The following is a 72089-nucleotide window of genomic DNA, read 5'->3' as shown; positions in this document are numbered from 1 at the left end:
ATTAGGATTGCCTACATATGTGCACCAAACCACGCCTCCCGAGCTTCATTTGGTTATGCACGAAAAATGAAGGTTGGATACTTTTTGTTCCGGTTTTGGAGCGATGAGAGGTCTCCTTCGGGGCTCCCTGCTGACGTTCTCAAAGTTAAGTTTCCGGTTGTTATTTGTCCCGTTTTAATTGTTTAATTTTCTCACCTACATGTTACTGTGTGTTCCTCGTTCGGTTTTGTTTCAAAAATCGTGCTATTTTGTGAGTATTTTTTGCCGACGTTCTTACCTGGTGTTTGAGGCCTCGGCCTTGGCCTAGGCTTGAGGCCTACCGGTTCCACTCGGTGTTCGATCGTTTTTTTTTTTTGTTTTTTTTTCTCCCCATTACCTTCAATTTCTATCCTCCCCATTACCTTCAATTTTCATCCTCCCCACTTTCCAAACATCCCCCATTCTCCCAACTAATCTCTTTCTTATCTCAAAAAAAAAATAAAAAAATAAAAAATATATACCCAACAACAACAACAACACGCTCACCTTCTCCCGATTCTGCTTCTTCTTCTTCCTCTTAACTTCCTCCTTGTCTTCTTCCTCGATTTTTTTCTACACTTCCATGACCTAATCTGTTGAACTCTCTCAAACATTAATATTAACAACCAAAACGATCTTATAATGCTTCATCTTCCTCTCTCACACATGTGGTACTCTTTACTGTTTCACAATGCACTACTCTTCTGCTATTTTAACAGACTGCTCTCATTTCGACCTCTCCTTCATTCCTTACCTAAAAAAATCCAACTATTACAGCGCTTCTTCTCTCCATTCTCTGAATTCGCCTTCATTGCATCCATCAAGAATTGTGTTAAATCGCATCTCTGACCTAAAACTTTTAAAAACCACAGTTTGCCATGGATGTTCACTTTCCATCAACCATTCTTTTTTTTCCAACTTCAGTGCCAACTCACCCCCTCACCCCTCACTCTCAAAGCAACCATCCCACTCTTCTCCCTCCAAGCCTCCCTCTCACCTCTCAAAAATTCCCCCTCACCTTTCTCCCACCTTTCATCCCCCTCACTCATCCTTCTCAAAGTTGCCCCCCTCTCATCCACCAACCTGCCTCCCTCCACTGCCCTCTCACCTCCATCTCTTCACTCCACCTCCTCAAATCCTCAACTGCCTTCTTCCTTGTCTCTTGTCCCCCCTCTCCCCCAGCACCACAGAGCCTTTTCTCCTCTTCATTCGGCCCCCTCCCCTCGCTATTCTGCAATACCCCACACTCTTTCAACAACCCTCCTTACCTCCCCCCCCTCATCCCTTGTCCTACCCTCCCCCTCCCCCTCCTGCACCCAAAGCCTCCTCCCCTACCTCTTCATTAAAAGTGTGGACCTCAAATATCCGGGGCCTTCGCTCAAACCTTTCAGATCTTTCCATACAGGTTGCCACTGACAAACCAGACATTATCTGCCTAACAGAAATTTTCCTCTCCCAAGAAGTATCTCTCCCCGGTTACTCCCTCTTACGGTATGACAGACCTGAGCCTCGTCCTGGTGGAGGTGTTGCTCTCTTCATCAAAGACTCTATTCCTCACTCTCCATGCACTGCTCTCACTCCCCCACACCCCCAGGAATACCTCTGGCTTCGGCTTCCCCTCCACTCCCACCTCATGTTTATATGTGTACTGTACCGTCCACCGAACAGTGATGACTCCATCTACACCTCACTATCCGAAAACATGGACCATCTTCTGTCTTCTCATCCAAACTCTCTCTTCCTCTTATGTGGTGACTTCAATTGTCATCACACCAGTTGGCTAGGTGTGGGTACCTCTCTCACCTGCCATGGGACATCAGCAAAAGCTTTCTGCGACTCATTGGGACTGACTCAATCGGTCAACTTCCCGACCCGGATCTCAACCAATGGGACTCCATCTCTTCTGGATCTGATTTTGACAAATTTCCCTGACAATATCTGCTGCTCTTCCTCTGCTCCAATCGGTTCTTCTGACCACGTCCTTGTCAAAGTGGACATCTCTCTGGCTGTTATCAGAGAACCACCTCACTACTGTCGAGTCTGGCATTTCACTCAAGTCGACTGGCAGGGTCTCTGAGCAGCCATCAAACTTAGACTGGTCTCCTATCACTACTTTCTCAAACATCAACTCATCCTGGGAATTCTTTCAAAGAAACTTGCTCTCCCTCATGCACAGATTTATCCCCTCTCGTGTTCAGTTGTCCTACCCTTCCTCCCGCCCTTGGTTTCCTGAACCTTGTGGCGAGGCAGTTGTCCTGAAACAACTTGCCTTTGCCTCATGGAAAGCAAACCCAACTGAGGGCAATCTCAGTTCTTTCCACAAAGCTCGGAACAAGTGTGTATCTACCCTCAGGAGAGCCAGAAAACAACATCTTTCTCATCTCAAGTCTGAACTCTCAAACCTCTCTCCCTCCTCAAAATCCTGGTGGCGTTTAATCAAATCTGTTTCTGGTGTATGTTCCCCCTCCATCCCCTCCCTTACCTCAAATGGCGGCACTGCTGATTCCACACGTGATAAAGCTGAATGTCTAAACTCGGTGTTTGCAGCTAAATCTTGTGTCCTAAACCCATCACTATCTCTACCCACTTTACCCAGTCGCACCCAACTGTCCCTGGACTCTGTATCCTTTTCTCCTGACAAGGTGGAGAGCTTGCTTTCAAACCTCGAGTCAGATTCTGCAACCGGTCCAGACGGCATCAGCCCACGTGTCCTCAAAGCCTGCTCTTCTGCTCTTGCTCACCCTCTCTGTTCTATTCACCCTCTCATTTGCCCAAGGTCATCTGCCATCTGCTTGGAAATCTGCTAACATCACTGCCCTGCATAAAAAAGGTGCAAAAACAGATCCCTATAACTACAGACCAATCAGCCTTCTCCCAATCATCAGCAAGGTGATGGAATCCATCATCGCCTCAGATATGAAATCCTTCCTCTTCTCCAATGGCTTGATTTCCAATCATCAATTTGGTTTCAGACAAGGTCACTCTACCCTGGATATGCTGCTTCTGCTCTCCCATCAATGGATGGAGGTCCTCAATGCCAGACAGGAAATCCGAGCCGTATCCCTGGACATATCACGTGCTTTTGACACAGTCTGGCACCCTGCCCTACTCACCAAACTCTCTTCCCATGGTATTCAAGGCCATCTCCACTCATGGCTCGCAGACTTCCTCTCCTGTCGCAGTCAACGTGTGGCCCTAAATGGAGTTCTTTCATCCCCTCTTCCTGTGCAGGCTGGAGTTCCTCAAGGTAGTGTTCTGGGCCCTGTTCTTTTTCTGGTTTTCATCAATGATCTCTCGGACTCTCTGGAAAATCCTCTATTTCTCTTTGCCGATGACTCCCACCCTCTGCCGTACCATCTGTCATCCCTCAGACCGGCAAGCAGCAGCTTCTTCGCTCACTGCAGATCTGGATAAAATCACAAACTGGTCCAACACGTGGAACATGTCTTTCAATCCAGACAAATCTCAAACTCTCACTATGTCTCTTCGAAAGGACCGTTTAGAAACCCCCCCCCCCCCATCCACTTTCTCAACAATCCTCTGGAAGAAGTCTTTTCTTTCAAGCTTCTGGGTCTCACTATCTGCCATGACCTTTCCTGGGAAAGTCACATTTCCAACCTCGCCTCAAAAGCCAGTCGCCGACTGGGAATTCTACGTCGTGCTAAGTCCTTCCTCGGCCCTCTTGAGCTCCTGACCACTTACAAAGCTTTTGTCCGTAACCTGATGGAGTACTGCTCTCCCCTCTGGGCTGGTGCTCCTGCCTCCCACCTTTCTCGGCTTCACGCTGTCGAAACCAGGGCATTTAAGATCATCGGCATCTCCCGCAATGAAGCTGAGTCTTTGGGCCTCTCACTCAATCACCGCAGGTTGGTCGGTGGTCTTTCTGTCTTCTACCGACTCCTCTCCAGCCTTGCCCCCCCTGCTCTCTCTGCGATTTGTCCCCACCACATTTCCACAGGGCGCTCAAGGTCCGCCAACAACCCCCTTCTGGTAAAACTACCAAAATCACGAATCACTGCTCATCTTCACTCTTTCATTCCTCTTTTTTCCCGCATTTGGAATAAACTTCCTCACTCTATTCTTTCCCATTCTTCCCTCCAGGCTTTCAAAACAGCTGTTCACCACCACCTCTTATCTTCCCCCATCCAAATCCTCGATCTTTTCTACCCCGATAATCCACCCAAGCCCACTTCCTTCAATTCCCCTGCTTTCCTTCCTGAAAGTCCCTGTAATGTCCATCTTCTCTTCGCCATGTTCCCCGTCCCATCCCCATCCCTCTCCCTTCCACAGTTCACCGAATGTGTCTGTTCCCCACTGTTTTGTCCCTTCCACTCCCGCCCCTCTTGTCTCATGCCTCCTTGCTGTGAGTTGTGCGTTAGCTCTCATACGAGCCTCGACCAAGGTATACAAAAAAAAACAAAAAAAAACACACCTCGTATATGTATATAAATATATGTATGTATATAAATATATACATACATACACAGTATATATAAACTTCAAAGATGTCTAAATTGATGAAAGTAATCTTCTGGAATGTACAGCAAGTGTGTTTAGCTCGCCTGTTCGAAGAACAGAGAGCTATAGCGATACCCCCGGCGTGAGCGTGAAAATGTTAAAGTTTTTGGTGCAAGTTATTTCCTTTCTAATGTTTTTATCTACCACACTATTTTTTACTGATTACAATATACAAATACATGTATTGCTTTAAAATTATTTGGATCAGACTTCAATGCAATGCTTTAAAAAAAATATTATTAGACTTGTCTTTTAAAAACGATAAATGTATAAACAGGTGAGCATTGGGTGGCTTTGACACCAACTCTCTGGTTAGTATTGGTATACCATCATTAATCACATGTGTGAAAGTAATTTGGTTTCAACATTTTGTACCACCTACCTTATGTAGCCCATGGATTCTACCTACAGGAACATCCCTGCATAATCTACAGTGACAGGCTGCGATACAGTGAACATCAACAACATGTACTGTACGAGATTGAAAAGAAGCGAGCATGGAAAACATTTCATATAATCCTGAACTCTTAAGATAACCTAGGAACTGTTGATCTGACAGCAAACACAGTCGCTCAAGCTATAGCATTTGTCTGTCACCTGTCCGTGCCTAATTATCTGGTAACAGAGGCCAACGAGGCAAGGAGCAAACGAATCCAGAAAGAAGTGAAGGAAGTGTAGATGCTGCCATCTGCACTTGATGACTTGAAGCAATACATAATGACAGCACACCCCCAAGCACGGCTCTGGCGAACAGCACGTGTCTCATTTCCTGAGCAAACCCACTTGCTACAAACCATGCCTGGTACGTGAAGGCAATGAGTAGAAGCTTGTGCTTACAACACAACAAAACGTTGAAGCAGAGTATCCACAACCTTCCAACTTTCAGAAGTAATAACTGTTCAACTTCAAAGTGTCGGTGCCACTCACAACAACTGAAATGCACAGGCCGATGCTTCTGCACTGACAATGTCTGATACAACCCTTGTCGTCCAAGCCCACATACAAAAGACGACGAGTATCGAGAGCTTTTCAAATTTTACGCAACCTGCAACTTTCATAGTTCAAATGCAAAGCATCGTTTGAACTTCACACACATGTGCATGCATTTTAGGGCCAGCTATGTTTGTGTTTTTAGTGCTATATTCCTTCATTTTTAGAAGTAAATCTCAGAACTTTTGATTTTACAGCTATTGACCTTGAGCTCATGCGGTTGTTTGAAGCCAACAGATACATAGCACCAAAAATATATCCACATTTGAATTCATTATTTAGCCTGACAATTAATTGTTAAAAGGAATGTCTTGATTTTAGAGGCTTATATCTGAGGTGATGACCGTAAAAGACAGATTTTTTTTTTGTCCCCTCGAGGACAGTTTAAAAACCGTCAACAAGCATTTTCATAACCCTAAGCACATGTTCTTTCAGAAACACTCGTTGTTAGCTTCTAACATGCAAGGGTACCCACTAAGTATGTTTATAGGCCACTTGTTGATATCTTGCCACTAGACCATCATCTGAAAGGTTGCAAAACTAAACCGACTACAAACTTATCAGCCTTTTTTTCCTATAATAAACAAGAAAGGCACTCGGGAGAGCGCATCGCTCCTCCAGGCTGAACAGTTTATGTTTTGTATCCCACTGATCGACTGGATCTGCATTCGTACTCTAACCAAACTCGAATTGGCTTGTTCTTGTTCCATACCCAACTCGTCCACCATGTTTAGTGCTATGTATCCGTCCAAAACTTTTTGAAATATCGTGCAAATATCTAATATTTGAAATATCGTGAAATATCCTGAAATATCGTGAAAATATTTTGAAATATCTCACCGCGTGATCTCACCGTGAAGGACGCATTCTATGCCACACTCGAGTCTGTGGTTGATCAGTGCCCCAGGCGAGATACTCTTCTTGTCTTGGGGGATTATAATGCATCGACTGGAACTGATAGGGATGGTTATGAGACATGCGTTGGTCCCCATGGGTCTGGAACTGTGAACCAGAATAGCACTAAGTTCCTTGACTTTGCAAGAAGTCATGGACTGAGGGTGGCTAGTTCGTGGTTTCAGCGCCCACAAGCTCATCGCTGGACTTGGTATTCCAACGCTGGTGATGTGGCAAAGGAGATTGACCATGTGCTCGTTGATGGTCACTGGAGGATGATCCAGAACTGCAGGATCTACTAGAGTGCTCAGCTTCTCAATACCGACCACAGGCTTGTGGTCGCAACTCTTAAGTTGCAGCTTAAATCACGGAAAATGGTACCATCCCAGCTTATGCTGGATGTTGTCAAGCTCAAGGATGAGAGGGCAGCTGAGGAGTTTGCAGACAGGCTGAATGGGGGTTTGGGGGTCTGAGTGCTTTGGGGGATCCTGAAGAGTTGTGGAGTGCCTTCAAGACCACCGTCCTTGATGTTGCCGGTTGATGTCTTGCAACTCACCGTCGGGCGAAGAAGAATTTTGTATCTCAAGGGACACTGGATACCATTGACCAGAGTTGCAGGGCCAGACTTAATGGCAGAGCTGAGCTGTTCAGGGAGTTGAGGTGTAAAACTGTACATGCACTGAGGGGTGGACAAGGAGGCCTGTGCGAGGAATATGTGGGGGAGGGGGGGTTAGAGCATCACCCATGGTCAAGTGATTCTCATCCTGCTTTCAGGGGAATTTGCGCGTTGTGTTCATCCAAGCCCATCCCTTGGTGCACTGCAGTTAGAGCAGAGGGTGGTGGGCTCTTGACAGAGGAGTCCAAAGTGAAGGTCCACTGGGCCAGTTACTTTGAGTGGTTGTACCAGGCTGATCCACAAGCTGTTAAGATGAATGTCAGGGGTGTTACTATCCCGTTTGCTGACCCTCAAATCAACTGTGGTCAATATTCGTTGATGAAAACAGGCTGTGCTGAACTGGTTGAAATGAGGTAAAGCTCCTGGGATCTGTGGCATCCGTGCTGAACTTCTCAAGGCTGGTGGAAATGCTGCACTCATGTCGTTGCATACAGTTCTGTGCTCTGCCTGGAACACAGGCATCACCACAACTGACTGGAAGAGGGGCCTTGTTGTCCGTCTCTGGAATGGGAAGGGTGATTGCCAGGAATGCAACAACGACCGAGGGGTGACGGTGCTCTCATTGCCGGGCAAGGTCTTTGCTCGGATAATTCTTGATAGGGTTCGCCGCAATCTGCTTGAGCACCAGCACCCAGAACCGTCAGGCTTCATTCCAAAGAGGTCAACAATTGGCCGTATCCTTGCTCATCGGGTCCTCACCAAATTTAGATGAGAGTTTTGGCAGGGGCTGCTTGCAGCCTATGTTGATCTCTGTAAGGCGTTCGATTCAGTGAATTAGGGTGCCCTCTGGAGGATTCTCAGTCTTCATTTGGTGCCACCAAAACTGATCAATCTGATGTCTGAACTATATACTCTGGAACTGAGAGTGCTGTGAGATGCGGTGATACCATGTCCAACTTATTTCCAGGTGCTCCTGGAGTTCATCGGGAGTGTGTACTGGCACCCACACTTTTCAGCACTTGTATGGACTGGATTCTGGGGAGGATGTCAGAGAGATCAAGCTGCGGTGCATCATTTGGGAATGTCAAGATCTCTGACATTGATTTCGCAGATGATGCAGTCATCTTTGCTGACACTGGATATCCTTTTGGGGGCCCTCGATGTGCTGAATGAGGAGTCAGAGCCGCCGTGATTTCGGGTTTCCTGGGTCAAAACTAAGATCCATCCATCCATCCATTGGGATCATACTCTGTGCAGAGCTTTGCTGCTGCCTAAGCAGTCTCCTGGGCTATTGGGCACAATCCTGGACAGGTCGCCACTCCGACATAGGATACCAGAAAGCTGGTACTCATTTTGCCGACCTCGGAATCATGACAGTCTGAGTCAATGCCACCTGGTATTAGTTCAACTGCCAAGCAGGATTTGAACTCAGGACACTGGGATCCCAAGCCCACCACTCCAGCTATTAAACTAACACCAGGCATAAAACTAAGATCCAGGCTTTCAATGACATATTGGATGCTGATATCTTGTCTGTACCTACTTGTGGTGAGGATGTTGAGGTCACGGAGAGATTCACTGACCTTGGCAGTGATATTCATGTCTCTGTTGGCTGTGAGCCAGAGGTCAATAGACATATGGGTCGGGCCTGGGGGGGTCATGGATTCAATGGATCATGGGCTGTGGCACTGTCGGTACCTGTGCAGGAGGACAAAAGTCTGAGTCTTCAGGTCCTTGGTGCTTCCAGTCTTGCTCTACGGATGTGAGGCTTGGACTCTGACCAGGGATATGATACAGAGACTTAATTCCTTTGGTACCAGGTCTCTTTGGAGAATCCTTGGCTATCGGTGGTCAGACTTTGTGTCCAATGAGTGATTGCTGAGAGACTCAAATGAGATTTGTTACCTGCATAGTCCATGAGCGTCAGCTAGAGCTGTATGGACATGTGGTTTGTTTTCCTGATGCTGATCCTGCTCACCAGATTCTCTCAGCAAGAGAGTCTCAAGAGTGGAGGAGGCCAATGGGCCGACTACGTGCCTCATGGTTGCAGCAGGTTGATCAGCATCTCAAGAAGATGGGGATGGGCCAGGTATCTGCCTGGGGGATGGCCAAATGGAGACCACTGCAGTTTTGGTGGAAAGTGGATGCAGTGATGCACTGCTCTGGAGCATGCTCCCATACCTGCCCTGACCTGACAAACAAGCAAACAGACAGTGGTGAAAACATAACCTTCATCCACCTTTGGTGGCAGAGGTAACAAAGTAATGGAGTCCATCATTACAGCTGACCTCAGGCACTATCTCTTCTCTTACTTGCTAAGCTCGGCCAACCATTTTGGCTTACGACCTGGCTATTCCATCATGGATATGTCACTTCTGTGACACAGCAGTGGGTGGCTGCCCTCAATCACAAGCAAGAGGTTAGTACCATCTCCCTGGAAGTCTTCCAAGCCTTTGACTCAATCTAGCACCCAGCCTTAATTTCTAAATTATCGTCCTTTGTCATTTGGTGTCCCCTGCTCAACTTGTCTGATTTCCTCTACAAGCGGAAACAGCGTGTGGTCTTTGATGGTTTACTTTCCTATGATCCCTCTCTTAAGGTTGGTATCCTTCCAGGAAGAATCTTAGGTACTCAGATATTCTTCATCTACAACCAATGATCTCCAGAATTCTCTTCAAAACCAGCTTTAATACAATGTTGTCAATGACTCTAACCTGTGTAGAAGGATACATAACTTGTGAAACGATAGCTGCTGCTGAATCCCTTTAGTCAGACCAAGATAAGATAAGCTGTTGGTCTTCAATTTGGAACATGAAGATCAACTTCAAAAAGAAACATATTATCTACCACATTATCTCTCCACAAGAATTGGCAAACAAACTCTCCAATCCACTTCTCTGGACAGCCATTGGAAGAGGAGCACTCCCCAGAAGTCCTTAGCTAACCTTTCTGCCATAACCTTTCATGGGAGAATCGTATCACGAAACTGGCGTCAAAGGTTCGTCGCAATTTGGGTGTTCTCCTTCAAGCCAAAGCATTGCTGGTTCTCCGCACCAAGTTTATTATGGTGTACTAGGCTTTCATGGAGTATAGCTCCTCATCATGGGCCGGTTCTTCTGCTTCTCTTGAGGTGGTAAAAAAATAAGACATTCTGCACCATTGGAATCACAGGAGAGGAAGACCGATTCCAAGGGGCTGCTGCTCTACCACCACGTGAAAGTTTGTGAACTCCATTTTATACAAGCTTCCATCTGGCCTTGTTTCTCCTGCCCTTCCCTATCCCTGCTCCCTCCCAGCCACCACGGTTTACACACGCTCCTCAAAAACCCCTCACTTACTCCCCCTCCCAAAATCCAGGTTGGTTGCCCAACCTGCATTAATTTTCTTCTAATTCTCCTGTTTATAGAATTGTGTCCATTGTCTCCTTGTGTGCATTGTCTCAACCTCCCCACTTCAGTCTCTCAAATGTGCTGCTCATCGGTACCTCGTGTACTCGCCCATGCATATGCATACCTTTAACACACGCTGATTCGTTCCCATTCCGTTGCTTCATGACTCATATTTGTGGTATTCCTCCGAGTCCATGTCCACCCCTTCCCAATACCTGTTAGTCGTGTGTAAACCTGCTGCCATTTGTTGTTTACCCTCCTCCATGAGCCGAGACCATCATAAAAAAAAAACTATAAAGCCAAGTGGGTGAAATGTTCCAAAGAACAAAGATTTTTAAGCTTTCAAACTTAAAGCACATGACAAGTGTGGAAGAAAAATAGTTATATTAATGTACTCTCAATTATAATTGTTGCTGGTGCTTTATAAATTTAATTTTTATGCTACAAGTCAAATTGATTGTCAGTTATGCTTTCCTTTACCCGAGTCTTTTGACCTAATTGTTGATAAAAGGAATGTCTTGCTATGGAACAAAGTGACCTGGTTGATAACACTGCAACTTTTGCCATGATTCTTTCACCTCGTGGACACGTATTGCAGTTGGAGTTCTTTTGCCTAATGCTTATCAGCCTCCTCCACTCCCACAAAAGCATATAAATGCCAGGAAATGTAATCTTAGTTTAGTGCAAATCATTGTGGATGTATACCATCTCAGTGGTTTGGACTCCTTGGTACCATGTTAATTAAGGTTATCTGATCAAATGTACTTTCCGTTGTGGACAATGAATTAATTGTTTCTTACAAATTGAGTAGTAGGATTTACTACTTGGTTAATAACAAAATTCCACAACACAGGACCCATTGCAGATGTAAGCATAATATATAAGAGCATGTGGATGGTGAAAGCATGGTGCAGAGGTGCACAGCAGGCACTCAGCATGAATGCCCTTTTAAAAATAGTACACATCTGCCCTTGTTCAGACTTCCCGTCGAGCTTTCAGCCAACAACACATTTGCATCTTCACAAATTGGACACGGAACACTCAAAATGCAATCAGTTAATCAAGAGACTTTATAAATCGCATTTCTTTCAAATTTGATGGAAACCGTGGAATATCTATCTATCTCTCTCCTCTCTCTCCTCTCTCTCTCTCCCTCTTTCCAGCCGATTTCAGCACGGTGGTCACCTTGCAGCGACCTCTAGAAAGCGCTTTTAAGCAATCCGGATTTTGCCGATGTAAATTTGGTTTATATATTTAGTAATGTGAATTTTTTTTTTAATCTGGTCATTAACCAAGATTTACTCTATTTTGCCCCGTGAATCTGTTCAATAGTTTACCACCCTTCACTTTCAATTAGACTCAACAGAGGGAAAGCAGATTATGGTGTAAATTTGAAATATATTGAATTTTATTTTTTAATGGCTTTTAGTCCTGAAAACTCTAAATGGGGTTAACTTGGGCACACTATGCTGTAGCTCGATCTGTTCGCCCTGTAATAGGGTCCTAAAACATACATTCAATGGATGGATTGCTTGGCCACCCATAGCTATCGTGTGCAGCCCGTGGCTGCTGCTGCATCATTTTCTGAGGGTGCAGCTGTGCCACTGATGCAGTGCCTTCTATTACCAATGAACTGGTACTCATTTCGCTGACCTCGGAAGGATGACAGGCTGAGTCAACCCACCTGGTGTTAATGGGCTCAAACTCAAGATGCTAAGATCTTAAGCCATCACCTTTGGCGAACCATTCCGTTTCAACCAAACAATTTAACAACATTTCAATTTCCGTAATCTCAAGATCAATGGACTAGCTCATTGACTGGAAATAATTACTAAGTAAGGTGGCTATATTGGAAATGGGGACAAAAAAAAAAAGAAAACGTGAAATCCCATAGATTACATCCTCTCCCTACCATTTGGACATGTCATCATGTATTAAGGACATAAACTACTGTGATGGATTGACACGGCATATTCAACGTACACATTAATTTTTGGGTTGTTGCACGAGAACTGACAATACCATGAACAGGAAATGCAAATTTGGTAAATCATGTGACAAGAGATGTCATCCCATGTCACCTGTTGCAGGAATGGCTTCACAAAGATAGAGTTGAGATAATCTTTCATTGCCTTTACAATCGTCAAAGCGCAATCTGATAGAACAATCTTCAGACGAAAATGAAAAGTCACAATCCTTTCACTCGGATAATTTCCTGCACCAAGTGCTTCAAATGTTAATGCACAACTACATTTGAATTATTCACGACAGCATCCAACACCTTGTGGAGTCTTTCACTTGCCAAGGGATTTCAAGGCTCTGATTTGGACAAAAGGAATACAACTCGGAAAATAGATTGTATGTCCTGAAAATATTTATTTCCAAATAAAAACGGATGAAACACAGGTTCAGCCTTTTGAAATTGATGTGCTCCGTGCATTTGTTCATACTGTACCTATACAATCCATACTTCTCATTGTAAGGACAATACCTCAATAGGGACCTTGCTAACCTCTGCGCTGTTTAACCCTGGTTCAATTTCTTACAGAATCAGATGGAAATAAAACTTCAAACAGTGTGCAGTGAGAAGTTATGCAAAGCTTTTTAAAAACGTTTTGCAAATCAAGGTCCTCAATCCAATCTGATGGGTCCATGTAACAGACTCCGTGGAATATTTCATAACAGGCTTGTTATGAATTGCTTCTGAAAAAGTTTCCTGGTCCGCAACGACATAATGAGCCCAATTTAAACTCAGAACAGAACCCAAACTTTTATAACACCCGACTTGAAATATGTTGGGAGAAATAACAGAATGATGTTATGAGGGTTCCAATCTTATCTATAATGGAGCATACGGATATATATATATATATATATATATATATATATATATATATATATATATATATATATATATATATATATATTGTATATAGGTTTTCGCTTGTCTTCACGGAGTTCCCCGACTCTCCCGAATAGACCAGACAATCTTCTCCAAGCTCAGACTCTGACATTGTGCTCGAAACTCCGATTTACATTGATGATGTCACCCAAAGGGGTTCTGCAGGCAATGTAAGGTTCCCGAAGATTTGAATCACATCTTGACACAATGGCCTCAGTACAAAGAACCAAGATCGCACCACTTCCACTCTGCCTGAGAGATGGGGATCAGCTGGTCGGGTGAACACACTGTGCCGATACCAGCTGTACACAGCAATGCTTAATTTTGGTCAAGATCTGAATCCGAATCTGGATCTGAGAGTTTTTTTAAAGTGATTCTTCAACATTGAGAGAGGGCCAAAACGATATATAGCACGATATCTCAAAAGGTTATGGATGGATTCTCACAAAAGTTGGTGGACAAGTTGGGAGTACCACTAGAAAGAACCGATTCAATTTTGGCGAAGATCCGAATCCAGATCTGGATACAGTAATTATTTAATTTTTAACTGATTCTATACCATTGAGAGATTGGGCTAAAAACGATATTGCATGATATATCAAACAGTTGTGGACAGATTCGGATGAAACTTGGTGGATATGTTGGGTATGTGACAAGGACTAATTGTTTCGATTTTGGTGAAGATGTGAATTTGGATCCGGATTCGAGAATTTTTCAAGTGATTCTTTACCATTGAGAAACCTGGCTAAAAGCGGTAATGTAGAACAATATCTCAAAAGGTTATGATGGATTCCGCAGAAACTTTGTGGGCAGGAGTGAGTGAGTGGAAAGGACCAATTGATTCAATTTTGGTGAAGATCCAAATCCGGATCCAGATACGGGAATTTTTTTATTTTTAAGTCATTTTTCACCATTGAGAGATGGGGCTAAAAAACGATATCGCATGATATCTCAAAAAGTTGAAGACGGATTCGGATTAAACCTGCTGGACATGTTGGGTGTGTGACAAGAACTAATTGATTCGATTTATGTAACGATCCAGATTTGGAAACGAGAGTTTTTCAAGTGATTCTTCACCACTTAGAGACTGGGGCCAAAAACGATGTATCAAATGAGATCTCAAAAAGTTGTGGAGTTATAGACAAAACTAGGTGGATAAGTTGGTTAGGTGACAAGAACAAGCCGATTCGATTTTGGTTAAGGTTCGGATTCAGATCCGACCTATCGGTGGCAAACAAAATGTAAACTCTTCAGCCTGGTGGAGGTATTTGTTCTACCGAGTGCCGTTCCGTTTCGCCAAGTGTCACTATGAGTGATTTTGCATTTGATTGTTTGTTAATTGCCAGAATCCTTTTCGGTAATTATGTTGGTCGGTTGTGTGCGTCATTCTGTGTGTCTGTCTGTCTGTTTGTTTGTGTGTTTGTTTACCCTGTAGCAGCCACACCGTTTCAGCGATCATAACCAAACTGGGTACAGACGTCGGCCATGGTCCAACTTAGACACTTGTCGATTTTGGTGAATCTCGGTCAAAGGTCAAGGTCAAGGTCACCGAAAACCGAAATTCTTATTTTCACAATAACATCCGCTAAAATGGTCGTATCGACTTCAAACCAAATCGAAAATGTGCATCTTCCAATTCTGCATCCAACCATATGTCTCATTGGGGTGTCACACCAACACCCTTCTTTAGCGGTCGGGGGTCGAATGTCAGGGGGGGTCGGGTAAAAACTTTCAAATTCCGATAAAAACGCCATTTCAAGTCCGATTGACTTCCAAGTTATGATCATGACCAAACTAAGTGCTATAACTCATTAAACAGTAGCACTATCGACTTATAAAAATTACCCCCGTGTGGGGGTGACGGTCATCTCTATAATGTTTTTTACTATCATAATCGAAGAACCGTTGCCAGATATCTCCTAAAATGACAGACTAGATAGGTTTTGAAAATGGCGACTTTCACAACTTTCGTGACATCGTGACCTTGACCCTGACCTCGAATCCGGGAAAAAAAAATGTCGTTGGGTATCACTCATCGACCTCTACCCACATACCAAATTTCATCAAGATCGGAAGTAAAAAGTTTTCTTTGTACCGGGAGGTGTTTTTGACCATCTTCCAGGTTACGTGGCGGCCAAACGGGACGGAAATTCAAAAATCTGTCCGATTAGATAAAAGATAATTTGTTTACTATCATAATCAATAAACAGTTGCCGAATATCTTGTAGAATGGCAGACTAGATAGGTTTTGAAAATGGCGATTTTTATAACTTACGTGACCTCGTGACATTGACCCTGACCTTGAACCCGGACAAAAGTTATATCGTTGTGCAACACTGATCGACCTCTACCCACATACTAAGTTTCATCAAGATCGGAAAGAAAAATTGTTGACGGACGGATGTACGGACATTTGGTCCGGCTTTATTAGGTCATCTCGGTCGGGATGACCTAAAAACCAAATTGATTTCCAGGTTTTTGTTAACCTCCGCCATCGAAGATGGACGGACGTTACTGTTTTCACCCCTGTCTGTTTGTTTGTGAACAGTATTACGGAAAAACTCAACGGATTTCGACGAAACTTGGTGGGGGGATTAGGTATGGTCCAAAGATCATGCCATTAGATTTTGGACCTAGTCCAAAGTCCAATATGGCCGCTATGGCGGCCATTTTGAAAAAATATTTGAATTTTTGTTTTTGCATTTCTACATTTTAAGTGATTTCCAACCCAAAAAAAAAAATTTGTTAGAGAAAAAAAAAATTTTGCAACTTTTTTTTCAAAAAAATTTCGATTTTATTTGAAAAATATTTGAATTTTTTTTTTGCATTTCTACATATTTTAAGTGATTTCCAACCCCCCCAAAAAAATTTGTTAGAGAAAAAAAAACAAATTTTGCAACTTTTTTTTCAAAAAAATTTTGATTTTTTTTTTTGGTATTTCTACATGCGTGTCGATCTAGTTTAGTTTATTCAATCGTGGTTGAGTAGAGTCTGATCCGTTTTGACCTACAATGAATAGGATATCAGGTTCACTTAAGTGACCCAGCAGTATTGGCAGCGGACGTTTTGCACTCTACCGAGTGCTCCCCCTATAGTTTTTTCAGAGATCATGGAGATATGACAAAGTTATTCCGGTAATTCCTTGCTCAACGAGCAATTTCATTTGTCTGTTTGTCTGGGCGATATCTCAGCCATCCTTTGAGCTAGGAAGCTGAAAATTGGGGACAAAAGTGAAGATGTGCTTTTGCAAAAACGTTATTTTTTGATTAATCAATTAATCACTTCATCGATTTATTCATTCTTTATTTATTTTCTTTCTCATCTGGGCAATATCTCAAGAACCTTTTGAACAAGGAAGCTGATATTTGGACATGAAAGTGACCAAGTGATTTGGCTTCAAAGAGTATTTTTGATTTATTGATTAATCAAGTAATCAATTAATTATTTTCTTTCCTGCTTGTCTGGGAGATGTCTCAGCCATCCTTTGAGCTAGGAAGCTGAAATTTAGGGACAAAAGTGAAGATATGCTTTGGCAAAAAAGTCATCTTTCTATTTTTTGATTAATCAATTAATTGATTAATTACTTAATTATTATCGATTTCTAAATTACTTATTTATTATATTTCTCATCCTGGCAATATCTCAAGCATATTTTGAGCTATCAGTGACAAAATGATTTGGCTATGAAGCATATTTTTTGATTTATTGATTAATCAATTAATCGATAAATTTTTCATTTTTCGATAAATTACTTAATTTCCTAAAAGTTACACATTTGGATGAAACGGTGGTGGTTTTGGCATGCTATTTGGCAAATGATTGAGAAATTATTAATGATTATTATTTACTTATTTTAATAATGCAATTAATCAATCAATTAGTTACACCGCTCCATCCAAATTCTGACTCCATGTGCTGCAAGGCCGCATCGCTGGGCGCCAAAGGTGCCCCGGCAATGTCGCACGTTGGATGATTTGTTATTTATTTCTTTGGCATGGATGCGGTGTATTTTGAATGTACCGCTACTTCTTTGTTTGTTTGTCCGGGCGATATCTCCGCCATCCTTTGATCTAGGAAGCTGAAATGTGGAAACAAAAGTTAAGATCTGCTTTGCAAAAACTGTATTTTTTTTATTTTTTTGATTAATCAATGATTTCATTAATTACTTAATTACTACATGATGGCTTACATAAGCATGTCACTTGCTTTTGAAATCAAATCCAAGATGGCCGACTGGTGGCCATTTTATTACTTAAACATGACTCCAACCATTTCTCAGACATGCATGGTCCGATTTTGTTCAAACTTGGCAAATGTCATGTCACAAGTGTTCTTGGATGTCACATGATCACTTAATTCATTTGTGCATACACATCAGTCTTGTAAATATGGGCAAGCCCTTTAACTCCGCACAGTAAAATTACAAAAACGATGAGGGCTGTGACATTTTGTCTTTTTATCCTTGTTTTAAATTGAGAAACTTCCTGCAAAAAACATCTTGCCTTTAATCAACTTGCTGTACCTCACATAAAATTACTGATTCTTGAAAAGGATTAGCTTTGAAAACTGCTTGCAGACTTTGTTTCCCACAATGAGCAAAGTTTCTTGTTTGGCAATATGGTGCATTTCAGACTATTTTAATTAATATTGTACATTACAGACTCCAGACCCTTCAACTACAGACCAATCAACCTGCTCCCAATCATCAGCAAGGTCTTGGAATCCATCATCGCTTACAACATTAAATCCTTCCTCTTCTCCAATGGCTATTCTCTGATCATCATTTTGAATTCAAACCAAATCACTCTACCCTGGGCATGCTGCTTCTGCTTTCCTAACAATGGATGGAGATCCTCAATGCCAAACATGAGATAAGAGCAATTCTCCTTCGACATATCGCGAACTTTCGATATGGAAAACTGCTCACCAAACTCTCTTCTTATGGTGTCCAACGCAATCTCGACTCATGGCTCCTCTCCTGTCAGGGTCAACGTGTGGCTCTTTATGGCTCTCTCTCTCTCTCTCTCATGACTTCTTCCTGTCCAGGCTGGAGTTCCTCAAGGCAGTGTTCTGGGCCCTGTGCTTTTTCTGGTTTTCATCAATGATCTCTCCGACTCTCTGTAAAATCCTCTTTATCTTTTTGCTGATGACTCCACTCTCTGCCATACCATCTGTCATCCCTCAGATCAGCAAGCAGCAGCCGCTTCACTCTCTGCAGACCTTGATAAAATCACAAGCTGGTCAAACACTTGGAACATGCCTTTAAATCCTGACAAATCTCACTATGTCTCTCTGAAGGGACTGTCTGGAAACCCCTCCTCCCCCCCCCCCATCCACTTTCTCAACAATCCTCTTCAAGAATTTCTGTCTCTCAAGCATTTCGGTCTCACTCCGTGCTTTGCTCTTTCTAGGGAAAGCCATATTTCCAGGCTGGCCTCCAAAGCCAGTCACCGACTGGGCATTCTCCATCATGCAAAGTCCTTTCTTGGTACACCTGAGCTCTGAACCACATACAAAGCTTCATCTACAGCTTGATGGGGTCATGTTCTCCCTTCTCAGCTGGTGCTCCTGTCTCACACCAAGCTCGGCTTCATGCTGTGGAAGCCAAGGCTTTTTGGATCATTGGTATCTCCTGCGATGAAACCGAGTCTTTCAATCTCTCACCACAGGCAAGTTAGTGGTCTTTCTGTCTTCTACCAACTCATCTCTGGCCTTGCATCCCCTGCTCTGTCTGTGCTCTGTCACCCTAATAATTATGCAGGGTGCTCAAGGTCTGCCAACAACCCCTTTCTGGTGAAACAGCCAAAATCAAGAATGACTGCTCACCTTCACTCTTTTATTTCTCTTTTTCCCACCTCTTGAGCAAACTCCCACACACTCTTCAATCCCACTCTTCCATCCAGCTCTTTAAAACAGCTGTTCACCATCATCTCATGTTTTTCCCCATCCAAAACCATGATCTTTCCTACCCCCATTAATCCACCCCAAACCCATCTTCAGATTCCGTTTTTTCCTTCCTGAAAGTCCCTGTAGTGTCCATCTTGTTTACCCCACGTACCTCGCTCCATCTCTCTCTTTTCCTCAGATCTTGTGATGTCCCTTTTCCCTACTGTTGTTATGCTTCCCTTTTTTACCCCCTCTTGTCTCCTGCTCCCTTTGTTATATGTATATTCTGCATATTAGCTCTTCTACAAGCTTTGACAACGGATACAAAAAAATATCCTGATGTTGATGTAACATGCACAGATGCACTTTATGAATGCATACATATGGTTGTTCTCTGGTGTGCTGTCCAGCATGTGGTCAGACAAGCTGTCAAACATTCCTTTGTAAATGGCCTCTTGAAGCACAACAAGTTAGATGGTAGACACAAGAGTAGAAGCTCGTGGTGGCTTGTTGCCTGTGGATTTGGGTATTCTCTGGAAACACCGTTCCCTAGATTCACATTCTGCAACTACGCTTGTTGATGCTATAACCAGATCACCACGGTTCTTGTGCTGCACCAGGGAGTATTGCATTGATATCAACACAATGTCATCTTCACCTACAAAAGCACCTACACAATCAAGGCAATGGATCTTCTTGCATGCCAGACGGACCACAAAGCCTGAAATGTATCCAACTGCAACCTCTTTGTAGGATGGTAGAGTCAGAAAACTTGGTGCTTCTGCGTAGTTATGGACAAACTCTGCAGGTTCATCCAAGGGGATGTCATATCACCTCATGATGCTCATATCTAAAACATATCTGTGCACATCATTAACAACACTCTGGTCTGTAACAGCAGTTAATATACAGTACTGGTGTTGTCTTGAAGCTGACAGTTACCTGCAGCTTTCACTTTGTGGCGCAGAAAGAATCGCTTGTATGTAGCTCCAACTTATCGTGCGTTTGGGTTGTCATTGCAACCACCAGATGACCTCACTGCATCAAAAAAAAAAATCACTCTAGGTGGTCCTTGCTCAATTTGTAAGTGAGGAGATATTTCAGAAGACTTGGCGATTTACTGCTCAGTGTGTCATACAGGCTCTCAACACACTTGATTGCAGACATGAAGCCAAAAAAGGGGTTTTCTTGGGTGTTTTGTACATCAGTGTTCCAGAGACAGTTTTGATGCCAGTATCATGCAGTTTCATCAAGCAATTTTTGACGATGTTGGCATGTTTAGGACCAGAAAGACCATGCACCAGGAAGTTTCCAAGTGTCACCTTCCAGTTACCATTCAGCAACACAGCCATCAGAACCAAAGCATCTGCAGCAATACGGGTGGAGTCATCATCATCTTCAATATCGGCTCCGACATTCACAAAACCGTGGAATTTTTTTCCATCCCACTCCACGTGCTTGCGAATCGACATCTCATCCAGCATCAATGCACAGACAACTTCTGCTTCTTGTTCCTTTGTTTCTGACACGTTTAGTGCCAAAGTATTAAAGGCCTCTTGTGTAAACCCAGGATCACAACTCGCCCTTTGGTACCATCTCTGTATTACTGAAGGGTGAGGTAGTGTGAGTTAGAAACTCTGTCAGACATAGTTATAAACTTTTGCTGAGTAAAACTGAAGTGCGAGTGCAAATGCTCGTCGAGCACGCCTTCCTTGATATCCTTCCCCCCTTATTTTTTTATTTTTTTTTACAGCTCTTTTCATCACTTCAGGAGGCACATCACTATGTGAGTATATTGTCGTGGGGGTGGCCAAGGTTAATCCACCCCACCCAATTTGTGGTGACACGTGGTTAACACCGCTAGCCCCAGGACGGCCGAACTTCTCCCTTGGAGGCCCACAGCCGAAATTCTAAGGAAATTAATGCTTGCGCAAAGGGAAACAAAATAAATAGAAAACCCTTCCTTTATTCTTGGACTAAGCTTGGCCCAGAGCTGGTCTTTGTGGAACTTGGAATCAGCATGTGCAGATGTGGGCAAAATGGCGCCGTCGCTTCTCTCGTAGCAGAACAAACATAAGCCAGGCAATCCACGAGCGGCACTCAACACCAAGGCTCAGAGACCCAGTGCAGCTGTTTCATGCGTTCACCGTCCTCACGACCCAACCAAGAGCCAAAGACCAGTGTCTTGCTTCACCACGCGAGCTAAATCTCCTCAACATGACTACAAGAATAGTGCCGTCCTCTTTGTGCGTCAAAGGAAAGCCAGCCATATAACCCTGTTCCTACAGGCCATCTCTGAACTACGTTTTCTCGACCGTGTGCGTTCCTTCCCTCAACTCAACTCTGCCTCGTGCGTGCGCTCACCCTGAACTTTGCCTCGTGCGCGCTCACCCTGAACTCCACTCTTCTCTGACTTCGTGCATGCGCTCCCAATCTCTCCGAATTAAAATGCACAACCAACCCTTCTTCTTTGACGACATGCCTTACAATCCTCTGCCTCCGAGGCATGGCCTGCTCGCACCAAACCTGGGAAGGCGGGGCCTCCGCCCGCTCGGCACGCGCCTTGGTTTTCAATCTACGAGACTGTTGTTGACTGAATTTGAGTCTCTTTATGATGTTGGTTATGCCCTTGAGAGCTTGATCTAGTTTCCTCTTGAGCATCCTTTGTCACTGATACAGTAGATACAGTCTTGTGTTAATGAAGCGTCTCTATTTGTGCTGCAGCTTGCTTGTGGGGTTTCTACTTCAGCATTTCCATGAACCTTCTTTGCAGAACACTTCCTCTGCTTCAGAGGCTGTAAATATACAAGACACTGTACGTATAAATAATGAGCCTGAGAGTCATACTTTGAGAAAAGTCACACGAATGTTCATCTAAATTCTAAAATGTAACAATAATGACAGATCGTTTGTTCTCGGCAACTCTTCGGGCATAATGAATACATACTGAGCTCCCCCAATAATTATTGTCAACAGACAGTGAATTAATTCATGTAATTAAGGTGAAAGATGACATGGTGTATTTAAAACTTTTTTTTGCCTGTCAACCTCTCAAGAGTTTATGGGACAACGTCAATTCAACAATAGAAGATTAACCAAGTGGCTGTTGTGTTCCTGGGCATAACAAACACATGCTGAGCTGCGGCGTGACTTAGTTTTTGCCAATTATGGTGTTTGTAAATTAGGAGGTTCAAATACATCCAGAAGTCTACAAGGACAACAAGGAGCGTTTGAAATACGACATCCTGAAATTTCAATGAACTTGGTGACACTGAAGCTTGCAAAGTTATGAGCTCGTCATTGTCTAAGCCAATTGCAGGATATTTTGTGAATTTGTGTCCTTTTCTTGTTTCAACAATTCAACAACTAGTTGAAGCAAACAATTATGCCAACTTTTTGGTGGGCACTGGTTGTGACTTAACATATGACCTTGAACACCATTTTGCAACTTTGAAATTAAGGGACAGGGTTTGACTATTACTGAAAGCTTGGTAAACAAGTCGATGTCCCGTCCCAGTGGAGGGTGGGGAGTGGTGCTCTGGTGGGATGGTAGTGGGGATTTTGGGGGGATGGTGGAGGTGGGTTTGGGGTGGTAATGGGTATTGTGGGGGTGATGGGGGATTGTGAGGGGGATGGTGGAGGAGAGGACCATGATCATCTCAGTGGAGTAGATGATGATGATAGATCCATACATCCTTTCTCTCCACTGTAAATACATGGTGGTTCATTTGACTTGTAGAAATTTGTGCTGATAATTGATAATTATTTACAGGTTATCTTGTGGTAAGTGCCAGGGCAATGGCAACAGGTGTTTGATTCACCGCTCAAATCGTCCGTGTACACGTGCTGGTAGCTGGGTAGGGATGGTGTTAGTTTTGAGCGACGGCTGTTTCTTCCGCTTAATCGTGGGTATGGCATCCTCTCTCAATCCTAGCAGATAACCACAAGATCTAGCCATCTCTCTTGTTACATAACATGCTCTGTGACATGTTCCCAGCACAAAACTGAACGTTTTCTCAGCCTGATCCACACTCAGGTATTTCAGACAAACCTCGTCCAATTTCTGGCAACGTTCGGATCATTCAGCCATTGGTGATGTAACATGAAACCATCTCAGTTTCTTTTACTCTACCAGAATCAAGGACGCATCGACTCGGCATGTTTGTGGGAAATCATTCACCATTTGAGTTAAACCAATCGATGTCACCTGCAAGCAATATGGGTGACGCCTTCATGCATGGTGTGACGTCATAGCTTATTTGAAGAAAAAGAAGATTTTGACCTTTAATCGCAAATTTACCGACTTTATAATTCGAAAATCGGAAAAAAGACACATATCTATTTTGTGGGGTATCAAGGGGTACATTAGCATCGAGGTGGTCTGAGCGTTTGGGATCCCCTTTCGCAAACAAGACTGTTTTTGCATGACCAAGGATCCTTGTTCATGTAAAATCTCAGGGAGTGTACACAGAGAGTAGACCAAAGGTGCCACGTGCTCGGAAGTGTGCACGGGGGGAGTCAGAGAGGGCTCGCAGGTGGCTTGGGGGTGCCGTGCCAGAGAGCAGGCAGGGATCCCATGAAGGGGACCACACTGCCCACACACAAAATTGTGCAGGAGCACAGAGGAAAATTTGAGGGCCAGGCCCACACTGATATGGCACCAACATGTGGAGAGGCAGATAAATTGGTGACTTGGAATCACTGGAGAGAGGGATTAATGGTAAATGGAAAATGTGCTTTGAAAGTAGTCGGTTAGACAGTGGGGATGCTCCCCTTTTGGACCATTTTGATGTCTGTGGCCACTGGAGTAACAGAGCAGGGTAATTGGCCTTCGCGTGGAACATTGCATCCCAGATCTCTGGTATCGGGGTAGGCACGCACACGCCCTCCTCCATCCCTCCATTGGGCTATTCTGCTGGCGAGCCGTGAGAGGCCACACCACCTCATCGTTTTGTCACTCAGACTGTACGTGCCTTGATCTTCCTCCCGGGAGCTAGGATAACTTAAATAAGATCAGTGGGCTATGGGAGGGACAGATTCGTTTGGAAGGGTTTAGATGGGCAGGATGTAGAGGTTAGCTAGAGGGATTAGCGGGGCTGTTAGGTGAGAGTTAGGTTCTGGCGGAAGCCGGCCTTTGACTGTTGCTCCCACCCACTCCTGCTGCCAACAACATCTGCTGCCTGCTCTCATCCCATTTGAGGCCGGCTTACCTCATCTGTCGGGCCATACCATCTGCAGCTATCAATCAAGCTCGCCTGTCAGCCATGCATTGCCACCTGCTTGTAGCCTTGCCATTGCTGTAGTCATGCCAGCTGCTGTGCCACCTGCCGGCCATGTTGTTCACCTGTGCCACCTTGTTGGGCCATAAAGGCCAGAAGACTTCACAATTCAAGGACAAATAAGCCGAGTGTCTTTTCTTCTGCTTATTTGGTCACAAGGACCATTGCATTTCTGTGGGTCACATGGTCCAAAGACCTGCTGTGTGGGCCACATGGGCCAAAAATGAACTCGTCTTTGAGTGGCCATGTGCAATTTTTGTGGGCCCTCAAGGCCAAAAAAATAGTCATGGAGAGACCATTTGGGCCATAGGGTGAGCACCAGGTCCTGAAGGGCTCTACGGCCACGAGGGATGCTTGGTGCGCCAGGCCCCAGGGCCCTGATAGTCAGCTTTGGGGGAGGGGTCTGATGACACATCTACTCCGCCAAGTTGTTCCTCCCTCCTTCCACCCAGGTCGGGGTGGGGAACTGACCCGTGCAGGCAACCCTGAACCAACACCACGGGTTTGCCATATAACTCTCTTTTTGTCCCGTGACCTCTCTGTCTTTCTACTGTTGTGTGCTTGATGCCTCAAGAACCATATTTAATTAAGGATCTGCCATTTGTCGCTTGGACTGTTTGTGTGTGCATGTCAGTGGAGGGTTTTTGACATTTCGCCCTGTATCAGTTTGGGGACTTTTTTATTGTTGTCAGATCCATTTATTTTTAAACTGTTTTGCTTCCTCTTGTATTCCCATCCTTGGTGTTACACAAATACAATTTACAAACCTGACTTGGTCTCTGGATAGATCCTGTTTGTTCTGGCAGTTTCATCTGGTAGTTTAACACATCCTGTTCAAGGTAAATTGGTCGTGGTCCCCATACCGGCAGGAGCACGCATTTCCGGCCAGGTTTCTCAGGTGGAGATTGAGATCAGTCATGTGATCGCCGATCAGCACGACGCTCGCTCCATTTAGGGATTCCAACCTGCACAGTAGCTTTAGACATGAGGATCCGGCAGGGTGTCTTTGAAACGGGTGACTGTCGCGGTCGTTTTGACACGACTCGCCGGATTCGAGTCAGGAAACCAGAACCTCATGACATTCCCATGACGTTATGCTTGGTTTTTTATTTTTGTTGTTCATTTACGGTATTGGAATCGGAGGCCATCGATAAAGCTGGCTCTGGAAAGCCCTCAAACTCACAATGACGTCATAAAGGCCGCATTTCGACGTCGGTGGCGGTACATTAACGTCAGGACTTCCATGCATTGACGTCAGGATGTTTGTGAAACAGCATCTTGGGGTTCACGTAACTTCCACCTGATAAAACTTTTTAAAGTTCCTATTGTGCCTCCTGTTGTTCTTGATTTCCGAATCTCTACCTGCTGAATGACAATGAGCCAGATCAATTTATTTATACAACTTATTCCACTACTACCACAACTAGTACCACTACCTTAAGGCTCCAATTTATCCCACTTCGATTCATCCTTCTTGAAGCACACACCCATCCTACCTTCAAAACCCAAAGCAATACTTACATGTCTGCCATGACTTTTCGTTAACGTCCTTTATTCTGATCAACCACCTCATCCCCTCATCCTTTCCAACATCGTAAAGGAACAACAAGAATGCAAAACACCAGGGCGACATGTTATAGCTGGGTTGGGATTCGAACCCAGGCTGGACAACTCCAGGCTATCCTGACAACTCCAAAAGTGAGGTTTATTGAACATATTCACATTCAACTTTTCCGAGCCGAGATGCCTGTATTACGAAAAAGAAAGTTAACAAGCCGATAAGCGATATGGGTGGTCGCTATATAATTGCGTACTAGTCATACAGTTTTTGACAGATTGGGCTGAAATTATTTGACAAAGAGGTTGATTATAGTGTGCATCAAAGCGCAGCAGCCGATTTTTCATTTTCGAAAAATATATATATATTTTTCGGATTTTTTCAAAAATTTCAAAGTCCCGTTGCTAGGCAACGGTGGCGTCTATAGCAACGGTGCTCAAAAGCATACAACTATATCCTGGTATGAACCTACCAGTCAAGTTTCATCAAAATCAGTTAGATCCTCTGGCCTCCAGAGCTGTCCATTACATACATACAGACAGACGGAAAACCTGAGAATAACAGTAGTCTAGCGACCACCCAATACAATACATGTACATAGTACGGACAGTATTCACATATTTGTCGTGATTCCTTGAAAATTTGGGATGTAATTATTACGTACGCAAATGTGACAATTTTATACCGCTTCCCTTCCTTATGGGACACGTGTAACGTAAATGAAGACCTCCCCCCCCCCCACATTAACCCTGTATGTACGTAATAAATAGATGTCACGAAAGGTTTAAATCGGATCCGATTGCTTTGTATCAGATCGTATATTTATCACGTACATAAATATGTTGGAATTTTCACCCAGCTACCCCCAGCCCACCTCAGTCCCCCACCCTTCCCTAATACCCACCAGCCAGACCCCACCCCCATGCCTAGATAATAAACAGATGGTCCGTAATTGGTGTGGGATGCGTTAATCTTGTCCTTCATGCAATTTTAGAAGAGCATATCCAGGCTTCGTTACTGAGCACAGAGATTGATGGGTTTAATAGATGTGTTCGTTGAGTGCGCCATCGTCTTTTGAGCCTGCCTTTGGAGTCCTTCGATGCACCTGAACCACTTGTACTCCACCATTGTCTATTAATACACTGAGGAAGGGAAATTACATTCGCCGAACTGATGTCTTATTCAGTCAGGGGAAATTAAAGTTTTATTCGTAAATGAATTTTTGCTCTCAGCTCCGCAAACCATTGGGACTCTGGTGCGGCACCTGTTCACACTTAGGAATTACAAGCAATACAAGGAACTTGAACAAATGAGGAGGCCATTTGGCCCATCATGACTGTGGTTCATCCACATTCCATCAACTCAAACGGTCATTCGATTCATCGTCTGTGATACTGTCACCGATGTCGCCTCGGACGACTCCGAACGACCGACGCGTCAATAAACACCACGGACACTGTCCACAACACACCTCTGGCCGGATCCTCACGCCGAGTGTCGGTTTACCGTACCTGTGAGATGACTGCAGCAAATGAAGAACTGTGCCAACGTCTGCACAATGGATGTAAATTGGCCGAACGAACCAATGTTACACACCGTACCCTATCGTCTAGCAGTGATCAAACAACATTTGGGATTATTACCCTGAGGAGCACCACATCGCCACCAAAACCCAAATAGTCCGGCAGATATGTGAAATATTCTGGTAGTTTTGTGCCTTTGATGATACAAGCATGAAATTTGGTACACAGTTATAGCATACCCTTAGGAAACATTTTGGATATAGGGACATTCCAGATTACCCCTAGGGTCAAAATGGTGGCCATTTTACAAAATGGCTGCAACGAATAACAAATTCTGCCTACAAGGTCAGCAAAGTCATATGTGCTTGGTGCAAAACACAATGTAGTGAGTATAATATGATTATTATCAACTAGTATGCACATGCTTCATTATCTACTTCATATTTGACTAAAAAATGCATCTACGGTGGTCTATGAGGGAAACAGATAACAGTTTACCATCGCAATAATGCATGGCTGGAACAAGAGCTCTGCAATATGATCATGCATGTGAATGTTACCTGAATATTGTTTCTGGAAATATAAATAGATCAAAAATCAAATTTGGTGAAAGGAACTTAGACTCCATGAATATTTCCATTATTAATTACATACTGGTAGCTGGCAATGTCGCGATTAAATGCATAAATTTGCAAAATCGATATTGATGTACTCACTGTATTAATTTTCATGATTGCATAATAGAAATGTTCAAACTACAATGGTGTGTTCATATTGATTTGGGTTTAACATGGTCCTGTCCAGCGAAAAGAAATAATGTATGGTGGCCTATTGGGGACATCGAGTGACAATCACCCAAGATCGCCATTGTGTATATATTCATCTCCTCTGGGCTGGGGTTCGTAGTTGAAAACATTTTAACTCTGCTATTCTGTTTTCAGGTGATAACTCCACTGTAGTGTACCCAAAGACTAATCCCCTGCTTGGTGGTGGTTCTTTCCAATTTTACAGTGACTGATTGGTGGTGGTTCAAGAGAATGGCCAAGTATTTCAAACTATTAGACCTCCAGCAGCGAGGGCCAAGTACATCTGTTACATCAATTAACCAGACAGACTGGAACCTGTGTGTGCTGTGTCAGATGGACACCACTGAGCCTCTTCATTGTCCAGCTGACTCCAAGCGAAGCACAGGAGGGTCTGGATACCAGACTCTGGCAGACAACCTCCTCAGGTTCAGTGAGATCGACTGCTTGCCAAAATCTCTCGACATGTCCCGCTTGGACGATGGTGAGGGTATTGAGTCCACCTTCCAGCACCACAGGGCTAAGTGGCATGATTCGTGCAGACTACAATACAACAAAACTCAATTGATTCGGGCAGAAAAGAGGAAAACAACCAGTGGGGATACCGAAGGCGTGACACGAAAGTATACCCGTCAGAGTGTGGACCGCACAGAGTCACTGCTCAAAACGTGTTTCTTTTGTGGCAAGCCAGCAGGTAATGAGTCTTTGTGCAAAGCTTCTACCTTTGACCTGGACAGACGAGTCAGGAAATGTGCTCTGAAACTAGAAGACAAGCCACTTATTGCTAAACTGAGTGCTGGAGATATGATGGCGCAAGATGCCCTGTACAATGTGAAGTGTCTGGTTTCCCTCTATAACAAAGCAAGGGACACAAAGAGAACCTTGGATGACCAGGATGATATCAATCATGGCATAGCTCTCGGAGAACTGGTGTCCTACATTGATGATGCCCGCATGGACGCTCTTGTGGCACCAGTGTTCAAGCTGGCAGACCAAACAAGTCTGTACAACAACCGGCTGAAACAGCTTGGAACAGTCTTGACTGGACGTGTTCACTCGACCAAACTCAAGCACCGGATCATGACATATTTTCTGGTCATGGAGGAGCACAAGCCTGGCCGAGATGTTCTGCTAGCTTTCAACGAGGACATCGGATCAGCCCTTCACAAGGCCTGTGAACACGATGCTGATAGTGATGGTGTTCATCTTGCGAGAGCCGCGAACATAGTCCGAAGAGACATGTTGAAGATGAAGACAGCCTTTAGTGGTTCATTTGACGCCCTCTGACGAGAACAATCCGTGCCAAATTCTCTCGTGGCACTAGTTGCTATGATCCTGAATGGTCCCACGATCCAAGAGCGGTCAAGCCACTCATCTGTATCAACACCCACTCTTACAATCTCACAGCTCCTCATGTTCAACAGCTACACATGCTGCCGACAGAGTACGAGTATTGAGTCTACCAAGCACGGCCACAATCGGGAGACCCCCGTGCCTGTGTACCTGGAAATGCTGATGCACACAAAGACTCGCAAACGAGACCTGATTGACACTCTGTTCCACTTGGGTCTCTCCGTCTCCTATGATAGGGTGCTGAGCATCTCCACGAACTTGGGGAACAGTATCTGCCGCTTCTTCCAGCAGGAGGGTGCAGTTTGCCCACCTGAACTGAAGAGTGGTCTGTTCATGACTGGCGCAGTGGATAACATCGACCACAATCCCAGCTCAACTAGTGCTCAAGACTCGTTCCACGGCACTGGCATCTCGCTGTTCCAGCACCCGAATAGTGAAGGGCGTGGAGTTCAACGGCTGCGGGTAGTAGTCTCAGATGATGTTACTACAACAGCAACCACTGTACACCTGCCAGAGTCATACACCACTGTACCTCCTGTGGTTCTCGGTAAACGTGAACCACCGATGCCCAAGTTGGCTGGTCCCAACAGAAGTGACTGCCAACTGATCCCTCAAGCAATGCAGGTGGAATACAGGTACGCCACAGAAAATATATCATCTGAAAGTTGTACATATTCTGTATTCATATATGTGCCTCAATCTCTTGTTAACTGTGTGTGGTGCTGAGGTCCTGTCTCTTGTTAATTGTGTTGATGAGTTCTTGTAATTTTGACAGGTGGCTACAGCAGATGGCAGTTAGCATAGCATCAGATACACCACTACAGGGAGACGAGACTGTGTCATGGGCTGCATATCATGCCAGCAAGCAGTCCATTGCAGAGGAACCAGAGTGTGGCGTGACCCTCACCTCATTGCTGCCTCTCTTCTACGACCAGGCCAAGTCCGTGGCTATGATTCGTCACTCCATGGACGTCATCAAGACAGCAGTTGAGATTCTGAACCCTGGTCAGATCCCAGTCCTCACAGTCGATCAGCCACTGTACGCACTCGCCAAACAGATCCAGTGGAGATGGCCAGAAACACATGGAGAAGTTCACTTCGTCATCCTATTTGGTGGACTCTACATTGAGATGGCTGCACTGAAAACTCTGGGTGATCTTCTGGATAGCAGTGGGTGGACAGGAGCTCTGGTGCAGACAGGAGTTGCTACAACTGGTACTGCTGATTCCTTCCTGAAGGCTGCCCATGTTACAAGCAATCGGCGAGCTCACCAGGTCACAGCCAGTAGCCTCTATCTTCTCCTTCAGAAAGCCTTCAGTCAAGGAGCAGATGAGGGACAGGATCTAGAAGATTGGTGTGCTGAACGTGTGCAAGCCAGTCCGCAGTTCCACTTCTGGTGGATCATTCTACAGTTGGAACTCACTGTCCTAATCTACGTCAGATCGGTCCGTGAAGGGAACTTCCTGCTATACATTGATGCCCTGAGCAAGATTGTCCCCTGGTTCTTCGCCTTGGGTCATACCAACTACGCCAGGTGGATACCAGTTCACCTGTGCGACATGGTGACACTGGCGACCAAACATGCAAGTGTATACACGCAGTTTATTGCCGGCAACTTCACAGTAAAGAAGACCACTCATGCGTTTTTTGCGATGGCCATCGACCAAGCCCACGAGCAGAATAACGCATTAGTTAAGGGTGACGGAGGAGCTGTAGGCCTGATAGAAAATCCCGCTGCATTACGCCGCTGGATGGTGTCTGGTCCAGAGAAGGCCAGAGTGATCGCTGAGTTCCAGGCCACATCAGAGACCAAGAAGGCTGTTCACAAACACCACGAGCAGACCAAGCACACACAGGTAGCCTTTGCTAGAGATGTGCGTTCACTCACTCAAGTCATGGGGGAGATGGGCAACCCATTTTGTGATGACAGCAAGGATCTCCTGGTGCTAGACAGCAGAGACCTGGCAGACCCAGCAGTTATCAATAATGTACGCCAGATTGAGAAGCTGGGACAAGAACCGCATGACTCCTATGTCCATGAGAGACTTATCAACCAGACAAAGCCCATCACCGACCCAATCAAGAGAAACAACCTCCCTCTCTTCAGCCGACCTCCAGTCAGAGAGAAGTCAAGAGCACAGCTGCAGGTTTCATCTCTGAAGAACGACTGCTCCCTGTTCTCCAGGTTGTTCATTGCGTCCCAGATACGTGATGGAGATCTTGATGAGTTCTTCGCACATGAGAACCAAGCAAGTCCCCCTGCACTGTCACACATGGGCAAGATGAGACTTGGAACAAAGTCTGATCTGGTTGGCTGCTTAGAAGATCTGGTCCCTCCACAGGAGAATGCTGCTGCTGCTGCGAGTCCAGCAGTTGAAGTCATCATCCTTGATGGTGCAGCGATCATCAGTATGCTGCCACCTGGCACAGCAAAGACCTTCAACGAGTATGCATCAGAAGTATTCTTGCCATACATCACATCTCAGCTGCAGCATACGAGCAGGATGGATATTGTCTGGAATGAATACCTCACAGACAGTTTGAAGGCAGACACTAGGAAGAAGCGAGGCAAAGGCATCAGGAGACGAGTCGAGCCATCTAGTTCCATTCCTGGAAACTGGCAGACCTTTCTTCGCACAGATGAGAACAAGATGGAGTTGTTTGACTTCCTAGCCACCAGATTAGCAACAACAGACACAGACAAACAAGTCATCAGCACCCACCACAAAGATGTGGTTTGTACACAGGCCCGAGATGTTGCTGGTCTTGCCCCTTGTAGCCATGAAGAGGCTGAGACAAGAATGCTACTCCATGCTGAAGACGCTGTGAGGCAGGGATACAGCAAAGTGTCGATCCGTACAGTAGACACTGATGTCGTGGTCCTTGCGGTGACAGCAGCTGGACGTCTGGACATTGATGAGCTCTAGGTTGCTTTTGGCACAGGAAAGAACTTCAGGTTCTTGGCAGCTCATGAGATGTCTGTGGCACTGGGACCTAACAAGTGTTGAGGTTTGCCATTCTTCCATGCCCTCACTGGATGCGACACCGTTTCAAGCTTTGGAGGCAGGGGGAAGAAAAAAGCATGGGAAACCTGGAAAGCCTGTGATGAGGTCACTGATGTCACTGCAGCATTCTGTGCCTTGGCTGCCACGCCAACTCCTTCAGCCGTAGATGACCACATGGATGCACTGGAGCGTTTTGTTGTTGTGCTCTATGATCGCACCAGTAGCCAGGAACATGTCAATGAGTGTCGCAAGCATCTATTCACCCAGAATGGCAGATCAATGGATGCTCTCCCACCAACTCGTGAAGCCCTGAAGCAGCACATCAAGAGAGCTACCTACCAAGCCGGCTACTGTTGGGGCCAGATGATGGTGTCCACACCAGAGCTCCCATCGCCCAGTGACTGGGGGTGGGTTCACACCGATAATGGCTGGGACATATACTGGACAACCCTCCCAGAGGAAACTGAGGCATGTCGGCAACTACTAAGGTGTGGCTGCAAAAAGGGATGCAGAGGACAGTGCAAGTGTGTCAAGGCTGCACTCCAGTGCACAGCTCTATGTCACTGTGGTGGGGAGTGTACAAGAGAGTAGAACTGGGACAAGAGAGATCACAGATGATAATTATGTAACATGTACACATGTATCCATGCATCATAGTAGACTCTGTTACCTGGATCTAGAGGTTCCACTGTATAATTTTGACTCTGTAAGTTGATGTTAGGATCAAACAGAAGCACTTCCTCTGAGTTCAAGAGTGTTAAATGAACAATTCATTCCATGGTGCTTGATAACAGTTTTTTGAAGAGTTTGTTGTAGAAAACCGTCCAAAAGTGCAAAAATGCACCAAAAAATGACCAAATAAATGGTTTATTCACGCTTTGTCACCTTTATTTGCTATTTCTTATTTGCTAGAATCTATATTTAGTTAAATAAAACTACTGGTATGCTTCTTAAATATAGTTGTATCCACATGTATCCTCCTTGTACAACACAAAATCGGATATTTTGTAAAATGGCCGCCATTTTGGCTCTGGGAAAAATCTGGAATGTCCCTATATCCAAAAATCTTTGTAAGATACTGCCTTGGCAGTGTGCCAAATTTCATGCTTGTATCACGAAAGGCACATTTTTTTCACATATCTGCCGGACGAAAACGGGATAAGTCAAGCCAGTTTGATTCTCCATACCAAATGGGTTTAATAAAGGCAAGAAATGGCGGGAAAACAGGTAATTATAAAGATGGTAAGAAATAGTGGGAAAACAAGCAATGGCAATACAGGTCAGCACACACCCCTCTTGCATTGTGTGATGTGTTTACACATTGCAAGCAATAACGAACCATGCTTCCCCATTGTCTCAGGTCACTCACCTGCATTTATTTCTTTTCTTTTTTTCCCTTCATTTATTTATATTTTCATTTACAGATGCTTTCCGATGGTTCTGTGATTTTTGCATCCCCCCACCCCCCCCCCCCAGTGTATCGGCTTTGATATCTGTCGGCACGCAAAATTACTGTGCTTCCCCATTGTCTCAGGTCACTCACCTGCATTTATTTTTTTCATTCATTTCAAGATGCTTTCCAATGGTTCTGTGATGTCCCCCCCCCCCCCCCACAGTGTATCGGCTTTCATGTCTGTCGGCACACAAAATTTCACCTTTCTACATCTCCCGGAAGGTACCGAACATTAATATCAGTCAGTCAGTGAGTGGTTATAATGAGCTTTATATATTACATTACAGGCACGTATACGCTTACATTCCCCAAATTACCCCAAACACGACATCGCACTCTTGGATCTTAATCAGTCACTTATCACCTGTACACATAAATGGCATGCCAAACATTTACCCAGAAGAAATGAGAAATGGGAGGACAAGAAGGTTGAGTGGTGAGAAATAAATAGAGGAGGTCTTTTGTGTGTCCTGTCACACCTTGCAACAACCCAGTTGAGTTGCTGCCACCCATTAATCTGGCCTAGTGGTCCTCGTAATGCTCTCCTCACACTCCCCCCCCGCCCCCCCGCACGGACTCCTCCATTCACTCTGTTCACGCTCCTGATCTGGAGCACCCGATGGTAGACGGCTTTAAGTGATGGCTTGCGCAGATTTGGTGGGGAACGGCTGGCAGTGAGGCGAGGTGAGGTGAACAGTTCCAACATGGCCGGACAGCGATATGAGCCACTGGGCTGACGTGAAAGTGTGCAGGGCTTGATGCAGAGATGTGTGTGTCGTGAAGTGAAAAGAGAAAAAGGTGTGAAAACGAACAGTGAGTGTGTAAAGAGCGAGCGAGCAGACTGAAAAGAGAAAGGAAAGAAGAAAGAGAAGAAGAAAACTGAAGATGACTCAAATGGACACGGAGATAAATGTGCAGATTTGTTAGAGAACGAACGAACAGCTCAAAGAACAAAGTGAAAAAGGTGGAAGGACCTGAAGGGCAAAAAGAAAAATAAATTTCAGACCAAGAAAAACCTGAGTCATTCCAAGACTGACTCAATGCCTCCTCACTGGTTTCCTGAGGAGGCAATCCTTGTCACACAACTGAACATAACCTCGGTGGTGGAAGTAATTAAACCACAGTTGGTGTCAAAGCCACCCAATGCTCGCCTGTTGATTCATTTATCGTTTTTAAAGATGAGTCTAATAATTAATATTTTTTATAAAGCATTGCAGTGAAGTATAATTATAAAGCAATATATGTATTTGTATATTGTAATCAGTAACAAGAGCGCAAGTGAGCACAATATACGCCCTAACAAGAAGGTATATACAGAATTGTGCTACTACATGGAAAACAGCATCCTGGTTGCCATGGCAACCACTTTAGATGACGAACGTATGTTGCGACACACCGTCTCCACAGTCTGTACCTATGTACCAAATATGAAACGTGAAAGTTGAAAACTTTGGGAGTTAGAGTGCGGACAGGAACGGATGGAAAATAGCATCCCGGTTGCCATGGCAACCACTTTAGATGACGAAGGTATGTCGTGACAACGGCTCCACAGTCTGTACCTCTGTACCAAATATGAAACGTGAAAGTTGAAAACTTTGGGAGTTAGAGTGCGGACAGGAACGGACGGACAGACAGACAGACAGACGGACGGACGACCGGTATCACATAATAGGCCCCGATATATATATATATATATATATATATATATATATATATATATATATATATATATATATATATATATATATATATATATATATATATATATATATATATATATATATATATATATATATATATATATATATATATATCGGGCGTATAAGAAAGTGTGGTAGATAAAAACATTAGAAAGGAAACTAGAGGGGGAGCACTCGGGAGAGTGCAAAACCTCCGCCGCCAATACTGCTGGGTCACTCAAGTGAACCTGATATCTTATTCATTAAATATGATGTCAAAAGTGCAGATAGAGTTATAGTTCTTTTCTCCAACATTTTTTGGGGGGGTGTAGGGGGGGTTGGAAATCACTTAAAACATGTAGAAATGCAAAAAAAAGAAATCAAAATTTTGTTGAAAAAATTTTTTTTTTCTCTGTGATGAATTGAAGGACGTGACGCGTGATCACATGTTGCGTGGCTCACGCACGGGATAGATAAAGCCGAGATTCCGCGCGGTCGGGGGGATTGTCCCTGGGGCATTGTCATTTATGGCGGCGGTCCACTTGGTGCTCGTTGAATGGTAAGAATTGAGAGTATATCGGAATCCGTGCTAATTGCTGAGTTATTTTGCGGTGATCTACTGCACATGTATACATTGCTACACATGTACTCCTTGCTGCACATGTATCCCCTGATGTGCCCGTAGAAGCGGCTTCAATCAAGTGGAATAAAGCCTACACTCTGAAGGTTTTTCCCTCGCTTTCATTTCAATTTATTCCACTTGATCCCTTCGGCTCCCTCAACCGACGATGGACAAGATCTACAAACCAGAGAGGTTCGACGCAGACCCAAACGCGACTGACTCGGAAATGAAATGGTCGCATTGGTTCCGTTCCTTCTCACACTATCTGACCATTATTGAAGAGGGAGCCGACAAATTGGCCGCACTTGTGAATCATGTCTCGCCCAGTGTATTCAGACTCTTCTCGGAGTGTGACACCTACGATGCAGCGATCGACGTGCTGCAGGCGCTCTACGTGAAGCGCAAGAACGAGGTGTACATACGACATCTTCTCAACACACTCAAGCAAGCAGCCGGGGAGACAATCGATCAGTTCCTGCAAGCTCTGAGGCAGTTGGGAAAAGACTGCAGTTTCCGGGCCGTAACCGCCGAGGAACACCGAGATGAAGCGACCAGAGAGGCGTTCACCCAAGGGCTCAGGTCAGCCCCCATACGGCAACGCTTACTGGAGAAAGGGCAACCCACTCTTGAAAAGGTAGCTGACCAGGCTCGAGAAATGGATACGGCTCAGCAGCAATCTGAGTCACATGGGACACCGATGCTGCTAATGAACGCTGCTATGGCGGAAACTCAAGGAACCCCCCAGGGCACCTCCGACACTGAGGATGGAGATAAACCCGAGGAATCGGATACCCAGACCTCGTCAAACTCCTCAGCCACTACTTCGGTTGGTAAATGCTTCTTTTGTGGGTACAAAAGACACCCCCGCAACAAATACCCCGCCAGGGATGCCACATGCATGAATTGTGACAAGAAAGGGAATTATGCCAGGGTATGCAAATCTACTCTTAGAAAAAATAAACCCACTTCTGCGGCCCTCTACTCACAAAAGAAACTAACTGCAGCTTCACCGGGGAATCTATCCAAGGTTATCATCAATGTACGAATTAACGGGCATATGGCTGAGGCTCTGATTGATACCGGTAGCTCTGAAAGTTTCGTCAACAGCTCACTAGTGAAGGGCAGGAAATGGAAGATCCACCCGACAGACAATACGGTATGCATGGCCTCCACATCACTGCAGTCCCGCGTACGAGGGTACTGCAATGTTGAAAAGGACGTAAAAGGGTACTCGCATCGGGATGTAAGGGTACTGGTGCTTCGTGATTTATGCGCAGACGTAATTCTGGGTCATAATGTCCTCAAGCAGCACACGAGCGTCGAAATACCCTTTGGAGGAAGCAAACCTTGTCTAATTCTAAATGCTCTGACCACCGCAGAGGTATTGTCCCCCCAGCTGTTTGCTAACTTGTCGCCGGACTGTAAACCGATAGCGATCAAATCGCGACGATATACCACTGCCGATATGAACTTCATCACTTCTGAGACCAAGCGATTACTGGAAGAAGGTATTATAGAACTGAGCGATTCGCCATGGCACGCGCAGGTGTTGGTGACCAGCAGCCAAAACCATAAGAAACGAATGGTTGTCGATTACTCTCAAACGGTCAATCGCTTCACCCAACTCGATGCCTACCCTTTGCCGCGCATAGACGAGATGGTCGAACGCGTGGCCAATTATAAAATATTCAGTACCATCGATTTGTGAAGCGCCTATCATCAAATTCCCATCCGAGAGGAAGACAAACCTTACACCGCGTTCCAGGCAGGTAGACGCCTCTATCAATTCAGGAGGATTCCGTTCGGTGTCACCAATGGAGTAGCTTGCTTCCAACGAGTTATGGATGACATCATCTCGGATGAAAACCTCAAAGACACTTTTGTTTACGTGGACAATGTCACGGTGTGCGGTAAAGATTGAGGGGAACATGATATGAATCTGGATAGATACTTGAGCATTGCTAGAAAATATAATGTGACCCTCAACTACGAGAAATGCGTATTCTCGGCAAGGTCAATTAATCTTCCCGATCTTCCCGAATTAAGCCCGATCCTGAACGATTGCGCCCACTCCGTGAGCTACCCCCACCTCAGGACCTGCAGACAATGCGGCGGGTGATCGGAATGTTCGCTTACTACGCGAGATGGATCCCCCAATACTCCGAGAAAATACATCCCCTAGTGCATTGCAAAAACTTCCGACCAGATGCCGCTGTTGTAAAAGCTTTCCACAGCCTCAAAAATGATATCAGTAATTCCGTGGTACTATCGATCGACAGCTCGGTGCCCTTCGTGGTGGAAACGGATGCTTCCGATCACGCGATCGCTGCGACGCTCAATCAGTCCGGCCGACCCGTCGCGTTCTTCTCGAGAACTCTCTCTGGAAGCGAGCAGAGACACTCAGCAATAGAGAAGGAAGTGTACGCTATTGTCGAAGCCCTGCGTAAATGGAGACATTATTTACTGGGAAACCACTTCACACTCGTCACGGACCAGCGATCCGTTGCATTCATGTTTGATGGGAAAAATAACAGGAAAATTAAGAATGAGAAAATAATGAGATGGTGGATAGACCTAGCTTGCTATAGTTACGACATTGTTTACCGGCCCAGGAGGGAAAACCCTGCTGCAGATGCCTTCTCTCGGGTCTACTGTTCAGCGACAATCAGTCGGGCTTTGCAAGACCTCCATGAGTCTCTGTGCCACCCAGGAGTAACCAGAATGGCACATTTCGTGCGCAGACAAAACCTTCCCTATTCTATCGAAGATATTAAACAAATGAATGCTTCATGCCCTGTTTGTGCTGAACTAAAACCCAGATTCTATGGCGCAGCATCTGGCAGGTTGATCAAGGTCACTTCACCCTTCGAGAGACTAAATATCGACTTCAAAGGGCCCCTGCCGACCGAGACAGACAACAGATACATATTCACTGTTGTTGATGAATACTCAAGGTTCCCTTTCGCATTTCCGTGCTCGGATATGACCTCGGGCACTGTCGTGAAATGTCTGTCTGACCTCTTCGCTATGTTTGGGAAACCTTCGTACATACATTCAGACAGAGGGCCGTGTTTCATGTCGGCCGGGCTAAAACAGTTCCTATTTGAGCACGGCATAGCAACTAGTCGAACGACGGGTTACAACCCACAGGGTAATGGGCAGGTGGAACGATATAATGGAATCATTTGGAAAGCCTTAACTCTGGCGCTGAAATCGAGAGGGCTGGGGCCCGAGCGGTGGGAGGTTACCCTTCTCGACGTTCTGAATTCCATACGCTCTTTGCTCTGTACGTCCACCAATGCTACTCCTCACGAACGAATGTTTACTCACCAACGACGTTATGTTGATGGCCAAACGGCGCCCAACTGGCTAATCTATCCCGGAACAGTGTTCATGAAACACCCGGTACGACAAAGCAAGTATGAACCCATGGTGGAGGAGGTCGAACTCATCGATGCTAATCCAGAGTATGCTCATGTCAGGCTCCCGGATGGCAGGGAGACCACTGTGTCGGTTCGCCATTTGGCTCCCTCAAGTACTCCTCCCGCAGGTACACCACCATCTGGCACTCCTCCCTCTGACATTCCCTCCCCAGGTGTTTCCCCCCCCAGGAACTCCACCTGGGAATGGTGGCGACGGAGCTGCCACGTTCCACCCAAGAGCGATCGGGGAGTCATCCCCGGCACGAGTCGAGGCTCCCCAAGAGGATCGGAAGCCTCCCTCAAGTGAAACCGCCATTTACTCCCGGAGAGGTCGACGGATAAAACCCCCTCGCCGACTCGATCTGTAAAGGGGATTATCGGCATCCTCGATGCTCATGCTCCTTTATGCTCATTATATCATATTTCGATGCTCATTACCATGCTCCTACAACTCAAAATAATCCTCACTGCTTGGAATGTATGCTTCTGTAGTTTAAATAGTTCACGCTGCTTGAAATGTATACTCCTATAGCGCTGAAGTAATCATGGCGCGTTATTTGGGACTCTAGTTACATTTTAAAGACGGGGAGAATGTGATGAATTGAAGGACGTGACGCGTGATCACATGTCACGCGGCTCACTCACGGGATAGATAAAGCCGAGATAAAGGGGTTGGAAATCACTTAAAACATGTAGAAATGCAAAAAATATATATTTTTTCTCTAACTTTTTGGGGGGGTTGGAAATCACTTAAAACATGTAGAAATGCAAAAAAAAAAATTCTCTAACAATTTTTTTTGGGGGGGGGGACCAAGTCCAAAATCTAATGGCATGATCCTTGGACCATACCTAACCCCCCCCCACGAAGTTTCGTCAAAATCCGTCGAGGAGTTTTTCCATAATACATAAAAATTTAACATTTTCACGCTGACGCTCACGCCAGGGGTATCACTATAGCTCTCTGTTCTTCGAACAGGCGAGCTAAAAAATTACCATTCAAAATATTGAACAACATCAACAGGCAGGATTAGTAATGGTAAAACATAATACCAAATTACAAGGATAATACTGAGAAGCTTCACAATACTGAGAGTTTTCAGAATACAACAACATATATAATACAAGAACAGAAGGTGAGAACAAAACCTCTGTCCACCTTCAGTAGCGGATGTAATTTTCAACCCTTTTGACCCCATTTTTACTGTTTTACACTGTGTAATCAGTCTATTTTAGCATTTCGCTCGGCTAGAGGCACTAGTATTGGTGGGAGAACGGCATAGGTGCCTTTAGCCACGGCCACATCACATCAGGAATTTAGGGTGAAGGGTCATGGAGGGGTTGCTCAGCCCCCAAATTGGGTCCACGGCCAAATGTGAGTGAGAGGGGCATAGCAACATCCTGGTTGTCCACGGCCAAATGTGAGTGAGAGGACAGGGGCGTGATGAGTCATTGGTGATGCAAGGGCCGGAGGGCATAAAGGGCAGAGAGATGGCGAAAGCCATAGGAGACTTCCCGGAACGGCAGGGAAGACTGTGCCAGACGGATCGTGTCGAGCACCAGTCACGCCCTACTAAGGCTGTAGCCAAGCCCATATATATATATATATATATATATATATATATTGTTGCGGTCTTCGCGCCCGCCGGCGTGCGACGGCCACGTAACTCGAATCGCGGCACGTCGCCCACCGGACGGACAATCCAGTCGTGACCCTCTCGGACTAACGCCGGGAACCAGTCACGGGTGGACCTTTCGGTCTCACCGCGATCGAGCCAATCAGCCCCCGCGTGGGATAGGGTTGCTCGCCAAATTCGAACTACCTAAGTACCCACGCGGAGGGTAGACCGGGCGATCGCACCTCGCCGCAGGTCGACTTCGGACACGGGCCACTTAAGCGACCCGTTCCGTACTATCAGAATAACCGAGCGGTGTTATCGTCGACCTCGACGGTTCGATTAATTATCGGGCGTATTCAGCCCACTACCAACCCTTTACGTGAAGCTAGATGGGGATTCAATGGAGGAAAAGACGAAGCGAAGCGGGAGAACAGTTCAACAATAAAGCACATTTATTCTCGGCACACGGGAAGCACACAAATACAATTCCACCAAATGCACACAAAAAAGAAAACACAATTCCATTTACACAAAAAGCAAACATAAAAGTGAAAACACAGTGCAGAGCTAATACCGACTACCGAGCACACGGCAACACTTATACAATTCTACTTCACAGACGGCGCCGACAACACATACCCAAAACCAAGGAAAAGAAATACCCTCAAGAATGAGGTAGGCCTGGGGCCGAGACCGGGTCGGGCCTACCCGTCTGGTGATGAGACGCGGAGCGGCGATGGCCCCGCAACCCGCGGGCCTCGTGGACAGTGCCTGGCAGGGGGTGGGAACGGGCCCCCTTGGTCGCACTATCTCAGCGCGGGGGGAAACAGGAGGGGGTTGCTGATGCTCGGGGTATAGAGGATCTTTATTATATGCGACGAGCGTCTCCACCTCGGCCAGGTCGCGCTGTCGGCCTCCTTCGGGTGCAGCTTCCTGCACGACGCGAGCACCCCCTCGTCCGATGTCGCCGCCTTTCCACAGCTCCGTCCCCTCCGTTCCGACTCCAACGCACACGACGAGCAGCTCCACCGCCCGCGAAGTCTTGACCCTCTGCTTCCGACTCTCCTCTTCTTGACTCTCCGACCTCGTTCTGCTGACTCTCCCTCGTTCTCTCTTGCGACTCTCCGACCCCTCGTTCTCGTTCTGCTGACTTTCGCTCCGACTTTTACGACTCCTTTGACTGACGAACACCGTCCTTTTATCCCCCCGTAACTTCGCCTTTGACCCCCTCCCTTTGACCTTTCACCTCGCTCCCCATTGGCCCGAGAAAAAGTGGGCGTGAAGGCTTTTTGATCCACAAATTTGCATATATCGATCGCCCTGGGGGCGGGGCCAATTCGCCCCTCGCTCACCGATTGGACGGCAAAAAGTGGGCGTGTGTCGTTTTCGATCCGTTTTTGAAGCAGAAAATCCGTGGTTTTGTACACGCTGTTCGACGCGCGTTCTGCATGAGTCCAACACCGGTACCCACAGCGGGGCAAGAACGGTGGTGATGCTACGGTGGTGAGGTGTGACGGGAAGGTCGTGGCGGTTGTGGTGAAGCGGTGGTTGTGGTCGGTGGTTGATGTTGTGGTTGTGATCATGGCGGTTGGTCCAAAATAAAGATAGTAAAAGAAAAACGGCTATCCTAAAGAGTCGCAGCACGTATAAATGACATGTATTCCCACTAGACAACGGGTTTGGGCCTAACTACACATGCACTTACCGAGATACCTCACCTAAGGGACCTGAATGGTGGTTTGCGAATCTGGTAACCACAACAATATATCTCTCTCTCTCTCTCTCTCTCTCTCTCTCTCTCTCTCTCTCTCTCTCTCTCTCTCTCTCTCTCTCTCTCTCTCTCTCTCTCTCTCTCTCTCTCTCTCTCTCTCTCTCTCTCTCTCTCTCTCTCTCTCTCTCTCTCTCTCTTTCTCTCTTTCTCTCTTTCTCTCTTTCTCTCTTTCTCTCTTTCTCTCTTTCTCTCTTTCTCTCTTTCTCTCTTTCTCTCTTTCTGTCTTTCTCTCTCTTTCTCTCTTTCTCTCTTTCTCTCTTTCTCTCTTTCTCTCTTTCTCTCTTTCTCTCTTTCTCTCTTTCTCTCTTTCTCTCTTTCTCTCTTTCTCTCTTTCTCTCTTTCTCTCTTTCTCTCTTTCTCTCTTTCTCTCTTTCTCTCTTTCTCTCTTTCTCTCTTTCTCTCTTTCTCTCTTTCTCTCTTTCTCTCTTTCTCTCTTTCTCTCTTTTCTCTTTTCTCTTTTTCTCTTTTTCTCTTTTTCTTTTTTTCTCTTTTTCTCTTTTTCTCTTTTTCTCTTTTTCTCTTTTTCTCTCTCTCCCCTGGCTGCCAGTGTTGTTAGGGTGTGGCAAGATGGCGGCTGCCTACTGTTTGTTTGTTTGTGAGCTGCTGCCTACTGTGAGTACTCTGTCTGTGGTGGTTTTTCCTACTCCCCAACTTTCTGTTCCTTTGTGCCCCCGTTTTGTATCCCTGTGTTCCCTTCTGTGTTTGAGACGACAGAGAGAGAAAGAGAGAGCGTGCACGGTAAGTTTTGTGTGCTTGGCCTAAACAACTGTGTGTTGCTGGGGCCTGCATTCTGCTTGCTGTGCTTTGAAATATTGATATTTTCTGTCGGCTTTTCATTTACGAATTTTCATTTTTTTATTTTACCTTCGCCTGCAAATTCTGCTCACGACAGGTCTTTTTTTTTCCTTTTGTTTTCAGCTACGGCAAAGTCGTTTGCAGAAAAGCATTTAAGAGTCACTTACTTGTAAGAATGGGGTATTAGTTTGTCCACTCAACGGGGTTCAGGTCGAGGACGTCATGATGGGCTTGGGTAAACTCGTTGGTTTTGAAAATGTGTTCGCAGCTTCAAAGATGAACCAGCGAGTTGTTGTGTTTCTTTCCGAGGAGCGCTATGTTGCTCAGGAGGTTAAAACTGGTTTGTCTTTACCGCCAGATATTTTCGTTAACGTTAGTATGTTGGACTCACCGGCGGTGAAAATCACTTTATCTAATTTACCACCTTTTGTTAAAAACGAACAGATCTTGTCCGTTTTGGGACAATTCGGCACGGTGGTGTCAAAAATCTCTATGATTCCCTTTCATTTGCGTTCGGATTCTTCAGTCCGCCATATCATGACCTTCCAGCGGCACTGTCACATGGTGTTAAAAAAACGCTCAATCACTCAATGCCTCAGCTACATTGGGAGTAGAAAATCGAAATTATCGAATGTACATTGCAACAGAGACAATGATGTGTTTCACGTGTGGTGCCTTCAAACATTTAAAAGGTGCCTGTCCGGAGTATATATCCAGTGGCACATCTAGACAGTCAGGAACAAACGCCGATTCTAGTGGCACATCTAGACGGACAGAACCAGATGTCGATATTAGTAATAATAATGGCGCGTCGGGGACGGCAGATCAGCCTTCACATTCGAGCGGGGAAATCAATAATTCACCTGCTGATGACGCGGGTTTTATTACTGTGTCCTCCAAGAGGAGTTATAAAAGAGGGAGCGGTAGTGAGGACACACAGGCGAGCTGTTCGTAAAAGATAGCACCGTCGAATGAACGTAGTGTTTCTTTTTTAGAAACAGAAGCTCCTGCGGCTGGTCTTCTGCTGCAGAATAGGTTCAGTGTTTTAGCTGAAACGGAAGAAGACGCTTCAGTTCATTCCTCTCATGAACAAGGACCGAGCGCAACGCCCCACGGTGTTGTGGTCACCACTCCGGTCACTGAAATTAAAATCAAAAACCATAAACCTGCTCTCGTCCCACGCCCTGCTGACGATGAAGTGTCTGAGGTAATGGAGGCAGCAGAGGTGGCAGCCCCAGAGGGAGAGTGCGAAGCCTCCGATATAAAAACGTTAATCCCTGTTACGGTTTTTAAAACTCCCGCTGTGCAAACAGCTACACTTTTAGTAGAAGACGATATTCCCGTTGTAAGAGCATCGGCTTCGGTGTGCGAGGAGAAAAATAAAGGCCACTCGGATTATTTCTCAGATGGGGCCTCGTCGCTTGCCTCTGGTGCTGGTAGCGAAGTCTGCAATGACCCAGCAATAGCCAAGGAACTGGAGGGTGATGATGATGATGCATCACCCATGGAAATGCGAAAGTTTTTTCAGGACATTTTTCGAAAGAAAAACGTTAAAATTATAACCTTCTTCCCAAACCTGTCTGGCTTTATAAACTCCTCAAAACGTCTCCTCCTTCAGGCTGAACAACTTGGTGTGACTGAGTCACAAGTTTTTCGCCTTAGAAAGTGTGTATTGAAAGCTCGGAAAGAGCTACAAGCACAACCCAACTTTCCTTTACCTGACAAACCTTCCCTACCTACACTATGACCTTCTCTATTGTAACTTTAAATATAAATGGGGGACGTTCACCCTTGCGTAAAGTTCAGGTAAAATTGCTTGTCGAGCAAAAACATTTTGATGTTGTTCTTTTGCAAGAAACAAGATGTAGCTCTTCGTGCATGAGCAAATGGACTCGCAACATGAAAGGACAATGGTTCTTTAGTAGCTTGATCTGCCCTAGTGCTGGAGTGGCTTTTTACTTAAATCCTTCTCTCTGTCCTGAAAATGTCACTTTTAAGGAGATTATTATTAAAGGGCATTTAGCTTTAGTTAATTTCCTTTATAACGGTTATAAACACACTTTAATAAATGTATACTCACCTAGTATGAGAATGGAAAGAATATAATTTTTCACACAGCTAGAAATGTTCCTCACACGCCTTGATTTTGATGGTCTTGTTTGTCTGTGTGGGGACTTTAACTGCACATTGTATCCCACCCTTGATCGTAATGGAGAAGAGCCCCACCCATCAAGTAAAACACCCTTAAAGAGAGTATTGTCTAAATTCTGCCTTATGGATGTATGGAGACTCCAGAACACATCTGCACGGCAATACACGTGGTGCCGATGTGCAAATGGCCGGCTATCTCTTGCAAGGCTAGACAGATTTTACATCGATAATGACTCTTTAAATGTCATAGACCATGTTGACACCACCCCAATTTTCGGACCACCACATGGTTGTTCTTCATATACTTTCCCTGGCTCGAAATCGTGGCACTGCCCATTGGACCTTCAATGTGAGTCTTCTGCAAGATGACGCGTTTTCTGTCGCCTTTCGAACCTTTTGGGAAGTTTACTACTACGGAATTCTTCCTACTCCTGCCTCACACAATGGTGGGACAATGCGAAGACCCATATTAGAACCTTTTGTCAGCAATATAGCTCATTTTTTTTATAAAGAATGAATCTGCGCTGCAATCTTTAATTGCCAAAGAAGTATTGTCTCTCCAGTCAAGCCTTCCAACTCCCAGTGCTGAAAGGACTGTTTCTGTACTCGCAACGAAGAAAGCCCTCCTTGCTCAACTCTGTGCAAAACAAGCCAGAGGGGCTCTAATTAGGCTGTGAATGGAGAACTACAGCTCTATTGATACTCCTTCCAAATTTTTCTTTGCTTTGGAAGCGCGAAAAAAGATAAACCAGCAAATAACTTCGCTGCAAATACCAGGAGGCCGAACAACACACTATCCAAAAGATATTAGAAGCTTGAGAAAACAATACTTCTCTGACTTGTATTGTGCCAGAAACACGAGAGAAGACATGATTAGTTCCTTAACCACTTGTTTGCCCACCTTGTCCGAATCTGCATGTCAACGACTTGACAAGGAAGTGACCATTTACGAACTTTTTACTGCTTTGCAAACTTTGCCCACAGGTAAAGCTTCTGGACTTGATGGAATCCCTGCAGATTTCGACAAAGCCTTCTGGGATTTGTTGGGACCCGAGTTCCTTGACCTCTTAATTGATAGCCTACAATCACGCTTGCTACCACTCAGCTGTCACAGGGCTATACTTGCTCTCATACCTAAGAAAGGAGACCTCCAGCAACTTAGAAATTGGCGTCCCATTTCGCTACTCTGCACGGACTACAGGATTTTCTCAAAAGTTCTTGCCAACCGCCTCAAACCTCTGATTGGGGAGATTGTACACCCCGATCAATCTTATTGCATCCCTAAATAGTCTGGGAGCCAAACCCCAAAATTTTAGTGAACCTGGTTTTGTCGGATAAAGTTTTTTTCTCTCTTGTTTCTGGTTGTCTAGGGCTTGCTTATCATGAATCAGGGGGGTGCCAGATGATATCCCTTGGGGAACTCTTGATATTGTTACGAATCTCCGCCCGCCCGGCGTGCGAACGACCGCTTTTCACCAATAGTAGCCGCTCGTCCACCGGACGGACAATTCAGTCGTGACTTTCTGGAACACGCCAGAAACCAGTCACGGGTGGGTATTTAATCGCACCACGGCCCAGTCCGTATTCTACCCACACGAAATAGGGTCAATCGCCAAATATCGATATATCTAAGTACCCGCACGGGTAACCTACCGAGGGACCATACCTTGGCGAAGGCCTGCTTGGACACGAACCGCTCAAGCGGTCCGTTCCGTTCTGGGATAACCGAGCGGGTATTATCGCCAGACCTCGCTGGAACCGATTCTATTTATAGGTTATTTAAAAACCAACTATTATTCCGAGATGCAATATGGCGTTCCAATGGGGGAAAAAAGGACATGACGAATGGGTTAACATTCACCCAAGCACATTTATTGTTTTCCACACATATACAGCCATGCAGGTATGGAATCGAATAAAGCGAAAGCAAAGCGTGCTACGACCGTCTATAAGCAATTATGCACAGCCACTTATACAGTTTTTACTTACAAGACACGGCGCCACTGTGGTGTAGTGGGCCTGCGGGGGCAGGGCATGATGTGGGGAGCGTGGTGGAGGAGTGGTTTAGATTGTGATCACGTGCTTGCGCGGGATATAGGAGTGCGCGCCGCCTGAGGCGTCGTAGTAGTTGCTGTCGCCGTTGTGGCCTGGGAGCCTGTAAGCCGTGTGGCTTGTAGAGTGCATCGAGTACGTAATAAAGGGGAGTTACGGGCAACGTACGCTCACGCTCGTGCAATAAAGCAGGGTTGAACTGTTCCCCCGCTCATGTCTGCCTTGGAGCACCACTACCACGACACTACAGTTTGGCGACGAGGCTGTTTGGATCGGCGTGTGCAGAGTGGTTGGGTTCGGATCGGCAGCGAGTAACTCAGCGCACCCCGTGCGGTTCGAGGTCCCGGAGGAGCGCATCGCGAAGAGTGCATCGCAGGTTTCGCGCGCCGCACGCACAGGATCCGGGGCCAGGCGTCTCACCCGCATGGCCGGCTCGAGCATGACAGAAGGTCAGCGCACGGGCGCGTGCCCGTCTTCGTGGGAGATGATTTTGAATTGTTTTCTGAACAGTTGGGCTGCTATTTCCACGCGAACGATGTGGATGATGAAGGCAAACGCAAGTCGATCTTGCTCGCCTCGCTGTCGACGGAGCACTACCGGCTGCTGAGTGGTTTGGTAGCTCCAGATAAGCCCAGTGATGACGGGCTGTCGTTTCAGGATATCGTGGAGAAGATGAAGACCCACATGTCGCCGGAGAAGTCATTGCAGCTCGCTCGGTACCAGTTCGATCACCTCGCGAAGGGTGCGGAGGAGCGCGTTGCAGATTTCGTGGCACGGGTGAAGCATTCGGCTGTGGCTTGCAAGTTTACAGCGGTGGAGCGTCCGGCGCGACTCAGAGATCGTTTTATTTCGGGTCTGCAAGACGCGAAGATGGTGGCAGCCCTTCTGCGGATGCGCGGTGTCGACGTTACATTCGACTCAGCTTCGGCTGTCGAGCAGACGCTCACGGATGTCCGTGCCATCGCTGGCCAGGACGTAATGAGTAGTTCCAGCTGGGGCATGTCGGCTGACCCCGAGGTCCACGCGATGACCCAGGTGCCCCAGGTCGCGCGCGCGTCTGGCGGTGCGGGCCGGGGGCGCGCGCCGCAGCGCGGCCGCACTGGGAGCGAGGTGGACTTCCAGGGGTGCTGGGGGTGTGGTGGTCCACACCTGCGACGAGTGTGCCCGTATAAGAACACCGTGTGTTTGCATTGTCACAAGGTGGGACATTTGAAGCGTGTGTGTCGGATGGCGGAGGCCTCCGTTAAGGTCTTGGATGGCGAGGTGCGGGACGACCCCAGTGACCTGGGAAGCGGCCTGCAACTGGGGCATAGCGATGCCGGCGGGCCTGAGCAGGAGATGCAACCAATGTTGAGTCTGTTTTCGATTGGTCCGGAGGTGACAAGACCAATCACAGTGGAGGTCGAGGTGAATGGCAAGCCGTTCGCGTTTTACGTTGACACCGGGGCTGCAGTGTCGGTCATGGGTGAGCGGGCAGCTCATAGTCTTCGCGGTGTTCGCCTGGTCAAGACGACCTTGTCGCTGTGCACGTACACCGGCGAAGCGATTCCACCGCTTGCGGTGGCAGACGTCTCGGTGGTCTACCGGGGTCAAAGCGCCCTACTCTCAGTGTTTGTGGTACGAGGGGAGGGGCCCGCCCTTTTGGGCTGGGACTGGTTGGCGTACCTCGGGCTGGATCTCCAGTTCGTACCTCCAGGTGCGCCGGTGCCCCCTTCGAGACCCGAGGGCGAGGTTCTGGCGGCGGGAGCCGCATCGATGCAATGGGAGCGGCCGTTCCTTGCTTCCTGCAACGATGATGTACGGTTCAGGAGCAACGGGAGCCATGCCAGCCGCGATGAGCTCTCGCGCTTCGGCTGCGCTCATGGTGCAATGCGCGCCCGTGTCGTTCAGGCGATTTCAGCGGGGAATTGCAGCGAGGCCGTCGCATTCAAGAAGTTCGCGGATCGCGACTGTCGACGACAGGCAGGTCATCGCTACATCGCGACGACAACCGAGAGACGGACACGTGATGTGATTCATGGGTTGCTGTTCATTGCGTATTTGATTTTCATTGCTCAAGTGATGCAGTTTAACGTTGTTGAAATAAATGCCGACAGTTCGTGTGTGGGAATATGTTTGGCTGGGATCAGTCAATGGGATTTTCGTTATGACCAATGTGATATGAAGGCTTTGGGGGCGATCGTGGCAAATAAAGAGGTTTTATTGACCTCCCACTGCCACGGGCCACGGGTTGTTACTCTATCATGTGTGGGAATTATATTGGAAGTGCACGCTGTACGAAAAAAGAAGTTTGCAGCTGCGCAAACGATGTTCTTGTTGCTTTATGACATGACTGGATTTGATGTGTGGTTTGTATGGAATTGCTGCCGTACAATTGCCGTGTGGGTCTCAGAGATCGACTCAGAGCCGGGGCTGGTTCGCTGTTCAGCGTTCCTCCCACCTCTGGTTTCGGCAAGGTCAGACATGCCTGACGCCTAGGGCGCGACTCTCTGTTCTCGCCCGAGGCCGTTTGGACGTACGTTGGAATCTCAGCTGATTGTAATGCGTGGGTTGTTATGGGGTTGTTGGTGCACACAGCCGACGGCGCTGTTCAGCGTCCCCGCCCAAGGTCAGTCGGGTTTTGCATTGGCGCCACGGCTTCCAGACAGCGAGCTTCCGGGCTAGAAATGTTTATCTGATTCGGGTCTGGCTGGGGGAGATGTGCCGCCTTATCGGCCGGGGGCATTTGATGGTGCCGGGGGAGTTTTGCTCGGGAGGTCGCCACGACCTCGCCGGAGGGCGTGTAAGCATGAGCTGCCTGGGGGCGCTTCTGCTGCATAGTGATGCTGTGCTTCCCGCCTTGCTTCTTGATATCTGTAACGCGGTCAGGGTTTTTGTGGGTTCGTCGTGCAGCTCAGTCTTCGGAACCTGACCATTGCAGTTCAACTCGCTCACATCGACGCGTTATATGGTGTGATGTGCCTCTGCTTTTTTTTTGGTTATTATCATTTTTGTACCTCTCTGCTTTTATATCATGGTATTCTGTGCTGATTATGCTTATTATGATGATGGTCATTTTATAATCATGGTTTTAGGAGGGAGGAGTGTGGTGTAGTGGGCCTGCGGGGGCAGGGCATGATGTGGGGAGCGTGGTGGAGGAGTGGTTTAGATCGTGATCACGTGCTTGCGCAGGATATAGGAGTGCGCGCCGCCTGAGGTGTCGTAGTAGTTGCTGTCGCCGTTGTGGCCTGGGAGCCTGTAAGCCATGTGGCTTGTAGAGTGCATCAAGTACGTAATAAAGGGGAGTTACGGGCAACGTACGCTCACGCTCTCGCTCGTGCAATAAAGCAGGGTTGAACTGTTCCCCCGCTAGTGTCTGCCTTGGAGCACCACTACCACGACACTACAGCCACAACATGCATTTGAAAGTAAAACCCAAGGAAAAGACCACCCCCACAAACAGGGGAGTCAGACTGGGCCCGTAGACCTTCATGGCATGGGACTTGGCAGACCGAACGAGTCCCACGAGACCGTTGCAGGTTACCTGCACCCTCGTGGCACCTTGTGGTGTGAGCCTCGACGTCTGTCTCCACAGCAGCAAGTGTATCCGCGGCTGAGCCCGGGCCTTCCGCGTGGCCGGCGAGCTCTCTCCGGCTCTCCTTACACAAACGCGCAGGTTCGCGCGATACAGCTGGCAGAGCGGTGCCTCCAGTCTGCGTCCCCTCCGCGACGCCCGGACTCTCCACCGACTGCAAGCTCCAACAAACGGGTCGCTCCACGGACCGCTTATCCAAGACCAAGACAGACAGAAGACCACGAGCCGCCGACTCTCTCTTCGCGGCCGCTCCGTGCACCCTTTTATTCCTCCTCGCTTATCGCTCCACCCTCCTTCTCGCTCCTGCGGGAAGCTTCCAGAAAAGAGGCGTTACCCAGTTCCAACGCCTCGCTCCTCCCTGTTTATCGCTCCGCCCCACTTCCAGCTCCTGCGGGAAGCTTCCAGAAAGGAGGAGTTACCCATTTCCAACGCCTCGCCCCTATGAACCGACCAATGACGAACGATCTCACCCTTGCTGCGCGTGGGAAAAACAGGCGGGAAAATCCGCGCGCCATCGGAATACCTTCTTCTTTTTCATGGCGTTACTGGAATCCCTCGTTCCTTTTCCTTGGTAGAGACGGTTTTACAAGCGGAGTGGGTTGTAGTGTGGTTTGTGGAGAAGGTGGTCGGTAGTTGGCGTAGCGGGGAAGGTGGTTCGGTGATTGGTGTATTTGTGGTTGGCGTTGTGGTTGAGGTGATGAGGATGGCGTGGTTTGTTGAGAGGCGCGTGTGGTTATGGTGGTGGGAGGACGGTGGATATGAAGCGGTTGTTTGAGAGCGATGTTGGTGGTGGTGGTGGGGTTGTGGTTGGTGGTTGTTGTGAAGCGGTTGATGAGAGTGATGTTGGTGGTTGGTCCAAAATAACGATAGTAAAGAAAAACGGCTATCTCAAAGATCACAGCCCTATGACACGAATAAATCCCTTTAATCAACAGTGGGGAAATCTAACTGAACACAGACTTATCGATCTAACTGAACTAAGGACCTTTATGGTGTTCTGCGAATTTCCACAGCCGTAACAATATTAACCCTTTTCTATCCAATACAGCCAAATTCTGAAAGACTCAAGTTTCCACTGTTTCTCAAGAAAGTTTGCTGAACAAAAGCTCAAATATACTTACATTCTGCAATAATTCATGTTGTAGTGAATGATAAAATCATTTTAGGGGCACAATTTGGGGGATTAACCCTTTTCTGCTCAATTTTGTAGCATGTGGGATGGGCGTTGGCCAGAAAAGAATGATGGCTTCCCACTTTCTTTTGCCACTCATGTCTTAGAAATTAGTCCAGTTACTGGAAAGTACATCAGATAGCATTGCAGAATTGTTTTACTTCCTGTATTAATCCATGTGTTTACCATGCATTTGTTTTAAGTCTTGTTGCTCAGCCAAGACGTCCGACCACAAATTTAGACTGTTTTGAAGGCACCTAATGTAAGTAAAAATACTAAAGCATCACTAGAATGATGTATGTTAAAACATCGATACAGTTTAAGGCCAGTTTTAATGATTTTAATTAGATTAGGTAAGCACTCCATTTCTAAATTCAATGTTAGTACTGATGCAATAAGTTAGAAAAATGCCGTAGATGAGAGCTTGACAGTCTTGCATTTCGTTTTCAGCCTTGGCAGTCATGGAATCGGATACTGATGAATGCTACTTCAAATGGAAGTTCAACTGTCAAGACAAGAAAGAGAAGCTTACATGTGCTACGGCTGTCCAAATAGCCAACATCATCCGATGTAGCAAGACATATGGTGATGAAAAGCACTTTGAGCTCGATGCATTAGAGAAAAACAAGGAATTCACCTTGAAATGCCACAAAAGTTGTGTCTCCTCCTACACGTCTAAAAGTCACACCCAGCATCACAAACGTCACTGTGATGAAGAGACTGATCCTATCTCCCAGAAAGTCACGAGGCGTTCGTTATCAGGATACTCTGATGAAACCTTCAACTTTAAGAAACATTGTCTTTTCTGTGGGGAAACTTGTATTATTGAGAAAGACAAGAAACACCCTTTGAGATGGAGGGAATCATACCTCTTTCGTGAGATAGACAAGAAGCTGTCCCTCATAGAAACTTGTATCAAGCGAAATGATGCTGTAGCGAAAATTGTCCAGCAGCGTGTTGAGGGGGCACTGAGTGATCTCCATGCAGCAGATGCGAGATACCATCTGGACTGTCGGCAAAGATTTGTGTCATTTAGGTCACTTTCTGGGGAAGGTGCTGCCAGTAGCCAGGAGTCAAAAGGTAGTGATGAAGATTGTCATTTTCTGTCAGTTGTTGAAATGCTAAAAAGTGACAGATCACAAATGTGGAATTCGGTAGAACTGTTCGACTCTTATTCCCAGTTCGGTGGAGTCCAACTGTGTCGTCGGACACTGGTGTCTAAACTTCAAGAGTTATTAGGCAATCATCTCATGGTTCTTTCTTCGTCAGGCATTGCGAATATTATTGCCTTTCGTAGTTGTGCCTCACAGATTCTTAGACTTGTGAACACTAAAGAAGACGACACGGAAACTTTGATTGGAAAAGCCAGTAAGAGCATCCTTCAAGAGATAAAAAAAAAAAACATTGACATTGACAAAGACAACTACAGCATTGACATTGATAAGGACCTTATCAAAGAGACAGTTAGTGATTTTCTCCTCAAATTATTAGGAAAGGTTTCTCCAAAACTTGATTGTACACTTCCAGCATTGCTCATTGGTTCAATTGTAACAAGTGTTGTTAAATGCCAAGCGACCAGTTTGCAAGTAGGCCTAGCTGGAAACATGTTAGAGTCAAAGAAGCTTATCAATAATTTCTATTCATATGGGGTCTGTTGCTCATATGCTGAGTACAGACGTTTCAAGAAATCAGCTGCTGAAGCAGCGGTGGCAGCTATGAAGATGGCTGGCATATCAAATGCTGCGGATGGCCTAGTTCAGGATAATGCGGACAACTTCGACGCCGACATATCCTCTCAAAACGGTAGGCAGTCCACCCACTCACTTGCAGTCCTCCTAGCGCAGTACTCACACACACCACCAGAGCAAACCCCCTTGTAGCTCCAAGCGATGCAGTTGTCGGGATAAAGGCTTACCTTGCACCATGGTTTGTGCATGTTTCAGTGTAGGATGCTCGAGGACCACAGTAACCTGAACTAGCCATTGAGGTGTAATTAAACTCGCAATGTCAGTTCTCTACATGCCAGCAATCTGCCAGTAAGTGTTTGTAACCATGTTTTGGTCATGTGCTCACTTCTGGGGCTTTTAAAGTGAGACATTTGGAAGTACACAATGCATACAGATGCTAGATTTCTGGGCCTTGACAAAAGTAGGTTGAAACTTCATCTTATTGTCTTAGTTATTTTACATTATTCTTTCCTCTTTACTTTAGGTCTTCAAAGTTATGCTAATAGAATTGTGAAAAATTGCTTAGTATCAATGAGCAGGAAAGGCTTAATTTTTTTTCATCTTTGTGATCATTGTGATCCATATATCATCCAGCATTAAGCATCGTGTTGTGTAAATAAATATCAGATTTCACAAATTTGATGCATTTTATGTGAAGTAATACCATGGAACGATAGGAAATTTCCAAGTTTCCACGGTTTGGGCGTGTCGGACATGAAGGGGTTAATATCAAAATTTGCCCAAAGGATATCAACTGGCACCCTCCAAATTCTTGATAAGCAACCCCCAGGCTACCAGAAACAAGAGAGAAAAAAACTTTATCCGACAAAACCAGGTTCACCCTTGCCGCTCCTGGACTAAAAAGGACAACAGATGATAGCATTTTTATTGTACATAACATGATCGATATTTGTATTGCTGAACATAGAAATGTTGGTCTAGTGTTTCGAAACCAAGAAAAAGCTTTCGACACGAATGATCATTCTTATCTCTTTGCTGTTTTATGGGGGTTTGGTTTTAAGGAAAATTTTATTTGTTATATTAAACTATTGTATAATAATATTTTTAGCTTGCTCAAAGTAAATAACATCTTAAGTCAGCCTTTCCCTGTTACCAGGGGTATCCGTCAAGGGTGCCCCCTGTCTGGGCTTCTATACTCCCTATCAAATGAACCTTTACTACATCGTTTACGTACACGGCTACAAGGGTTTTATCCTCTGCCGTTAGAAAATCCCGTAAAGACCATTGCTTATGCGGATGATCTCTGCACAATTGTGCACTCCGATGATGATGTTCGTGCTTTAGTTGAGTCTGTCAAGGAATTTAGCTTGGCTCGCTCGACTAAAGTGAATTTGGAAAAGAGCAAAGCTTTTTACTTAGGTCCACGGAATGAAACTCCCCCTCCAACCCTACCAAGGCAGCTTGAATGGACCAATGAAGGAAGACACTACCTCGGTGTCTTTCTTGGAACTCAAGATTTTATTTCAAAAAACTGGGAATCGCTAATTATCAAAACTGAGCAGCGGTTGATAAAATGGAGGGGATTATTGAGGCAGCTTTCCTACCGGGGTCGTACTCTGGTCATTAATAATCTTGCGGCATCAATGCTATGGCATGTTTTCAAGGCACTGCAGGCCCCAGTTTTTATCCTTAAAGAAACTTCAAAGCTTTTTTGTAGATTTTTTTCTGGGGGGGGGGGGGGAACACTGGCTCCAGCCAGGAATATTAAGCCTGCCAACTGCAGAAGGTGGACAGGGGCTAATAGATGTGACAAGCAAAGTGATGGCTTTTCGCCTCCTTTCAGTACGAAGGCTTTCTATACTTCGACGTCCCATGGAAAGCCTTTTCCCATTGCTTGCTTAAGCAAGCTGGGAAAGTAGGCTATGGTGACGAGATTTTTCTTCTTGATACGAAGTGCGTGGATATGACATCGATTCCTCTGTTTTACCGAAGCATGCTGGAAGCGTGGCAGGCGTTTTCTTTTCACCGTGATACCAGTGCTTACTCCCTTCAGATGTTTTTAAATGAACCAATATTTTTAAATTCTTTTTTGATAGGGTCTGTAGTGACAGATCTTTTATGCAAAAGTTTATTGATGTCGGCATTACCAGAGTAAAACACCTCAGGAACCCCCTTGTACATCGATGGAAGCCAACTGCTGATATTGCCATGGCCACCAGTGTGGGGTCCATCAGAGTTATTGGCAGAATTTTTTCTGTGATTTTACGGACTTTTAAGCAAACCGGGTTAAAATGGGACCCAGACATAGAAGATGCCCTCAATTTATCCCAATGTCCTTTCCCAAATATTTTAATTTTATTTCAAAGTTTTAGGTTTTTTAACCAGATGGAGAAATCCTCAGTGTACAATCTATGTGTTCTCACCCTTTTTCCTGGCAAACCCACAGAGCCAGAAGCTCATTGGCGAGCGCCGCTTCAAGCTAACGTTTCCACAACAATTAAATGGCAGGTGATGTATATAGAACAGATTGTCAAGCGCTCAGGCGATCTACAATGGCGGCTAGCGCACAACATCCTGCCCTGTAACATCCTGTCCCACCGTATACGTCCTGAAAACTCGGAATTGTGCCCCTTTTGCGACACCCCAGAGAACATTTTTCACATTTTCATTGAATGTTCAATGTTGGCCTCGCTTTTTGGAATTATGTCACGTGTGATCCGGGGGCTCGGTTTGACTTTTACACATTGTGTTTTTATATTTGGTTTCAATGTCTTGTATCAATGTAGAAATGAATGTCTTTTAGCAAACTTTTTGTGTTCTGAGGCAAAACTAGTCATTTATTTATCGAGGAAACGAAAACTGCAGAACATTGACGTTTCAGCTGATGACATTTTAACTATTTTTAAAGCATCGGTTACATCGCGTGTTCTTTTTGCGTTTGAAATTCAAGATCCTGTTTTATTTAGAAACCAGTGGTGCTCTGACAATCAATTTATAAATTTAAATATTACTTCTTTGTTACCCCTTCCTTTCCTGGTTGTTTTTTTTTGATGCCTGTACGAACTTCCTTGCAATAAAGGAGAAGAAAAGTCTGTCTGTCTGTCTGTCTGTCTGTCTGTCTGTCTGTCTGTCTGTCTCTTTTGCCCCCTGCTGGCCGTTGGTACGTTGTGTGTACTGTCATGGCGGCTGCTTGCTCCGTTGTGCTGGTTTGTGTTTCCACACTCCCCATTTCATTCCTCTGTGTTCGTGTGTTTTGTTTGTGAGGTTTTCCCGTGTTTCCCCTCTGTGTAGAGAAGAGAGAGCGCGTCGCAGCGCTAGTCAGGGTATCATCGGTTCCTGGGCAGTGCTCTGTTAGTCATTTCAAAATCCAAAAACTTTTCGCTTTAAACCCTTTATTTTGCTTTTTTATTTCGCTTATCTTTCCTTATTTTGTTCAGTTCGCGCTCCCTTTCCCAAGGTTCGGGAAAAGTTGGAGTGTATTGGTGGCTACCTCTTCCTGAGTTAGGAAGACGTCGGTCGTCGTGTGTTGAAACATGGCGGCCGCTCGCTCATAGTGATATGCTGCGTTCAAACGGTTATCACGCAAAAATGGCGTCGCTTGCTCTCCACCGAAGGGCGTTTCGGTGGAGGCGATTGTTCTCGCGATCGGGACCATAATCGGGTTTGGTGAGGTACGAGCCACGTCGTGGATGAATAAATGAGTTGTCGTGTTTGTGTCCAACGAAGAGCACGTTGCTCTCATCGTTCAACAAGGCCTGTCCCTTGACTCTGGACACTTTGTGATGACGTATCCTTTAGATACTCCTGCTCAGAAAGTGGTTATCTCAAATGTACCGCCATTCCTGAGCAGTAATGGAATCCTGAAAGCGCTGCAGCGCTATGGACACTGCGTGTCCCCCCTAATAATGCTCCCTTTTGGCTGTAAAGATGAACGTGCCAGTCACGGGATGCGTTTCCGTAGACAGGTATTTATGGTACTCAAGGATTATCCCTCTCTGAAGATCATTTTAAAGTTCACTGTAAATAGTCACGACTACCAAGTGTATGTAAGCACTGACACCCTGAAGTACTTTGGTTGTGGTGCAGTGGGACATATGAAACAGTTTTGCCCTCTTTGAAAAACGCAGCCTTCCACGGCTGAACCGAATAACAACGACTCACAGATTAATGTTAAAGAGCAGGTTGCGGGTCACCAAACATGTTCTGAAAATTATCAATATGATTATATGTGCATTATAGTGGGGTCATATATGGTGGTTCTGTGACCATTGAAAGCAAAGCAAAATTTTATGATTGATTTTGGTTCATTGGAATATTTAGAAACAAAATGAGCTCCGATGTCAGTCGCAAAAGTGCGGGCGAACTCCACCAGAGGGCGAAATCCAAGATGGCCGCCGCTCGCTTGGACAGAAAGGAGATTATGGTATAAATTTGGAAACAGTTGACAAAGAAACATGTTTAATGGGTCATTTTTTTATATTGATTTCAGCATGAGATTCAATGAAATAGTCTGTTTCATGTTTTAAGGTCAAATTCAAGGCCAAAATTAATTAAAATATAACATTTCTTGTTCCAGATTTGCTTGCATTTACCTACATGTTGATACTGTCATAACAAAATTTTCTTCTTGTCTTGTTGATTGGGATACTTGATAATATATAAAAAAATATCCTTCATGTTCCTTGACAAAATGTAGCCTAAGTATACCAGAAGGGAAATCCAAGATGGTCACTGCTAGAAGTAAAATCTGGATGCCTATATAACCATTGAAGCATAGGAGCTGGGGAGAGACACTGTGGATAATGTTCTATTAATTGCAGCATTAGAAATCTAGAACAAGAGTTACATGTAAATCTATGTTTCAATGAGAATGCATGGTGAAAATAGATATTTCCTGCAAAATTTGCTAAAGTACTGTGTTTTGTTTGACCGCTCTTGTATGCTGCCACTTATGATGAGACAATTATTCTTCATTATGAGCATGAATACATTAAATGTAAAATGAAGCATTTTAAACATTATGCCTTTGTTACAAGTATGTTTCTTTCTACTTTCAGGTAGCTGCCCTGTCATCAACTTCCAATATGTAGAAGTAGATTAGATTATAGAGACGAATGGACTACTTTGGTGTTGACATATCAAAGACACTGGAATTGCTGGTGTTATACTTAGAAGATATGCCATTTCATTCCCATGAATAAAGGAGCATCTACTCGGCATGAAGTTTTGAAGCTGTGACTTTAAAATGTGTGATGAAACATTTGATCCTAGTCCATTTAAACATAAAGGTAGCAAAAATGAAAAGGAGATAAGCTATGCCTGTGTTCTGCAATGTGGCAAAACTTGTAATAGTGGAGATGCCATTCATTTAGGTTCATTTAGAAGGGTTTACAGCAACTAAATGGGAACACTTGAAGGAAAAATCCCAAAAATGGCAAGGTTTGGACAAGTTTACTGATGTGTTTGATACAGTGGATTGGGAATGTGGTCCATCAGGTTTACATATGCATCAGTCATGTATCTATCAAGCTCATCTATCAAGCTCAGTAAAGCTGTCTCAAGCAAAAACACGCAAAGGGGAAAAAGGAGAGAAGTGACACTGTGACACCAACAAGTCACAAGGATGTTCTTGCTGAACAGTGCCAATCTGGGCCAAGTGATCCCAAAAAGTTGCGCTCAGGTACAGGTTTGCTGCATCAAAAGCACCTCTGTGTCTGGTGCATGAAACCCAAGGACACAAAACATCCTGGCCGTTCTAAAGGTGGTTGGCATTTGATGTCAACAGATATTGCATGGCAACAATTCAAAAAACACACTGTCTTACTTGAAGACCCTGACATAAGGGATCGCCTTGTTAAACTTTTTGATGCCACCACTGACCCATTTGCCACAGAAATACGTTATCATCACTACTGTTGGATGCAGAACATTACAAATAAAGTAATCACTGGTGCTGGACGACTACACCTCCAAGGTGTCCAAATCATTGAGGCACAGCAGATGTTCTATGATTATGTACGTGAGGTAATCTTTCAGGAACATGAGCTCAGGACTGTACAAGGGTTCCTCACTGAGTATAAAAAACTCACTGCAAATTTTGGGTTCAACACATCAGGTGCAAAGTCTAGCTACATCAAGGAACTCCTCATTAAGGAATTTGGTGCTGGCATAGGGCTTCATACAAGGCAGCAGTAGAATATGAGCGAGCTGGTGTATGACACTTCAGCAGGTGGCACATACATTGAAGCTGCTATATTTTCCTGGGGAGTCAGTGATGAGCAACTGGTCATGAATGTAGCAGGCCGCCTCCAAGATCACATAAAATGCAACAATTGATTCACCAACCACATATACTGCCATTGTTGATATGGCGTTCATTTGGCGTCATGCAACAACAACCACGGAAGATCGTGAGAAGGGGACGAGACGAAATATTTATGGGCAGACTATGCTGAAAAGATTGTCAAAGCACTCCTCTGCAGAGACCATCACATGTGTTAATGACCCATACTGTTTGTCTTACAGCATCAAAGACTGTGAACGACAACGAACTATGTTACAAGGCACAGTACCCAATGTTTTCATGAAGTCTGATGATTCCTTTCCATCCCTCACAGAGTTCAAGACCATTATGTGTGGAGAACATAACAAGCAGCGACTGCAAAACTTCCTCAAGGATGCATTTTCTAAAGTCTCTCAGCAAATCCCACAAATTCTAATCTATTGTGTGGGAAACAGATGCACTAACCTAAAAACTGGTGAGGAAGTTTGTCACTTTAAGTGTGAACAGTCTGAAGCAGATAGCAATGTTCACCATATATGGGGCACTGAGAGATGCTGGCGACACAGAGGCTGTCATGATAGACAGTGAAGATACTGATGTGTATGTATAGGCTACATATGTTTCACATCATACAGATGGTCTTCTATGTATCAAAAGTCATGCTCTGCCATTCTCTCTGTAATGATGAAGTTGCAGACGTAATCATACCACTTCATGTGCTCAAGTGGATGTGACAGCAATTCTGGCTTTTATGGGCATGGGAAGAAACAAGTATATGATCGAATTGTGAGTAATGAAGAAGTACGCCACCTACTACAGAAGTGTGGGGAAAGTATACCTGCCACAGATGCTGTATTGAGATATATGATCAAATTTGTCATAAAGTATATATATTCTGATAGGAAGAGTTCAACTTTAGCAGAGGCAAGAGCAGTCAAGTGGAAAAACTCAAATAAGAAGTCCACCATGCGCTTCCCACCAGATCATGACTCCTTAACAATGCATGTGATGCGTGCAAACTACTTGGCCTTCATACAGAAATTTTTTTTTAAGAAGTCACACCCATCACCACTCTCACATGTCTGGCATCTTGTGGATGGCAAATGTCTTCCAGTAAGATATACAATGCCTGCTTTACCCAATGAATTCGGTCAAGTGAACAAATCAGATCTATCCTCCTCCGATAATGATGAGTCTTCCTCGGGGTCAGATTGTGACTCTGACATGTATTAACATTTGACAATATTAATCTTCCTAGGAAGCACAGAAAGAAAATAACATATTTAGTAGTCATTCATGTCAATAAGAATAACATATCCATATGACAAAGAAGAGGGGTATGCTCATACCAATTCTCAAAACCATAATCATGATAAAACTTTAGTTTATTTATAATCATGTTTGTGACATTTTGTTATATAAAACTTTCTAGACTCTCCAAATACATTTACATTGTACTTAGCACTAGAATTAGTGTCAAACCCTTGGTGAACATTAGATATGTTTGTGTTTCAGTGTTACCATATTCAGTATTTGTTACAACAAATGAATCTATCATTTTGGTTGAAATCTAAGATGCATTTACACAAACATTTTGTAATGAGTATGTCATATATATATATAAGTAATGAAAGTATGAGAACTATGTTAATGAGTCTTATTTAAACATAGTGTATGGGCTGAATAAGCACAGATATAAACAGCTTCATATAACTTCAGTGATGTTGCTGTACGAAGTCAGTATTTCGTAAATATTAATGTAATAATGTAGTTGAAATTGTGATTATCTGATATTCATGATGCATCTTGTGATAAAATATTTTAAATCTGTTTAAAGTTTCTTTTGAACTGTTATATTCAATAACAATTTCTTTAGCCTAAACTTTTTTTTTTCCTGTATCTGAAATATATCGAGCAAATGTGGAAGCAAAAACATTCATTTTTAGCTAATTTTGGCAGGAAATATGTATTTTGACCATTAGGTCAGGTCAGGTATGGGACAATGTGCCAGAACAGCGCGTCGCTGCGTTCACTTTCCGCCGGTACTCCAGGGGCCTCCGTCTTGCTTTCCCCCAGGCAGATGCCAGGCCCATCCCCATCTCCTTGAGATGCTGGTCAACCTGCTGCAACCATGAGGCACATGGTCGGCCCATTGGCCTCCTCCACTCACGAGACTCCATCACCGAGAGAATCTGGTGAGCAGGATCAGCATCAGGAAAACGAGCCACATGTCCATACAACCGCAACTGACGCTCACGGACCATGCAGGTAACAAATCTCATCCGAGTCTCTCTCAGCAACCGCTTGTTGGACACAAAATCTGACCAGCGATAGCCAAGGATTCTCCGAAGAGACCTGGTACCAAAGGAATTAAGTCTCCATCTCAGATCCTTGTTCAGAGTCCAAGTCTCGCATCCATAGAGCAAGACTGGAAGCACCAAGGACCTGAAGACTCGGACTTTCGTCCTCCCGCATAGGTACCGGCAGCACCACACTCCATGATCCAGTGAATCCATGACTCCCCAGGCCCGACTCAGACGTCTATTGACCTCTGACTCACAGCCAGCAGAGACATGAATATCACTGCCAAGGTAAGTGAATCTCTCCACGACCTCAACATCCTCACCACAAAGACATTTGACCATCAATTTGACTATAAAGCATAAAACGGACTATTTCATTGAATATCTCATGCTGAAACAAATATAAAAAAACACATTAAACATGTTTCTATGTCAAATGGTTCCAAAGTTATGCCATTATCTCCTTTGTGACCGAGCAAGCGGTGGCCATCTTGGATTTCACCCTCTGGTGGAGTTCGCCCGCACTTTTGCGACAGACATAGGAGCTCATTTTTTTCTAAATATTCCAATGAACCACAATCAATCATAAAATTTTGCTTTGCTTTCAATGGAAACGGAACCACCATATATGACCCGACTATTAAATAGTTCGATGCAAACTATTGTGGCTGCCTAACTATTGGGAAAATTAATGAAATTTAACTCCGAGGTTGTTAGTTCTCGAGGCTGTTGAAAAAAAAAACAGCCACGTGCCATATAAGGATGGTGACGTCACGTTCTCCAAAACAAAGGGGGAGCTCACTCGCTCATTGAAGAAGTGTCCAGTTGAGCGGGCCGTTCTTTCACTTTTTTGAGCTTGCAACTGTCTATATTATCCTTTTTTATTTTGAATTATTGTAGAACAAAGTTATTTGGATATTTGTACATCATACCTTGTACGTGTGTCGTCCTGTTTTGCGAAAATGGCTGGAAAACGGGTAATCGCTCCCACCGATTCCCAAAGGAATCAAACATTCGCCGGCAGTGGATAAGATTTGTACAAACAAAACGAGCGAATTTTCCCCCAAAGAAAACGGGTAATCGCTCCCACCGATTCCCGAAGGAATCAAACATTCGCTGGCAGTGGATAAGATTTGTACAAACAAAACGGGCGAATTTTCCTTGCCTTTTAAACAATATTTTTGTGTAAAAAAAAACTGCGGCCTAACATCTAGTCAAGGCGCCCTAGGCCCTGCGCGCCATTGAGCATAAACCTTATAAAATATCGGAATTTTACAAACTTCACAACTACCGAGTGTTAAACATCCGAAGCGACTGCAAAAACCGAAAACAGAATTTGAATTGACTTTATAATGAACCCGCAACGTCGATCGAAGCAAAAATCTCAATTCACCACAGGAATTCACTGCATTATTTAAAATTATTTTGTCAAAGTCATAAAACCGTAATATTCAGCCATCCACGAACAATCTTTACACAATCCGACAGCGTAACGAGTCAGGCATGTGATGATAACCTTTATTGGGATGAAAAATGATTTTAAAATCTCATCTTTGTGGAAAAGGCGCCGCGGCCTAGATCTAGCCAAGGCGCCCGCGGCCGTTAGCGCCAGGCGCCCTCAACTTGAAACATTCATAACTCGACGAATAAAAGCTCAAATTGCACCAAACTTACCTTATTCTTGCGAGCTCACGTTCCCTGTTATTGGGTGAACAATCCAACGCTTGGCGAATTCTGCTTCGCAATGATAGTTAGGGCCGACATCGAAGGATCAAAAAGTGACGTCGCTATTGACGCTTGGCTGCCACAAGTCAGTTATCCCAGTGGTAACGTTTCTGACACCTCTTGCTTAAAACCCAAAAAGTCAAAAGGATCGCGAGGCCACGCTTTCACGGTCTGTATTCGTCCTGAAAATCAAGATCAAGCGAGCTTTCGCCCTTCTGCCCCACGGGAGGTTTCCGTCCTCCCTGAGCTGGCAGTCGGTCCTGCCACTTGTACACGAAATAGGACATTTTCTGGCACTTGCAAGTGGCTCAAATTTATATGGCTCAGGGCCAGAAACTCCATAGTATAAATTCCCATCATCCTCCGACTCGTCCTCGGCAATATCGGAATGAAAACACTCAATTTCATCGCCGCTGAAATCACTCTCTGATTCGCATCTCGCCATTGTTCACACGCTGTTTCCGAATATGTTTGAAATGAAAGCGAGAGAAGAACCTTCAGAGTGTAGGCTTTATTCCATTTGATTGAAGCCGCTTCTACGGGCACATCAGGGAATACAGGTGCAGCTAGGAGTACATAAGCAGCAATGTATACATGTGCAATTGATCACCGCAAAATAAATCAACATAAGCACGGAGTCCGATATACTCTCAATTCTCACCATTCAACGAGCACCAAGTGAACCGCTGCCGTAAATGACAATGCCCCTGGGACAATCACCCCGTCCGTGCGGAGACTTGGCTTTATCTATCCCGTGCACGAGCCGCGCGACATGTGATCACACGTCACGTCCTTCAATTCACCACATTCTCCCCGTCTTTAAAATGTAACTAGAGGTCAAACTAACGCACCATGATTACTTCAGCACTATAGGAGTATACATTTCAAGCAACGCGAACTATCTAAACTACAGAAGCATACATGCCAAGCAGTGAGGATTATTTTGAGTTGTAGGAGCATGGTAGTGAGCATCGATATATGATATAATGAGCATATAGGAACATGAGCATCGAGGATGCCGATAATCCCCTTTACAGATCGAGTCGGCGAGGGGGTTTTATCCGTCGACCTCTCCGGGAGTAAATGGCGGTTTCACTTGAGGGAGGCTTCCGATCCTCTTGGTGAGCCTCGACTCGTGCCGGGGATGACTCCCCGATCACTCTCGGGTGGAACGCGGCAGCTCCGTCGCCACCGTTCCCGGGTGGAGTTCCTGGGGGTGGGGGGGAACACCTGGGGAGGGGATGTCAGAGGGAGGAGTGCCAGATGGTGGTGTACCTGCGGGAGGAGTACCTGAGGGAGCCAAATGGCGAACCGACACAGTGGTCTCCCTGCCATCCGGGAGTCTGACATGAGCATACTCTGGATTAGTATCGATGAGTTCGACCCCCTCCACCATGGGTTCATACTTGCTTTGTCGTACCGGGCGTTTCATGAACACCGTTCCGGGATGGGTTAGCCAGTTGGGCACCGTTTGGCCGTCAACATAACGTCGCTGGTGAGTAAACATTCGTTCGTGAGGAGTTACATTGGTGGACGTGCAGAGCAAAGAGCGTATGGAATTCAGAGCGTCGAGAAGGGTAACCTCCCACCGCTCGGGCCCCAGCCCTCTCGATTTCAGCGCCAGAGTTACGGCTTTCCAAATGACTCCGTTATACCGTTCCACCTGCCCATTACCCTGTGGGTTGTAACCCGTCGTTCGACTAGTTGCTATGCCGTGCTCTAATAGGAACTGTTTTAGCTCAGCCGACATGAAACACGGCCCTCTGTCTGAATGTATGTACAAAGGTTTCCCAAACATAGCGAAGAGGTCAGAGAGACATTTCACGACAGTGCCCGCGGTCATATCCGAGCATGGAAATGCGAAAGGGAACCTTGAGTATTCATCAACAACAGTGAATATGTATCTGTTGTCTGTCTCGGTCGGCAGGGGCCCTTTGAAGTCGATATTTAGTCTCTCGAAGGGAGAAGTGGCCTTGATCATCCTGCCAGATGCCGCGCCATAGAATCTGGGTTTTAGTTCAGCACAAACAGGGCATGAAGCATTCATTTGTTTAATATCTTCGATAGAATAGGGAAGGTTTTGTCTGCGCACGAAATGTGCCATTCTGGTTACCCCCGGGTGGCACAGAGACACATGGAGGTCTTGCAAAGCCCGACTGATTGTCGCCGAACAGTAGACCCGAGAGAAGGTGTCTGCAGCAGGGTTTTCCCTCCCGGGCCAGTAAACAATGTCGTAACTATAACAAGATAGATCTATCCGCCATCTCATTATTTTTTCATTCTTAATTTTCCCGTTATTTTTTCCCATCAAACATGAATGCAACGGATCGCTGGTCCATGACGAGCGTGAAGTGGTTTCCCAGTAAATAGTGTCTCCATTTACGTAGGGCTTCGACAATAGCGTACGCTTCCTTCTCTATTGCCGAGTGTCTCTGCTCGCTTCCAGAGAGAGTTCTCGAGAAGAACGTGACGGGTCGCCCAGACTGATTAAGCGTAGCAGCTATCGCGTGATCAGAAGCATCCGTTTCCACCACGAAGGGCACCGAGCTATCGATCGATAATACCACGGAATTAGTGATATCATCTTTGAGGCTGTGGAAAGCTTTTACAACAGCGGCATCTGGTGGGAAGTTTTTGCAATGCACTAGGGGATGTATTTTCTCGGAGTATTGAGAAATCCATCTCGCGTAGTAAGCGAACATGCCGATCACCCGGCGCATTGTCTGCAGGTCCTGAGGTGGGGGTAGCTCACGGAGCGAGCGCAATCATTCAGAATCGGGCTTAATCGTGCCGTCGGCTATCGTGTAGCCGAGAAGGTCAATTGACCTTGCCGAGAATACGCATTTCTCGTAGTTGAGGGTCAGATTATATTTTCTAGCAATGCTCAAGAATCTGTCCAGATTTATATCATGTTCCCCCCGATCCTTACCGCACACCGTGACATTGTCCACGTAAACAAAAGTGTCTTTGAGGTTTTCATCTGAGATGATGTTGTCGATAACTTGTTGGAAGCAAGCTACTCCATTCGTGACACCGAATGGAATCCTCCTGAATTGGTAGAGGCGTCTACCTGCCTGGAACGCGGTGTAAGGTTTGTCTTCCTCTCGGATGGGAATTTGATGATAGGCGCTTCGCAAATCGATGGTGCTGAATATTTTATAATTGGCCACGCGTTCGACCATCTCGTCTATGCGCGGCAAAGGGTAGGCGTCGAGTTGGGTGAAGCGATTGACCGTTTGAGAGTAATCGACAACCATTCGTTTCTTATGATTCTGATTGGCGGTGACCAACACCTGTGCGCGCCATGGCGAATCGCTCGGTTCTATAATTCCTTCTTCCAGTAATCGCTTGGTCTCTGAAGTGATGAAGTTCATATCAGCAGTGGTATATCGCCGTGACTTGATCGCTATCGGTTTACAGACCGGCGACAAGTTAGCAAACAGCTGGGGGGATGTTACCTCTGCGGTGGTCAGAGCATTTAGAATTAGACAAGGTTTGCTTCCTCCAAAGGGTATTTCGACGCTCGTGTGCTGCTTGAGGACATTATGACCCAGAATTATGTCTGCGCATAAATCACGAAGCACCAGTACCCTTACATCCCGATGCGTGTACCCTTTTACGTCCAATTCAACATTGCAGTACCCTCGTACGCGGGACTGTAGTGATGTGGCGGCCATGCATACCGTATTGTCTGTCGGGTGGATCTTCCATTTCCTGCCCTTCACTAGCGAGCTGTTGACGAAACTCTCAGAGCTACCGGTATCAATCAGAGCTTCAGCCATCTGCCCGTTAATTCGTACGTTGATGATAACCTTGGATAGATTCCCCGGTGAGGCTGCAGTTAGTTTCTTTTGTGAGTAGAGAGCCGCAGAAGTGGGTTTATTTCTCCTTAGAGTAGATTTACATACCCTGGCATAATGCCCTTTCTTGTCACAATTCATGCATGTGGCATCTCTGGCGGGGCATTTGTTGCGGTGGTGTCTTTTGTACCCACAAAAGAAGCATTTACTAACCGAAGTAGTTGCTGAGGAGTTTGACGAGGTCTGGGTATCCGATTCCTCGGGTTTTCCTCCATCCTCTGTCTCAGGGGTGCCCTGTGGGGTTCCTTGAGTTTCCACCGCAGCGGCGTTCATGAGCAGCATCGGTGTCCCATATGACTCAGATTGCTGCTGAGCCGTATCCATCGCTCGAGCCTGGTCGACTACCTTTTCAAGAGTGGGTTGTGCTTTCTCCAGTAAGCGTTGCCGTATGTGGGATGACCTGAGCCCTTGGATGAACGCCTCTCTGGTCGCTTCATCTCGGTGTTCCTCGGCGGTTACGGCCCGGAAACTACAGTCTTTTCCCAACTGTCTCAGAGCTTGCAGGAACTGATCGATTGTCTCCCCGGCTGCTTGCCTGCGTGTGTTGAGAAGATGTCGTATGTACACCTCGTTCTTGCGCTTCACGTAGAGCGCCTGCAGCACGTCGTTCGCTGCATCGTAGGTGTCACACTCCGAGAAGAGCCTGTATACGCTGGGCGAGACATGATTCACAAGGGCGGCCAATTTGTCGGCTCCCTCTTCGATGATGGTCAGATAGTGCGAGAAGGAACGGAACCAATGCGACCATTTCATTTCCGAGTCAGTCGCGTTTGGGTCTGCGTCGAACCTCTCCAGTTTGTAGATCTTGTCCATCGTTGGTTGAGAGAGCCGAGAAAACCAAATGGAATAAATTGAAATGAAAACGAGAGAAGAACCTTCAGAGTGTAGGCTTTATTCCATTTGATTGAAGCCGCTTCTACGGGCACACCAGGGAATACAGGCGCAGCAAGGGGTACATAAGCAGTAAGGTATACACGCGCAACTAATCACCGCAAAATAAATCAGTATAAGCCCGGAGTCCGATATACTCTCAATTCTCACCATTCAACGAGCACCAAGTGAACCGCCGCCGTAAATGACAATGCCCCTGGGACAATCACCCCGTCCGTGCGGAGACTTGGCTTTATCTATCCCGTGCACGAGCCGTGCAACATGTGATCACACGTCACGACCTTCAATTCACCACAATGTTGACGATGTTTTCGAAGAACGTGACGTCATAGCATCTTCGGAAACTTCCGGACTGTTTTTCGATCACTGACAAAAGTTTTGACTTAAAAGTTAATTTCAGCATATTCTGAGTTTCAAATGTAAGAAAATAAATACCCGACGTTTATTAATGTGCCTACAACCTTCGAATCACGCGAAGTCATCAGCGACCCAAAACCTGCTCTTTAACGTTTCCCTTTCAACGAACGAACAGGATAAACCGGCTGAACGAGTGGACACGCCCCCTCCCAATGACGTAGGGCCAAACTCGTTAACAAGTGGACACGCCCCCTCCCAATGACGTACGGGACAACCTCGTTCAACAAGTGGACACGCCCCCTCCCAATGACGTACGGGACAAACTCGTTCAACAAGTGGACACGCCCCCTCCCAATGACGTAGGGCCAAACTCGTTAACAAGTGGACACGCCCCCTCCCAATGACGTACGGGACAAACTCGTTCAACAAGTGGACACGCCCCCTCCCAATGACGTACGGGACAAACTCGTTCAACAAGTGGACACGCCCCCTCCCAATGACGTACGGGACAAACTCGTTCAACAAGTGGACCCGCCCCCTCCCAATGACGTACGGGACAAACTCGTTCAACAAGTGGACACGCCCCCTCCCAATGACGTACGGGACAAACTCGTTCAACAAGTGGACACGCCCCCTCCCAATGACTTACGGGCCAAACTCGTTCAACAAGTGGACACGCCCCCTCCCAATGACTTGCGGGACAAACTCGTTCAACAAGTGGACACGCCCCCTCCCAATGACTTACGGGACAAACTCGTTCAACAAGTGGACACGCCCCCTCCCAATGACTTACGGGCCAAACTCGTTCAACAAGTGGACACGCCCCCTCCCAATGACGTACGGGACAAACTCGTTCAACAAGTGGACACGCCCCCTCCCAATGACTTACGGGACAAACTCGTTCAACAAGTGGACACGCCCCCTCCCAATGACGTAGGGCCAAACTCGTTCAACAAGTGGACACGCCCCCTCCCAATGACTTACGGGACAAACTCGTTCAACAAGTGGACACGCCCCCTCCCAATGACTTACGGGACAAACTCGTTCAACAAGTGGACACGCCCCCTACCAATGACGTGAAAGATAAATTAACGAAGTGGACACGCCCCCTCCCAATGAGACAATGGACAGTGTTAGTGAGGGGTTCATTTCCGCCTCAAAAGTTAAGAGACGTAAATCCCTTGAACCACGTGTGTCACCTTCTGGTAAAAGACGAATCAGTGAAAATGTAATTCCTGGAATTCCATGTCATAACAGATTTTCCTTTCTGGAAGAAGAAAGTAATCCAGAAACGTCCGCTTGTTCAAACATTATCAATAAAACAATCGTATCGAACTTGCCAATCGAAATCAGTGTTTCCAACCCCACAGAGAGCGTCCGCTCGCACAAGGACCTTCCTAAAGTAGACGAGGAAAATAAGGACACTGAGGAAACAATGGAGGATAGTCTACATCCTCCGATGGAGAGGGACACTCACGACCCGAGCACCGTGGCCATGTCACGGACAAGCTTGGAGTCCCCTCTCTTACACTCCGAAGATTCCCCAGACGTAACTCTGATACATAAGGGGCCGAAGAAGTTTGTTTCATTGAAACCGAACAATCATGTGATGCTCACAATGAAACTGAAACACCAATCGATTCCCCATGTGAGGAATCTGATGGTGAAGGTCAAGATGAGTCCTCTCAGATTCTAAAGGCTGAAAGCAGACCTTCGGATGACGAGCTTCGGGACTTCTTGAGGAATTCTTATCGTAAGAGAAATATTGAACTGAAAGATCATTTCCCTGATCTTCCGGTGTTAATTACAAAATTGAAAGAAATTGTGCGTAACCTTGTCACCCCAAACTTCACTGAGGTTCAGAAACACAGGTTAAAAAAATGATCCAGAAAGCTCGACAGGAGCTTCTAAAGTGAGGTCCTTATGGTGTGTTTCTCTTATT

At 45.7% G+C, this 72089-nt stretch overlaps 1 protein-coding gene across 1 annotated transcript; it reads left to right on the top strand.

Moving 5' to 3' along the window:
- Window positions 1–30234: 30234 nt before the first annotated feature.
- Window positions 30235–47485, top strand: LOC147014532 (uncharacterized). The gene is made up of 6 exons (XM_085850608.1): window positions 30235–30364; window positions 30505–32297; window positions 44361–44432; window positions 45088–45610; window positions 47097–47227; window positions 47349–47485. The coding sequence occupies exons 1-6, from the start codon at window positions 30294–30296 to the stop codon at window positions 47483–47485; spliced, it is 2727 nt and encodes a 908-aa protein (XP_085706734.1). The 5' UTR covers window positions 30235–30293.
- The last annotated feature ends 24604 nt before the right edge of the window (window positions 47486–72089 follow it).

The sequence above is a fragment of the Eptatretus burgeri genome, chromosome 13, assembly GCF_056783735.1.
Source record: "Eptatretus burgeri isolate ZD-2024b chromosome 13, Ebu_testis_v1, whole genome shotgun sequence".
NCBI lineage: Eukaryota > Metazoa > Chordata > Myxini > Myxiniformes > Myxinidae > Eptatretus > Eptatretus burgeri.
This window is presented reverse-complemented; position numbering and strand designations above follow the sequence as displayed.

What these genes read in the sequence shown, in the direction of transcription:
- LOC147014532 (XM_085850608.1), top strand. Translation starts at nt 30,294, where the DNA reads ATGCCCAAGTTGGCTGGTCCCAACAGAAGTGACTGCCAACTGATCCCT. An exon ending in AGACACTAGGAAGAAGCGAG is followed by an intron (nt 32,298 to 44,360) that starts GCAAAGGCATCA and finishes ATGTGTTCGCAG; the next exon opens with CTTCAAAGATGAACCAGCGA. An exon ending in TTTGCAAACTTTGCCCACAG is followed by an intron (nt 47,228 to 47,348) that starts GTAAAGCTTCTG and finishes GCTACCACTCAG; the next exon opens with CTGTCACAGGGCTATACTTG.